The sequence below is a fragment of the Pieris brassicae genome, chromosome 10 (assembly GCF_905147105.1).
Source record: "Pieris brassicae chromosome 10, ilPieBrab1.1, whole genome shotgun sequence".
NCBI classification, from domain to species: Eukaryota; Metazoa; Arthropoda; class Insecta; order Lepidoptera; family Pieridae; genus Pieris; species Pieris brassicae.
The window spans coordinates 8,390,505-8,462,593 of record NC_059674.1 but is presented as its reverse complement, the minus strand read 5'-3'; the positions used below and the strand labels follow the sequence as shown (position 1 = coordinate 8,462,593).

The window sequence follows — 72,089 nt, the reverse complement described above, 5'->3', positions numbered from 1 at the left end:
ATTAATATATAAAAAAAGAAAACTAAATTGTAACTACTTCTAAATAAAGCTAAAGGCGGTATTTCCCTATGATTAAGAAAAGTGTGCAACCGTACGAAGCATAGAACAACATAAAGCATTATTATGATGAGTATAAAAGTATTTCATAGTACATAAATATATCGTTCATTATCAATATACTGTGTGTACTGGTGTTAAAAATGAACCAGCCTTACAGGCATTTAACTGAGAAGCACTATTTTAAGATCATGGGGATAAGATTTAAAATAAAATCCTCCATAACTTTGCAACGATATTGAATACTGAATGAAAATATTGTAAGAGGCTGTCAACTTCGTAGGACATTGACCCCTCGGCACAAGCATAGTGAATATTTTTTCATAGAAAAAATAACAAATAATTATAAAACATATTTATTCTTATGAGGTCCCAAACCCAATGGAGCTGGTACACTTCTATGTCTGCTTCATTGGTCTTGGTGCCTTGCCCATTTATTCTGATTAACCCTCATCTCCTTTATGGTACAAGTATCACAGCTGTAGTCACTAGGCTAATATTACTACTGTTTATAACAGGGGAAATCTATTTCTAAATCAATTTTTTTATAACAGGGGAAAACGAGTAGGCTTAGCCGATGTTAAATTTTATCGCAGCCCATGGACACTCTCAATGCCGGTGAGCACGCAGGTGCGTTGCTGGATCATTTAAAAAATTGGTCAGCTCTTTCTTGAAGGACCCAAGTTGAATTGGAATGTCAGTAGGCAGCTGGTTCCGTTATTTCCGTTGCATTCCGTATGGTAAAATGTACGAATATTTACGTCACAGTTCGAGCTCCAATCAATTGAGATTTTGACATTTCGTGTTTCAGAATTTCGAGTTCGAATACGTCGGTTAAATTTGCACATGTTGAGTTACAAAGGTATTTCGTATGAAAAAGCCACAATCAAATGCGTATAGATATACAATAGAATAATAAACAAAACAGCGCTACAATATTTTTAGGTCCGGGCCTTGGATTAATGTATCTGTTTCATGATCATTTGTCAATCTAATAAGTAAGTAGGTGATAAGCCTCCTGTGCCAGACCCTCCGATTTCCTTACGATGTTTTTCTTCACCGTTCGAATGTTAAATGCGAACATTGACAGAAAGACCATTGACGCAGAGCAGGGGATCAAACCTACGACCCCAGGGATGAGTCACTGCCAACACTGCTGTCTCTCATATTACTAATGCAACTTTGTAAGTCGTTTGAAATACCCTTAGTAAGTTACAAACGTCTAACGTCGGTAGGAGTAAAATAATTAGAAATAATATTAGTAAATCCCATCTTCCAGACAAGCTATGAATAATTTTAAGATAACACATAACGAAACTTGGCACGCATTGAGACTTTAATTCATAATAATTATAGTGTCGGGAATAATATTATTTACCCAACTAATTCCCTAATTGATTCATCTTCACGCCATTCGATCTGAATCACTTTTAAAAATAACGATTCTGCTTACAGCTTCAACAAAATCTCAAAATAAAGTTAATACCAGAATTTGTCACGAAATTTAAACTTATCAATAGAGCTTCATATATTGTTAAAAAAATTGTGTGTTGTTGTCTTCTGTTCTAAAGAATTTTCTAACATTATAAAACATAGTGAATTGAAATAATGATTCAATTTTAAGTTGTAATAACGTGGCTAGTTCTTAGCCTTATATATTATACCATTAATAAGTCCTGCGTCTGAAATATTTTCCTTCGCATTACGAAAAACATTTTTTTTTAATATTTGAGGACCCAGGTTGGAACTGTCAAGTCACAATAATAGTAACAAAATATATTGATATTTATTATCTGTACGCTTTGTGAACAGAATATAGAGTGTTGTAAAAACAACTTGTTTGTTCTGTGACGTTATATCTGTTAATATATGTATAACAAAAGAAAAACCCAAACCTTGAACAATTCAATAAAATACAACAATGAACTCGATGCAAAATAAGACGATGCGCAGTGACACGCGAATCGATAGGAAAGCTCGGTTTAAACGCTGTTGTCGTTTTGTTTGTCTGTCTACACGCCGTAATTCACCGCTATTTATTAGTCTACGTCGCAACAGCAATATCTTTATGTTTTACTTAATAAATCCATGCATATGTTTTGGATTTGGTTAGGTTTTTTATAGAATTGCCTCGTCGGTATAATACCAGACGCACGGTGTATGAATTTAATTCCTCGTGAAATGTATATGTATAGCATCTTAAGGTTCGCTTATCTTTGAAAATGGGCAGTGAAGCAGGCATAGAAATGTATTTGCTCCATTCCAATGCTTCATACACCTCTTATCGTATTACGTTTGCTGATGGAAATTGCGTAATTAATTCTTAGATCCAAAAGTAACATCAATTACGAAATAATAATCTATATTAACGTATAAAATACTTTAATATAAGACAGATGGGTCAAAAAACCCTTACTTACAATTGCCCAGGGGCAAGAAGAGAGTACCCACACGAGAAATATGGTAAGATGAAGTTGGAGGTGAGGTACTAATATTAAATATTAAACTTTAACTTAATGTAATGCTGATTATAGTATGCCAAGCTATTTTTTATTTATTTATACTTTAATATAATTGTATAATAATTACCAACATACACAACGTAAATATACAAATTGTTTCAGTTAATTTTAACATTTATTCTAATTTAAATAAACGAATAATGATAACTTCACTTACAGTCATTATAAATTCACAAAAGCAACATTCATTTTGGCAATTATCAAAATTAAATACACAGCCGACTGGTGTGGGTTGGAACGCATAATTTTCATTAATATTCTACGTATTGCATAAGAATTGAATGAATGTTAAGTGTGTTGTGTTTATTTAGTCTCATTATTTTCTAGATGTTGGGAATCTAGTTGCACTATGTAAGTTTTTAAATTATATATGATTGAAATTTTAATGAAAGAGTAACGTTGCAATAAATTTAGGCAATGCTACTGACACTAAGGGTACAAAACAATAGGGAAGGAAGAAGAACAGGGCCCGCATTTTTTTAATATTCATTAGTATTGAAATATTACTGTATTTTTTCATTACAGCTGATATGATGTTTATGTTATCTGTTATTAATTTTAATTATTGTTATATTAACAAACATATATATATATAGTGCGGTTTTTTCAGGCAAATGTTTTTGATTTTTCTTTTCATAAACGTCGCAGACAGAGTCTTACATATAAGTGATACAATCTATATTTCATGATTGTTACGAAGTTTTAATATTCTCTAGAGGCCAACACGTGTTTAGCTATACTTTGTTTGAGAAATTACGTATATTTATTTATGGGATGATAAATTAAACACCGACAGTTGTTTGTTCGTCTGTCCCGTTCTGGGGGCTCTTATCGGGACAAGTTGTAAATTTTATGGCCCTAGAACAAACTCTGAATTAAGTGATGGGATAAAATTAAAGGGTTTTAGATGTTACGATGTCGTAAACGACCATCTCCCCTTAATAAAATTTGTTATTATAGGTTCGTGGAGTCGGAATGCTTCATTTCGTTTTTAATAATTTTGGGAATCTTAAATAAAACAATTGGGTATCCGTTTTCATTTAAAAACTCAACCACATCTTAATGTACTTAAATATGATTTAGTGTTAAAGGTTGTTTCCCTAGCCAGAGGCCGGAACTCTTGCGTTTATCCACACTTCATATTCAAATGGGTCATATGTGTTTTTCTTAATAACTAAAGTTATCGTACTATTCATGACTTATTCTTTCGAAGCCTATCACATCAATTAATCCATCCGTTTAAAATGTAAGTGAGTGAATAGTAATTGCGACCAAAATGGCTTCTCTGAAATGAAAGGATCGTATCGGTTGTATGAAAGTACATGACTGATTAAAGAAATATTTTCTCGTGCAGGTTTGTGTATGTTTATAACATTTTTACTGCTTTCCTTGTATTGTTTAAACGCAACGCCAACGGGCACCATCAAATAAAGACATACAATAACAAACTTTCTTCTATATAAAACTATTTTCGAATGCATAACTTTGAGTTTTATTCATTTGATCTTAAGGGTTTCTTCGCCTTTGTCAAATTTTGATTACGCTGTGATGAAACGAAATCTAACATTTTATGAATAACGGAATCCTTATTCCAACAGTACATTACTCATTATCTGATAATTTATATAATCAAATAAACGCTCATTTTCAACCTTGTATCATTTGGTCATTTACATAGAAGAATCTTTACAGTTTTTCGCACCTCAGTTGTAACTACCGATTTCCCACTATCGTATGAAAAGCGACTGTCACTCCCCTACAGCTGGTAATTAGTAGGAATTCCTGCAGAGGCGACGAGGAATCTGTGAGGGGCGGAACAGAAGGGTTGCTCGTAATTAAATGTTTAGAATGCCCTTATTATCTGCAGGGGAGGCTCAATAATTCATTGAGTTGTGTTTGTTGTACACGTCCAGAGTTATTATTGCTGTCAAAACAGAAAAATCAAAACAGGGGTTGTACTTGTTTGTCTACGTATAGAAAGGCATTTAAATTTGTTTAGCTTCTTACAATCTCAATCGCTAAATTGTTTTTTTTATCTATTCTAACATAAAAATCTTTCATTATCACGTGTCAATTAACGATTTAAAGGTTTCATAATATATAGTCAATAACTCAATAGTCATAATAATATTCCTTATCTCATATTAAAATGTTTTCAAAAACGTGTGAATTAGCTAATTTAATGCCCAATTAGTCAACGATTGATTTAAAATTCATCATGTATCAAGATCTACGGTGTCATTATTTAAATGTATATGAACTGGAAACGTGTAATAATTCCCGCCAACATACTCGCGTTCCCTCTGGCATTCAGGCATCAGGTGAGGCTGCCCGTTTGCCCCTGTTCTGTAAATAAAACATTAAACGATGTATTATAGTCTCACATTATTATTTTATAACCAGTCACAATTTAATTATATCTTTACTAAAATGTATAAATAGTTTTATTTAATTAACAAAACAAATTTCACAGGGTTTATTGTTAACTGTTGAGCACCAAACTTCAGTTCTATCTCGCGTTTATAAAAGTTTTCAGTAAAACGCTACGGCGATTTAACAAGTGAAGAACAATTTGTGCTAAAATAAGTGAATATTAATAGTTGGAGGGTTGCGAGTGAAGGCCGGAAATTGCAAACGGCTGCGCTTCCGAGCCTCGTGGCTTGTATAAATTTAATTCTAGCCAAGTCAGCGTTTGGCTCCAGTACGTAACTTTGTAAAGTCTAGTGGCTACTCATTTGATACTCGGGCTATAGCAATCCTGTTATTCACGGACAAGTATAACTTGCTATCTAGTCCCAATAGTATTGCTTGCGATTCTTCTTTAGAATTTTAACTATAGATATATTTATTTATTTAAGTTCACCACATCATAAGAACAGTATCTAAATATAATAATCTATCTGTTCTAAAATATATGTCAATTATGGTAAATTAAAATATATTTTAAAAAAATGTTACAAAAATAATAAAAATACAAAAATAATATACTTACTTAATAATAACCAATTTTAGATAGTAAGAGAAATTTTTCGCAAAACAGCGGATTAGTTATAAGATAGGCTAACAATGTTTTTTTTAAGTATATTATTGAAAAATAGTAAATAACTAACATAACGTAAACAATTAAATAAAACTATTCTTTTAATTTTGTACATTTGTTTAATATGAAAGCTCTACACATACTAAACATGGCATTTTGTAGCTTAAGTTACGGAATATACATTTTTACGTTAAATTTTGACTACCAGTGTTATGAACAACACTGACTTGTTAGAGACTGTCGAATTATCCCAAGTACCTACGTATAATTAACGAGGATCTGTTAGATAGTTAGATAGCAAGTTAGATTGATAAAGTTGCGAAGTGCTTATAAGCGTATGCATAGAAATAATTACTTCAGGTACTTAACTACAACGATGTACTTTGAGGAACACACGCTTGGTTGCCATGGATGTTTTTTTTATTAAAATCCCTTTACCTCCCAGTGGGGCTTATGTATATGCTAGCTGACTGGTCTGTTTCATTAAGATTTTTTCTTACGAACGCAAATAATCTCGTTTTCTGGTAGTAGGTAGTTCTCTCTTAAATATTTGAGCACAAAATCTATAATGAATGATAAAAACAAAGAGTTCTTTTAGATATTTTTTGTAGAAAGTAAAAAACGTTTCGATTTCAATCAAAAGACAGCAGTACAACAGGTACGTAATCTCGTCCAACCCCACCAGTATACAAACTCCATATCAAGTATGTACGGGGATATCATTTGCTAGAAACATTAACTTCTGTCACTTAAGAAACGCACCCGCGGCTATATAAGAAAGCACGCGAAAAGTTGGCACACATATAATAGGTTCATTAAAGTTCTATAGGTCAGACTTAATGTTGCATTTCTATCTTATTCTATTCAATAAAAAAAATGTATAATCTTTAAATTCTATTCATACACTTTTTACACAAGTATTCAATACCCTTTCGTATATAACAAATGTCATAAAGCAAAAGCACAATGGTTGCGCGAGTCACGAAGACACGGCTCGCGAAATGGCCGAACCCTCAAATTATGATAACTCCCTTCTCTATACTCTGTGGACTGTATGGTCTGTATACGTGCAATGCATTATTCATTCGTTGTCTATTCCTCCCGCCTTTTTGTAATTGTATTCGATATCTGTATCTGAATCATGCTTGAAATCTACGTTGAAAATTGAGATACATTTCTGCCACGTACATGTAAAATGTTAATAGAAATCATTTTCTATTAAATTTTAATCAGCAATTATAATATTTTGCAATGCAATCAGTTCGCATCACATGGACTGGTTCCCATACTTTAGTTTTATATTTGAAATAGTCAATGTTAAGATGGTGCTCAATGTCAAAGAGTAAACGAACACCTCTGCTTGTGACGAGTATCTGTCCTGAACAAGAGACTATACGGGAGACTGTTGCCAAATTTAACTTATCAATATAGATAGAAATCATGTCGCTGATAGGCTTAAATTGAATATACTGAGTCTAGACACGTATGGTGTATTCGCGGCACGTCTTAACTACAGCTCAAAAACTACTAGTTAGGCAGTTAACTGAACAACATAAAATGACAAGATTGTTTCATTAATAAATTTAATTAAATTAGAGATAGCCGTAAATTTTAGTTTAAGTCTCAACTGAAGTTTAAGTAAATTATTTTTAGATATCATTAGAAGATTTTATTTTTATACGTAGGTATTTTTATTTTAGAACAAGCTGGTTCCACATAGTGGTGGTATGCGACAAAAACTGCCTTAAATGACTCTTAGTGGTGGGTCGAGCAACTCTCTTCTTCTAGGGCGGGCGGCGTGCAGCGTATGAAATGGCCTATGTCATATTTGTTTTGCTTCTAGAGTATAAATTTGACATCATATTGCACTGTTATAAGTGGGATGGTATTTAATTATTTAGTTTTCTCATGATTTTATTAAATTCCTTTCATCAGAGAGCAAAAAGATTAGTATTTTTTTTTATTACCTTCATTTTCCGTCCAGCAAAGTATTGAGCCCACAATACCGCTTAAAAAATCTATTTTCTGAGATGGAATGGTTATTATTGAGTTACTGTTCTGTTGCAGTACTACCCTCCAAAAGTCACGTACAAGACGGGAGTTAAATTAAAGCCTTTGTCTAACAGAGCGAGAACAGTCTTCAAACAATTTTGCCAAATACAGCGCTGTAACTTTGACCGTAACATCTAACTCAGAATATCAACTTGGGCAAAGTTGAAAAAAGTCTTGTCAATAATGAATACGATTTATGTTCTTTAATTTAGACGCAATACTAATAATAAATGTTATTTTTAACTACTAAATGTTGCTGCATGCGATGTACATTCAATTCACTATCCGGTCTCCTCCAACCAACTTTTACTAGACATGATCTCTTCCTTTCCCCGCTAACAAAGCTCAAGAGAAGAATGAAATCAAATATAGCGAGCGGTCGCATCTTCAACGAACAATGTGTTTTCTCTTCGCTACACCGTTTGACCAAAACAATCCTAGAGACGCTAAGAGGATGAGCAAGGGCCGGCAGCGCATTCGCGAGCCTGCTGTGCCTTATCACTTTATATAAGGTGTGCCTCTTGCCCGTTTACCACCGGTACTACATGACTTATACGATGTGATGGCCTACCAACTTAATATCTTCTTCAGTCGCGCTCTTCAATTCTAAGGTCTGGCGCCGCACGTCTTCCTCTACTCCCCCTGTTTTCGGCAAGGTTTCAAATTCAATTAATTGCCTTTATTTAAGTCAATATTTAAGGTTATATAAAATTACTAACTAATTTTGAAATTCTTATTATCCTTTTCAATAAAAACGACAATATTAATCCGTTACGGACAAACACACGCGTATAATGTTCATAAAATTAATGATGGTTAATTCTGCTGGTACACGCGCAATAACCGCTAAACATTATCCCCAGGTGCAAACGACAAGGATCATTACAGTATACACTCATCGGATCTAAATATACCACGGAATTAGATCGAAAGTTCAATTGGCAAGGCTTCCTCTATTCTCGGAAGGAATACCACTCCCGGTCTCTAGATTACGTGTAACTAAAACTGTGTTCTTCAACGAAAATTATTTTGGTTATGGCTCTCAACAAAATATTAAAACAAGAACTTGAGATTTTTAACAGTAAAAACATGCGTCCGAGAATACGTTTAATTATTTCTTTCGTATTCATACAAATAACAATTATACAAGAAAAAGATGTAATATATAATATATACAAAAAGGTTTCAACATTTACGAAAGGTAAACATCAATAAAAAAAATTAAATACATTTAACTAAGAAATACCGGAAAATAATAAACGGCTCAAATATAAGAGTTTTTCCTACAACTTCGATTTTGTTCCATTTGGAGTGAAGACTCTTGGGCCGTGGCTTTCAAGTGCACAGGCGCCTGGTAGAGAGTACCGGTGACTCCAGAGCTGGTGCTTTCCTCGCTCGACGAATAAGTATCGTAACACAGCGAGGAAATGCTGCCAGTGTTAAAAGTACACTGCAACAAGGACCATTTTTTTTTATTTTTTTTTTAATTTTCTTTTTATTTATTTTTAACTATACTTATTCTATTCTGTTGAATAAATAAGGTAACAGCTAATTCAGTTGTGTTGTGTGATGGTAAGTGAGGGTGTAACAAAATTTTGTTTAAATTAATTCTATTTATAATTTAACAAAGGCACACGAAAAACATTACGCTAGCGAGGAGTAATCAAAGGCTGGTAATTTATAATATTGGTCGTTAATTATTTGCTAAGGCAGACAAAGCTCCATTATACTAAATGAACGAAAGTGAAGTGTAAAATAAACCCGGTGTTAAGCCTTTTGAGATAAGAAAGGGGCTTTCGAAATTAATTGGCTCGTCTGCATTGTGTTCATTCAAATAACTAGATACCATTATAAATAAAACAGCAATTTTAAAGAAATGTTTTACTTCGTCTCGTTTTTTGTAATTGTCGCTATAATACTGTTCTCTGTATACCATGACAAAGTATTTTCGTAATGTATTTAGAATCGCGATATATTTAAATATTTACGTTCATAAGTTATCGATAGGAATAAATAAATTGTATAATTATTGAAAAGTTACGAAACTTTACAACGTTCATCAATAAAAAATAATACCATCATAAAAAAACTTAACCTACGCTGAACATTAAAATTAAAACACTTTATTCAATGCCAAAACTTCATCTGTAAAATGTAGACGCAGTCAAAATAATGTGAATTTCCGCTTATGAACACTCCAAACGCCGGTATTGCCACAGGAGTCCGTGACCGATGAGGTGCCTCGCAAGGAAATCATTCAACCGTGTCTCAACGCCTCGCATACGTCTCCTCTCTCCACGGACAAGCGTAAACCTAAGGCTGTGGCAATATCGAACGAAACGAACGAGTAACGAAAAAGAAGGATAAATTCAATCGAAGGAAGGGGAAAATAACTACGGGGATATTTGTCCCTAAGCCGGCCCCTGTATCAGAACAGTGCCCTCTGAACAGTTTTCCATCGATAATAAAATTCCACTATACACAAAAACGAAACCCACCGTAATTGAAATTCATACCAATGCAATGATTTGGTTGATTTAAGTTACGCCAGTAAGCATGAGTATGAGGAAGCAAAATTAGCACTAGCACTCTCCTGCGGCATTACCTATTGTCTTGCCCTGAGTGCATCGCGGTCGAACATGTTATACACCTATAAATTCGCTTATAATAAACTAAACTTGACTATAATATTCAGCTTTAGGACTCAAGCTTTTAATTTTAAGTTATGAATTGTGTGTATTGAATATAAAATAAGTTTTCATTTTTTTAACAAGCTTGCTTTATTTTAATTGCATTCGCCGTAGAGAAAGTGTTTTCTAAATAAACGATGCATTAAACAACTTACACAGAAATATTTAACTTGCACATCGCTTTAGAATATTATGGTTTTATTATCATTGTTAGAATCGCGAGAACTCGATGACAACATATATTTTAAAAGAATACCACAATCAACTTTTTACACAAAGGTTCGCTGCAACTGAGCTGCTTTTAAGTATTATGTGTATACAATATAATATGGAAATGTTTTCACCGTAAATTTACAATTAGTGGCCCGGTCTTGTTGCGAATTTACGATGCAAACACACATCAAAATCGGTTAACGCGTTCGGAGTAAACTTACGATATACATTTGTGAATAGCAAATAAATACATATTTTTTATATATTTAATAAGATATTATATTTCGCACGTCTTCAAACAATATTATATAATTCTAGACAGTCGTAATCTCCCCTCACAGGATCTATCCGAATGTAGGAAGTGACATTTCGAAGCTCCGGGCTCCGGGGGCGTATTCAGTATTTATGCGATCAAAGTCAACGCTCGACAGTTTATAGCTCTTTTACGCTTCTCAATTTCTGACTACATTTATTATTACGAGCTGTGCCCGCGACTTTGTCTGACATATATCAAAGATTGACGTTAATTAGTAATAAAATATATCACTTTTCGCCATTTTAAAACTTTATTTCACCATCTCAATCCTTTTAGAGATTCAGAGAGTATATAAAATATTTTTACATTGTGTGGTTTGTACAATGGCAGCACTTTGAAACCAAACTAAACATAATGTCTCATATTAACATAGTTTTGTTAGTAATGAAGAAAAGGTCGTAGTGTTTCTCTTCTGTTTCTTCTTATATCTTTTTTTGAAACGCACACATATACGACACTCATAGTTATAATCGTCAAAGAAAGAGCGTAATGAACAGATGAGTTATCACTACACTGGAAAACAAGATAAGGACCTACGATTAAAATTAAAAGATCCACGTCATACTTTGTTAGAAAAATCAATATTCTTTTATTAAATTTCTTGTGCTCTGCTAAATAATCTTCCATTTTTTTTTCTTTAATAAAATTTCTTCCGTTCGTGGAAAGTCCGATATGAAATCTCATTGTTCCCGTCGTCTATATATTAAACTAAATTAATACAGGCATCGGGTAATGAACTCTGTTCTATGAACCACGACAGAAATAAATTGTTAGGATAATGAATAATTACTGAACGGACTATACTTCGGACAGCGAAGAAACATCTAACAAATTACGAAATAGATAAGATACTAATGAAGTAACTGGTACAAAAGACTTGACAAAATTTATAGGGATGCAAGCAATAAGATAAGTATCATATAAAAATCTATACCTGGTTAATAATTGACTACTAGACTATTCTACTCGATCATAGGGCTTCTAACAAAATTATTCACACATCATATTATTAAAGAGAAACGTGTTTAAGATGTTTGTAACGAATAAAGTCAAATACAACTGGACTTTATTATTAGAATACTACGTTATTCCTAAGTGGCATATATAAATACATACCTACTTACAAAGTATTAAAAAAATGCCCGCAAGTACATGTATAAATCCATTATAAAACAAATCAATATTATGACATAATATATAAGTATTTTGGCTTTAAAATTACATTAAATGTTTATATGATAATTCTTATCTATTATTTTAGGACAGTATAATGCCAACTGTATATTCTTTATTAAAGAAATGTTGCCATAATAAACATTTCGGGACAAAATACAATCGCGGTGGTCGCCAAGCGCTACAAATTGATCCGACACACAACTGATTTACTGCTCTTACTCTCAAGGCAAAACACTATACTTCTTGGTAACTGACTAAATAAGTATATTAACTATAATTATAAATACGTAAACAGTAGGGTCTGTGATGAGTGATTTTGTATTTTTAATATTAATACACATTTTTAAATACTTCACTATTAGTATATTATGTATACCAAAAAAATAGTGTACAAATTGTACACTTCCTTCTGTTGTATATATGTACAGATTTTTCAATTTAAAAGATTTTGAGAATAACAACATATCCACACAAAATATAAGCGCCTGATAGAAAAATTCATGCAATATGTAAGAATAAATCCACCATCTAACAAATAGATATTACGTTGCAATGTGGCGCCCGTGAGCCGTATGAAATGATAATATAAAGGAGCGTGCCACGCTCAATCCAATTTTTAATAAACTCACTCTGTTTGCAGTGTTTAGGGTGGCTGCGATATTTGCTATTATCATATGCAAAAATCGAGCAAATATTATGTTACATCGCAGCAAAGATTTCAGTTAATATCCACCTGGCAATGTTATATCACAACGGCAATGAGAACCCTTTTATGATTACACCTACTTAACAAATTTAAATTCATGTTAAATTGGCTACTGGATGCAAAATTTGAATAAACATTTGTAGACATTTCGAACAAGTAATTAACATTTACGATTTAATAGTGATTTGTTACGTGTTTGTATAAGAAAAAAAATATGGCTTCGGAAAGCTTCATCAATAAAATATGGTCACCACAATCTCCCCTATCCTAGCAGTGTTATTGTTTACGTTACTAGCAGATAATCTGCGTCGCGCTGTATCACTACAGTTCGTAGATCCTTATAATATCTAACACGGCGCAAATGTGACTGAACTTCTTATTTTTCATTTTATTTGTAAGCATACATAATATAATAGTTTTCTAGGCATATCTATAAGGGGAAAAGTTTCTTAGTGTCTACCTAGGATGGAAGTCGGTACTGTTTCAAAATTAGGCTGGGCGCTTAAGTAAATGCACACTGAATACGGGACATCATCTGATGTTAAGTGATACCGCCGCCCATGGACACTTTCAGTGCCACAGAGGGCTATCGAGTATAATGCTGGCCTTTTAAAAATTGGTACACTCATTCCTAGAAGGATCTTAAGTCCAATATGTCCAAAATGGAATAAATAATTCCATGCCCTGTAGAACAGCAATGAAATCCGATGAAAAGCATATACGCCCCCAATTCACTTCAATCACGATTACAGCGGACGGAACCTTATCGAGAAGGAAATATTTTGTTTCTCCGGGAGTCTCGCCCACCACACGAAACCAGTAAGATGAACCTGTTGCAACATATCACGTCGGTTTTCTGAGGGACAGTGGTACTGCCCCGGTCGTGCCAGCCCATTCTGCCGAGTCTGAACCCGAAAGCAACAGCATGGCACTCCTAGTGAGGAATGGCTTTGACTGATCGCATGGGTGAAATAACCTGTCATAGGTTAATTTACCAGTGGGCGATGGGGTCAAGTTATGACACCATAAATTACGAATAGCCTTGCCGCTAAAGATATTTACATCTCAAAAATCCAAAAAAACAACAGAACTTCCACAAAAATAACTTTGCTCTACTTCGCATCTACAATTTGTAATAAGTATTGTTAAAAAACTGTGTATACAAGGGTTGCCAAAATTTCTCAAATTACCCCATTCCAGTGAACACGCTCTCGGCTCCGATTCAAGTAGAATTTGCATAGATTTACGTAATCTGACCTACTGTTATCTCGGGTTTAACAACGCAATCGTAATTATTGTCATTATACGGAGTCGGGAGTCGACAACAATTCTTAATTGTTGCTTTTATTACTTCCACTTATACGTAAAATTAAACAAAGTTTACGCGCGCATTTTTAAACAAGATTATTGTATACCTTTACCTACCTACCTCGTATATGTATAAATGACTAAGAAATTTAACTAACTACTTGTTACGGTTAAGCCTACAACTCTCAACCCTAAGGTAGCTCGTTCGAAATACCATGGATTATTCTTTCTACACTTACACACAGTACAGTGAACAAAACACTGGCATATCATAGACGTTACTTCATAGAAGGCCTGACTCTTTGACGATCCAAACGTCTGTATTAGCGTAACATATAAATAGTCAACAGAGATTCTAACTTGGCTGAGGTTAGGTAGGCAATGAAGCCAAATCCTTTCTTTGGCATACAACCAACGTATGCAATGTACACCGATGACAAAAAACATTAAATAACCTATTTACTGCGTCCACATACAATAACGTGTAAACGTTTTTTTAAGCTCAATATAATTGTCGTAGCAAATGCTATATATATCCAATAACGAAACACTAAAATAAAATAGCACTTTACTAGCTCTCAGTAGAAAACGTAATAATTTGAATACCTATACAATAATTTAGTTCAAGTGATCTATTCTCGTTTCAGTTCATATCTGCCGCTTGATTACTCCTCCTTGATGTCCAATCGCAATACCATTTGGCAAAGAGCTAAATAGGGCAGCAGTGCTGGCCAGGATGTCTTATCTGCTGTCATACAAATTGGCTCGAGCGCCATACCCATACAAATTTATGTAGCCCAAATGTAAATTCACATTAAGTTTATTTGTTAGGTCTTTTGATATAATTTTTTGAAGTGAAACTTCTTTATCGGCGTTGGAATAAAATTACCATCCCATTTTTGGTTACGTGTCACATTTTTCCGTTACGCGCTCTTTTTATTGTCGCTACCACGGTTGATTCGACTTACTACCACGATTAGACTTGACTGTTTTTTTATTGCACCCTTATTTATTTCTAACACTCAATAGTGACGTTATAAAGGATATATATAGTAAAGTGATCAGCAAAATCAAAGGATTTATTTTAATTGTAATTCCAGTGAATTTCAAAATTGTCAAAAAGGCGAAACGTAAAAATGAACAAGATCCGGCACTACAATTGATGACTCGTTTACTAAATTTTGTGGAATGTAAACAATATATTTCGTATTTCAGTGACCACAACAGAATCCATTAATAACGTTAACAATGATATTAATAATTCTATTACAATTAATGAAATTCTGTAATAATTTTAGTAGTAATTAGGTAAAATGAAATAATTGTATTCATGTCTGATGATAAAAGCCTTTTGTTAATCTTTATCTAATTTAACTTTATTAAACCAATTTCTGTAAAGTTGCATACAGTATGATCTACTTTTCAAAAAATAAGATCATAAAGAAGTTTCATTTCTGACGTGTGTACACGCACTCATTTTTTTTAAATCAGCGTCTATTAGAATAGTTAATTAACCGATAAGTGCCTTTTAAGTTTTTAAACATTATTTAAATGTTTTTTCGCCGATAAACGGAACTCAACGTCAAGGGTTCGTTTGTCACCTATTTAATTTTTTAGTTCATCGAGATGCCCACGATTTTTATATAACGCAGTTTAACTTGCCGTACGATTTGATATACGATAACCAAAAAGCCATCGTTAAATAATTATCTTTATTTATTTAAAAACATTGGAAAACATTAAAACGTGACAAACCCACTACATATTAGGTACTAATTCAATAAAAATATTAAAGCTAGTACAATTTCTATTACGATCATAACTCGACTAAAGAATATAAACAAAACTAACATAAAACTGTCAATACTTCTGAAAAAGAAATAGCCCCCCAAGCAAAATAATCTTAATTTAATAAAAACGACAAAAATCCTTTATTTACATATTTTTAAAACCAATGATTACATTTAACTTCCCGCGGCAAAGCATATTTATTTCCAGAATATTCATATATTTTGGATGATATAGACTACTAACTACTTTTAATTGTGAAATAATTGTATAATCGGTCCAGTGTCATAAGTATAAACATACAAATACAAAAATATCAAAATGAATAATTTTGAGAAGATAGAAAATGGCATGATAAGGAAAGATTGATGTGTGTTAATTACGTACATTGTTAATATTCGAAGCTTAATAAAAATACCTAAAAAGAGTTTCACTATTCATCAGTAAAACCAAATTATAATTAAACATAATTATTGGCTATTCTGACTTAAAAATCTACTTTAACTAACGTCCATAGATTTTTGGTCATAAGAATTAATTCAAGGAACAACGTTTCGTATCTTCCACCAAAAGAGGAGAAATGATGGACTTGGAGACGAATTACTTTTCAGCCATCATGGATTTTCTCCTTAAGGACCGTCTCGGCGTGTTAATGTTTGCTTCTTGAAGTACGTCCTTTCTGAGATTTTCGGATTTTCTTCCACTTCGCGTCTTCACCGGGCTGAAATCGACGGCGTCCTGTCGGACGATTCTAGGACTCCGCCCTCTTTTGGTCTTTTTAATTTCGGCCTCCTCGGACGCGTCATTTTCCTTTATCATAGACCCGTCTACGTTCTCTTTTCCGATTGACTCTTCCGTACTCTCTTTTACATCTTCATCGTCTTCGGTCGTTTCTTTATCTTGATTCTCCATCTCTCGAGGGTTTTCCAGTTCTGAACTCGGTGAGTCTTCACTTTCGAGTCTCTTGATGCCGCTGATGTCTTTATCGAGAGAAGAATCTAGAGGGTTGGTATCGGAACTATCGAAGAGGACCACTTTAAGAGATTTGCGGGCATTTTTGGCCCCAGACTTGAGGATACTGCGGCCGGGTGTTGCTTTTAGGTTTATGGGTGTAAATTGTATTAAATCCTGGAAACAATACACGATTATGTAATTTGGTTGAAACAAAATTCAGTGGGAATTTCCATATTAACAGAGGGTCCATAACGTAGTAAATTCTATTCAAAAATGATAAATAAAATGAGTACAAACACAGGCCCATAAAAGAATCCACCAAAAAAAAAACTTACCAAACTGCTGGCATCATATTCCGGATCTATGTTCTTTCCGATCATTGACGCCCGTAGCATCGCGTAAGAAGCGGCATTCTGGAACAAAATAAAACATTTCAACTGTCTCATCGGAATCTTCCAATTTCTGTAAAACTATCAAACCATTAAATTGGAAATGTTATGTAATATATAAAAGTTCCATTCAAATATATTATTATATTAATAATAATGATATTATCCAAAATACCTTAGAAGCAGACGCCTTCTTCGCCTCGCTGGAGAGTACGGCTTTCAACAGAGTGGTGGGTTTGTTCGGGGTGGCCGGCGCCGGAGTTCGGATCGGGGACTGCACGCTGAAGAACCCCGCCTCAAAGGTCTTGCTACTCTCTGGAGCTTCTTGCTCCTTTTTGGCCTTACGAGCGGCTAGAAGCCATTATTTCAAAAGTAAGTAACGAGACGTGTCCGTTACAATAGAATAATAAAATTGTCCTCGATCGTTATTCATATGGACCATTAGCCATATGCATTGCCGAACACTTTTACCCATTATGGTTCTTGGCCTCGGATAAGCTTTTTTATTTAACACTTTATTGATAATCTACAATTTATTATAATTAAAAATATAGCTAAAATGTATTATGTCATATATACGAAGAATACATACGCTAACTTCTTAATCCCAACCAATAAATTATCAGTAAATTTATTACATTTGGAGACAATATGGAATATATTATTTTGAGCATAGTTTATTTGAATCAAGATATCAAACAGATCGGTATGAAGAATTCTATAATGTACTCGACATTTAAGTTATATATTTAAAGGAATTTGGGGCACTCAATATTATCAAGTGTTAGGCATAGACTAACTGTGTGTCAACTTCTGGGTTGAATTAAATATTTCTCACTAGGCCTTAAGTGTTTAATTTGAATTAAAGATTTACTACATTGTAATTTGTTACATTTAGTGTTTTAACGTTTCGTGACCACCCCAGTACATACCTAATACTTACCATTATGTGGTGTAAAATACTGGAAAGTGGAAAATAATATTAACAGTAACGCGTAATTCAATCCCCACTCCGCATCGTAACGTTTTACAAGAGAACCCCCCCTCGCCAAATTCGTTACGTAATACTTGAACGCTCCCTTAGACAAAAACTCAAAATGGGAGACCTTAATCCTACATTTAAAAATTAATATTTAAAGATATTTAACCGATTTCAGGAATGTCGCTTTTACATATAAACAAAGAGGCGGTACCGGCAATCATGTCCTTAATACGGCTGGTGGTGACAGGTTTGGCTGCTTTCGGTGGAGGTGCTTTGCGCCTCTTCTCTCGAGGCCTCTCCTCCGGCGCCCAACCGCGAGCCTGCATCTCCCCTAACTTCGCGAAACGAACGTCTAGGTTTTCCACCTGGAACGATTCATTCCAAACTAGCAGAAACCGTATCTCATCTAACAATTAAGTCAACCAGAGTATTTCAGCAAGAGTTCAATGAAATATAAGTCGGCGTATTCGGTCACAAATGCTAGTAGCTACCGAGGCAGTCTATCTTGACCCTATAGGGCAAGACTCTGTGTAGACATAGCTGCACTCTCAATTCTATAAAAGATATCCGATACCGGAATATCGCTTTTATTGTAAACTTTCCCACGCGGTAATCCAGACACATATATATTTAAAAAAATTGTATTTTCTTCAAGTAACCTAAGATTAGGTGGTGTGCGCCAAAAGTATTCCTACATGGCCAAGGAATCAAAACAATCGACAAACGCTGATTATCTTATTTTATATATAAGTATGTGTGTCCTCACTCACTTGCATATACACCATATCCCAAAAGCCCTGTAGATCAACCGGAGTCACCAGCGGCTGGGACGGGTCGGCAGCGTCACAGCGATCCACGAGACCAGCGAACTGCTGGAACTTCTGGGACATCAGTAGTCGCGCCTGTCCTACCGCTGCGAGTATTGCCTCCTGGCGTAATATATTAAAGGCATATTACAAAATGATATTAAAACGTATTAAAAGAAATTGAGGTGTATAGTGTTATTAGTACATTCAACAATATAGAATCATAAAAAGTAGTGTGTAGTTGCGATTTTGACATAAGAACTAGAGAGGTTTAAAGAAGTTCACCGCTAAGATTTCAGTGGACAAGAACAACATTCTCGCAATTAAAATTATAAACAAATCTGGAGCTGCTTTTAAAAGTATTGATAATTAAAAGTATGTAAATTTTACCTGAACAAAATCAGGCAGCGTATTCTGTTCCAAAATATGTTCCCAGTGGTCGGCCATCTCCGTCAGCCGATTTGTTTCCATATTCAACTGACGGTGGAAATGGTTGACAGTGTCCATAGATTCAATATGTTCGGCGAGAAGACCTGAACAATATGAGGCATTTAGAAGGTCCGCAAGGAAATACTTAACTAATTCAAATATGCTGAAATTTCATTCAAATAAGCCGAAATGATGGCAAATAAAATGTGTCGGGCTATATAAGGTCTCATGATAAGGTTACAATAATAAAACAAAAAATGTAGTGGAAAACCAAGTTTGTAAAATTATCAAGAAAACAGATATGTTTGCCCCAAGTTTACCATAGGACCATGGAATGAGTGGTAGCTATGCTGATCTGAGGCCCAGATTTGAAAACATCAATGACATTAATCTCAAGAACGGTCAACCCATTGTTGTGAATTTTGACAGCTCTCAAGAGAAGAGTGTAACTTGAGAAACCAATTATACACAAATATGGACCTAACAAAGTTAAGACAACTATTTTACTCTCATTGTATATTGATAAGTTAAACAAGAATAAGAAAAAGCTGCACTTAATTCTGAATCTCATGACATTATTATTATGTAAAATAAATATTACCTTCTTTAAGTTTCTTTTGCATTTCCCGCCTAGCATTATCTTTCCCTCGGGATGTTGTGATGCAAGGACTGTGTAGGTTTGCTATCTCTGAAATCTGTTCTGGTGTCAGTGGAATTTCTGGAGGAGACCGTAATCTCTCTTCAGAGTTAGATTCGCTATTTGGTATTGGTTTCACTGGGGTTCTCTTTGAGCCCGTATGAGTGGTAGGCAATGATTTAGATTTTCTAGCCTTAACTATTGGTGACTCACTGAGTTGAGAGTCTGTGCTATCTAAGTAAATGTAAGGTATAGGTACATCCTTAATTTCTATTAAATCCAAATCTTTCGTTTTGTTGTTCTTCTTTCTTTGTACAGCAGATTTTCTTGTGTTTCTTTTTTCAATGGGTGAACTATCTTCAGAACTAGTGATTGTGATAGTGCTCAGCTTTCCTCTCTTTCCATTTTCCTTTTTGTGAGAAACTTTAATAATATTTTCTGACACTTCTTCAGGGATACTATGATCAGATATTATCTGCTTTTTATGGAGCTTGTCAGACTTTTGTTTATTTTCTTTAACACTAGAAAATTTAGGTTCATCTATGAAGTGTTTTTCATTTATGGACACAGAGTCTTTGATAGAAGTATGTTTAGTTATGGTTTTATTCTTTTTAGGGTTATTTAAGTTTTTGGAAATTCTGGTTGAAGGTTTATCAGATTCACTCTCATCTGATTGTGAAGTCTCAATGGTTATTGATTTTTTTTTCAACTTTATTCTATTCTTCTCGCCAACATTAAAATTTTTCGTGTTTTCAACAGTATCAACTAATTCTAACTTTTTATTTTCTTTGCTAACAACCTCCTTAACTTTGTTAGATTTAACAAATGAAATATTATTTGATTTGATTTCTGATATAACTGGTTCAAAACTAACCATTGTTAATTTTCCTTTCCGTGAAGATGGCAAAATCAAGACAGGCATTTCTTCCAGTCCTTTAATAATAGGAGGGCAAAAAGTTGCATTCTCAGGTGCAAATGATTTCCTTGTTTTGGATGGTGCCTGTTTAGTTATAGTTGTTTTCTTTACTTGTGATCTTGTAACTCTACCTGATGTGCTAGGCATAATTTTTGGTAACTGCTCCAATGTAGGTGGAGGCCTTACAGCACCTACAACAAATGGCTTTTTTTTAGTAGCAGCAGCATGCTTTTTGTTTTTTTCTTTTTCTTGCTTCCATTTCTCGAGTTGCAACTTTCTCTCTTCAGCTTTTTGTTTCAGTTTCTCTTCTTTAGTTATTTTTGGTACTGGACTATTTTGAGGTAAATTTCTAAGTCGATCAAAAATAGTCAGTCGACAGCTCTGTCTGCGCTTTATGGTGGTCTCAAGACGTTTTTTAACCTTAAACCAAACACAGATTTTAATATCTTTTCTATATTGAATAATCGATAAAGGAAAGTGTACAATAAAGTAAATAGTGATATGCATGTATAAATCTATGTTGTTATATTCTTGCACATATTAAAACTAGAGTCCCACTTACGCCATTGGATACACTTGTAAATTGTTGTGGTTTGACTTTATGGAGATGTCCATAATTCGTCAATAACGCGTTTAAATCGAATCCGTTCTCTGAAATAGATTTAACGAATTTTAGTTCTATGAAAATATAATAGTAGTTGTTTCGACAGTCATAATTAAATGTAAAAAACGAACCCATATTAAACCTGAAAAAAAAGGTGATTAATACAAAATAATATGTTTTCAATCACAAGACATTTTTACGTCTAGCACTGCGAGGACACACAATTATCAAACAACACAAATTCAAATTTCAAATAAATAACCGTCACTGGCCAGCACCTTCATACTGTCAACGTCATTGGAGTTACTAATAGACTATTACGCCATAGCCTATAGACTGTGACTTTACGTGTATAATTTGCCGTTTATGTATTATAATATATTTGTAATGTATCAAATATTACGAATTATAAATGCACATACGTGCACACATAAATGTAACATGTAAATATAATACAATTGTGGGAACCTGCCACGTTATACTGTCCATACATATGAAATTGGCGTTTTGTTTGGGAGATTATTTAAAAAGATTTTTTATATTTTTTATTAATTAAATAGACACAATTATTTAGTTAATCAAATTACATATGTAGCATTGCTATCAATGCACTTCTGCCATATTATAGGTAGTTAATATAGTTTGGTAGCAGTCTGTTGTTCAGTGTGTGGTGTAGCGTTGTCGTGAAGCAGCAGTCGCCTAGAGCGATTGAACAGCCTTGGTTGTTCGAGACATCTGCTGTAATCGTCTCGCTAGATAGAAAAAAGTTATGGTGAACGACCCCGGCACTAGTCTACCAAACTCTGATAAAGTAATTTTTTCGGAGTCAATTTTCGCATCGTTCAGCTGGGCTGAACCCGCCAAATGAGCGCTTCCGATTATCGTACAGGATCCACTCTTCATCACAGATAATGAATCGATTTATAATCATTACATTAATGCTGGTTAAGTAATGTAACGTAGTATCTAAGCAAATCGAATCAATCAATTCGTGAGGTTCCCTCCCACCTTTCAAGCTTTTTCACCTTCCCAATTTGCTTCAAGTGGATTAATACAGATTTATCACTATCTCATCAGCCTGCGGCTAACTCAAAGGTAGTTTGCAATGGATCTGATTCCACAATAGCCTTCAATTGATCGTTATCAAGTTTGGTCTCTGGCCGTCCACGGGGCTCGTTCTGCAAGTCGAAATTTCCAGAACGAAAATGTTGGAAATTAAAAGTGCACTGTGTTTTTTTTGCGACACTGCCGCCATACACGTTATTAACCCTTTAAGCCGTTTCTGCAGCACTGGTGCCACGGTGGAAATCGTATTCGTAAATAACGCGATATTTCATGTTTTCTATTTTATAGTGTGACACATAAAAAAAAATTAAACTACCCCAAGGGGTAGTAAGATTTAGAGACGACGAAATCTGACTCTTGTACGTCAGAAATGTATTGGATGTAGATATAAGGGACAAATCCGCTAAATTTTACACACTTGCATAGTCTGAAAATAGTGGACAAAGCGCGCACTAATGTAGTAGTCTCATTTAAATAAAATTTGGTTTAGCGTTTAGTAGGTCACGACTGTCCAAAAGTGATTTTGTCTCAAGTCAACCTATTATGTATGTATGGCTTACGTTTTGTTATCTATGGCTGACAGCTGCTGTCTACGTACTACAGTTTCCGGCTGTCAGCTGACAGTCTCGCAATTTTCGCTTTCCAAAACTAAAACCAAGGCACTTATTTCGATTTTCCAAGAGAAAAAACGTCAGGCACCATACAACATGGGCTTGAAATACGCGATCAAAAGCTAGTTATAGCTGAAATATTGCTCTAATTGTAGTGTTATTGTTATAGTTTTGTTTTATATGTACATTGTGTAACTCTTAAATTAGTCTAAAATGGATACGTATATCTTAGACCTCGGTTATGGCGTTTGTTGATCATTAAAAATTTCGTTCGGTTTATAATTTCCTTCTATTTGATGTCCGATTTTCGTTAGTGATCGTTTATTTTGTTCGTGTTTTCGTGTATACCCGAAATGGTGAAGGAAAAGCCTAATTCAATACGGATCTACGACGACGAGGGGTTCAGACGGCGCGCTGCTTGCATATGCGTACGGTCTGACGCCGAAACGGAGGTTAATGTAGTTTTTATCTATTTTTAACATGAAATTGTGGAATGTCGTTGTATTAAGGTGTGAGGTGTATTGTGTGTAGGTGTTGTTAGTGACATCGTCGCGCCGGCCTGACAACTGGATTGTTCCCGGCGGCGGGGTTGAGCCGGAGGAAGAACCCTCTGTGACGGCAATGCGGGAGGTTCTAGAGGAAGCTGGCGTTATTGGAAAGCTTGGCCGTTGTCTTGGTGTTTTCGAAGTGAGTTTAAAATGTTGATTTATAAAACTATCATAAAATTCCGTATGATTGTTTAACTCTATTATCAAGTACTTCTGTAAGTACATTTGTGTTTGTGCACTTTATAATTACATTGTATGTCATTTTGTATTAGTAAAAATATTGAAATGTCATTGTCCTGTCTCATAGTGATAACCTCTTCAGATTTGACATGATTTCAAAGTTTTTTTGTTAATCTGTAACCATGGTTTAAAAATCTTTCAATATAGTGAAAAATCATTGTAAGTTGTTCAGTTTCACATGGCTATAGCAAATGGCCAGTTGATAGCAGTTTTTGTTGATCACATGATTGATATTCAAAAAATTTAACCTAAACTCTCTTGAAGTGGCGTCTTACAGTCTAGACCCAATTTGTGTCCTAATTCCCTCCTCTTGCCTTAATAGCCCTATGTATACTTATTTAATTAATGTATAATTTTTAAAATTTATTTTACATAATTACATACTTAATTATACTGAAAAGTACATGCTTTGATAAACTTTTAAACCACTTTTAGTCTCAGTTATAATTTTGTGTAAAGTTATAAATGTGTGCAGGATGTTCTTTTGTTATGCCATTATGATGACACATTTTGTCCAAGATTCTATAGTATATTCCAAACAAGGTATATATTTGTATTACCAAAAATCTAAAGATTCATTGCACAACTCTTGAATCTTCATAGATGGAATAGGAATTATTTATACAATACACACATAACACAAGTGATTGTATAAATACTCCTTAATAATTTAATATAAATCTTCTAACCATTGATTATATTATATGAAGCTTATATATAAAATTGTTTTCACTGTGTATTTATGTAGATGTGTGCATGTTAAGATGTTTTAGAGGCTGCTGTAAAAAATATCAATGTTACCCTGCCCTTTGTGACTTAGCGGTCAAGCACTATATCACATCTCTATGATCATAGCCAAGCCTTGAATTGATTTCCTGTATAGAATTGCAATCAAATATCAAAAACCTTAACTGCTTGTTAATGCATTGGTAATTTGAGGTCAATGCTCTTAGTCTCCTATTAATATTATTTTAATGACTCATGATGTTTTAGGTTTGTGTCTTTTTAATTAAGATTGTATTGTGTATTGAGTAATTTCCTCCAAGGGTAGATACTGTTTATATGCTATGACAATTTACAAAAATGGACTCTTCACTGTTCCTAGTGTCTGCTCTAGAGTAGAATCTTGACAAGAATGGTACACTGTATTGAGGCTACAGGAATGAGCTTTCTTTTTCGTTGTAATTAAAAAGGCAAATATTAATACTTTCGTGTTCATGTTTTGTAGATCGGCTGTGTATGTACACCCTTATAAAAGAAGCATTCAAATACCATGTTATTGTTTCCATACTCCCGAGAATCAGTTAACAACAATGTAAATATTCCCTTTCAGTTATTTTAGCGCGAAACGATAAATCACTGTTGACGCCAATTCGTACGCGTCACTATCGGCGAATTATATTGAATGCTTCGTAGAGTTATTTTGAGCTAGCGAGCATTATCCGCTTTTATGAATTCACAGGAAAAGCAAATAATTAATTTTGCATGCTATTTGAATAGATTGAAGACCTTATGGATAAATTCCCATCCAATGGGCCATGGGACAGACACGTTTTAGTGTCTGACATATATTTTTTTGTGTCTAAGACACCACCACTGTTATCACCGTACGAGTTTATGTTAATTGTTCACATTGAAAACAATAATGCTAGGCTCGGTCTGAACGAATTGTATAACATTGCTTTGGAACAGAAGATATCTTGGACCATAAGTTTTATAATAATCTGTGTAAGACGTTTCTTAAATCTAGTCTATTGCCATTGGTTTAAAAAACTAGGTAGAAACTAAAACTGAAAACACACAACATAGTAACAACTCCTTACCAGATTTTTAACTATGCGGTGAATATTAAAGGGATTTTTGTTTGTTATTTGACCAATTTTCCATAATTTGTTTGGTATTTTTATATATAAGAAAAAAGAGAATTTTTAAAAAACGTTTATTAATGTATCTTGTTGTCTCACATTAAAACAGGTTAGTTAATTATATGTCGAATTGGGTTTTATTAGTATAGTCATTGCATTTTGATTACACCTTTTATAGATAATTAAAAGTAAATTATATTATCTCATTAAAATCTGTGCTACGCTTAATTTTTGTAAGAATCGTGTGGTATGTAATTAAGTAATTACTGCTGAACGTAATTATATCATGACATAGATACATGAGCCGCTTATACATTTCGTGACCGTTATTGATTGATAATTTGAGATATCTTTTTAAAATGTTGCAATATGAACTGCATCTCAACTCATAAATGTAACAGAGCAATTCTGCATCCATTTCATTTTTTTACTCTATAAATAAGATAAAGTTGACAGAAGTTTTGACCTTGTTTTCCCGGTAAAGAAATGAATAAACTATGGAAATACCAATAATAGCGGATTTCGGTACTCGTATCCTGTGTACATAGTTCACATTATTATTATACACTCCGTAAACGGGCTGTAAACATCCAAAATGATCGTAAATAATAATACTTTGTTGCTAGGCTTCAATCGTCGTAAATCTAAATCAGTATTAGATAAAAGTAATTTTATTGCGTAACATTTTTTGAAATTATTATCCTAATCTCTCTTATAAAAATTAAAATACGAATCTAAATAACGACAATCTTTTCTTTCGTAAAATAAAGCGTATTTCGTATGTTTACATACATACAAAAATTTCATTACATTTGCATAGGTACATTATATGAATTTGTTACAAACATTATTTAGTAAAATAATTATTTCTGCTGAAGGAACCACTTTCATCTTCGACCATGATAAGTTCAAACATAACTCTTCAAAGATGAAATTAGCATATAATGCTGATGAAATGAAACGTAAATAGACCATATACACCACGATATATGGTTTTTCGTGGACTTATGAGATTATTTAACATTTCAGAACCGCGAACACAAGCACAGGACTGAAGTATACGTGATGACCGTAACACAGGAGTTGGCGGAGTGGGAGGACTCCCGTCTAATGGGGCGCAAACGACAGTGGTTCTCAATCGACGACGCTCTCGCCCAGCTAGCGCTACACAAGCCAATTCAACGGCATTATTTACAACAGCTCAAGCGATCCAAACAGACCAAGCCGGACGACAGCTAAACGCTTTATAGGAACTAGGGGGATGTGTGAAATCTCTTGATGCATATTTATTCAAATAATTCTGATTGAAAGATGTTAGTGGTCAAATTTCAATCACTTTTAGTGTTAGATGAAATATTCAGTATCTAAAAAATTATGGCAATATTCATATATTGTGAATTCGTCAAATATCAAACATGAGCTCAACAGAACTCGCAATTTAGATGATTCTGTAAATCATTTGGTTTAATTACAACAAAAATGACCTTATCAGACATTGGAGAAATAGTACCACATTGTAAGTTACCATTTTGTATACAAAATCCTATCTGTATCGATTATCAAATAACGTCATAGGGAACTTTAAATTGATCAAAATATCTGATTACAATACTTGAACGAAGTGACGAATTTGAAGTAATGTCATGGATGTGACAAGATTATACGATATGGTATATTCATAAATATTTTTTAGTCACCCTGTTAATGCGAGGAGGGTGAGCTAAGTTGACCTTTGACTACCGAACAAATTTGGAGAAGTGGAACAATAACACAAACTAACTTCTTAGTAGAATCGAATGTGAGATTTTATAAAGAAATAGATATGCATTCTGAGATTTTGTACAACAATTACAATCTAAGGTACTCTAGCTTTTCCGTAGCTATATTTTATTGGAATAGCTTGTGTCCGCATTTGAGTGAGTTCAGGAGGCTTGAAAGTGTTTTGTGAGCCCGAGAATAGAAGTCAATTTAAATTCTTAATGCATTAAGCTCGGTGTGACTTGATATCGAATGAAACTATTGAGTTAATGAAGACCCTTAAATCGTTGCCTTTTACTATTAAAATCATTGACATAAGGAAGTGAAATAATTTTTAGCGCTTTATTTGGTAAAGCACTGTCACTATCGAATTATTTTGTTTTGTTGAACAGAGAAAAGTAATTTCTAATAAGTTAATAGTCTGATTTCTCTTATAATTATGTGAGGTATTTTATTGACTCGATTCATTGATATCGATGCATACTAGGGCTGAGACTTTTCTGGGGATGTACCGTCATGTTTTGCAAATAACATCATTTTATTGTATGTTTGCTGTGTAATATTCTGAAAGCCTTCATGATCCCACTTACTAGTCCGTTTTCAGAAACCATACTGTTAATCAGCTTTTTCACTGCTGTGATATGAATAATTTGTCACGGTACATCCCAAGATCCCGTGATAACCATACGAAACATTTGCACTAACGATTCCTAACAATTGCCCCCTAGTTCGAACTCAGCACTGCCTCTCGAATGCGGTGCCGTCTTATTTTAACCCGTTATTAGACTTGTCCAACGTTAGTTATTATTGAGATTATTCATGTTCCATCGGGCGAGTCCCGCAATGCGTATGGAAATTGCGTCGTAATTAAGAAAATATTGTAACTTATAAAAAGTTCTCAACGCTTAGGAATGTGTCAATTTGAAACGTTTTTGTTGGAACTATATCTTTGTGTTCGTAAACGTAAGGATCATTTAGAAATGTTTTTATATCGGAATCAGTACGAAACCGTTCCTATGGGTACTGTGGTTTTGGCTTCTGAAATGTGTGAGACGATTGAAAATTTTGTGAAAACCCTCTATGTTCGACTTTCGTTGAGAAATAAGTGAAAAATGTGCACTACTGATTCAAATTCGTTTCATCTGTCAGTAATTGTCGCAAATCTATCTAACAATACATCGAACTTAGCGACATTAGAGTCGTTTAAGAATTATATACTGCGAGATCGTCAGATCTATTCAGGCCATGTGACAGTAGCTTCTGACATTGCCTTGTATAAAGACCGACACCTGACAGACGTTATGTCATTTCAATTGTAGTAAAAAGTCCTCGTCTCGAAGCCAGTAGAACACAACATTAACAACGCAATACACTAATCACGTCGCTTAAACGTTACAATAACCTAATAGGTCTATAATCTTAAAACTTTATAAAGCAGAACCAAAAGATGATTTCTTGTGTCGAACTGAGGACTCATAAAATTTGTCAAGTTAAAATAAATCGGAGTCGTAATTATTTTATTTGAATCTTGAATAATTGCATTCGCTCGCATGTCGCGGTTTCATTTCAAAATCCTATTCGTCTTAAACATTTTAATATTAATGAGAAATTGGACATGTCTGGTGGAGTTAATGATATTTTTGATTTAAATATAAGCGCTAGATAATTAGTTGCTATTTGTACCTATCTGGATATAGAAAAATTATTTTTGTAAATAACATATTCTGGTGTTTTAATAAAATATTCATGAATGTGTTTTGAATTATTATCATTCGAATGCCGTTGCAGAAAATGTTTTACTTTACACAGATTCAACGAATTAATAATTAAATACACATTCTCTTTCGTGTGTAATACTTTAAGTCGGGCGTAGAGTAAGGCGGTACTGTATGTTGTCTACCCGTGAGGACGTAGACGTCTGTGGTCGGTATCAAAGCGTATCGGTCTCTGTGGACACGTATTATAACATCTTTTTTTCTACTTACGTATTTTTTATACAGCAATGAAATATTAATTTTATTTTGTTAGCATTAAACAAAAGACATACAATCTCTATATTATTTAAATGAATTCATTTAAGATTCCCGATGAGTTTAATAATAAATTTTATATTGCTCTTCTGATAAGCGTTTTTGTTCCTCCCTTCGTCGAAATATTAAGCTTTGTTTACGGTTTTGTTTTTGCCACCAAAATCTTTATGCGAAAGTTGAGTTACTTACATATTAATAATGTGAATGAATCCAATAAACACCGAACTTAAAATATTTTTTTTATATTCTAGACATGCTGGCAAGAAATATCCACACACTTAAAACATTATTAGGATAGGCGTACACTTCTACGGCCAACCCGAATTCGGCGTAAGGGTCGTCGTTCACGTGTATCATTGTAGATTTTACCCTTGATATCACCGATTTTGTGTTGACGTAGGGTATATTTATCGGGAATCCAAAAATCTGTGAACGAGGTAATTATTAAATAAGTTAACGCCTTGTATCAGGATCGCTTTACTTGAATACGTGCTGAGCGTTTTCTAAGGCAGTTTTTGCCACGCACCACTACTATGAACCAACTGCCTACGGAGGTATTTCCGAACCAATTCGACTTAGGGACCTTCAAGAAAAGAGCGTACCAATTCTTGAAAGGCCGGCAACGCACTTGCGAGCCTTCTGGCAATGTGCGTATCCATGGGCGGCGGTATCACTTAACAACAGGTGAGCCTCCTGCCAGATTGCCTCCTATTATATACAAAAAAATACGTGCCATACAAATACCTCCTCTAAGTTATAACGATAATCCCGTGTCATAGGGACTAAGAAATACGAGTACATCCATAGTAATGATCAAGTCTACGCCTTTGTTTTTTTTGTATGTCGCTTACTCTATTGTCTATAATATTGGCGGACTGGCAAAATGACAGTTCATGTTGACAAATTTTCTTACAAATTTAGTTTTCGACTTTCTACATACTAGTGTTAAGACATCTTGACTAGGCCCTTGGATACTTGGCACCCGGATTGCGAAATCCAACGCAGACACTTATCTAAGATGATATGGTCCGCTTGCACGTTTGCACGTTTACCTTATACGAAGCCATTAATTGCTTCATTGTGTCACCGGGTGCAGGTTTTACGTCATTTGTATTAAAACTCCAATATTCCCAGTGTGTTAAAGATTCTCGCAGGATGTTGCTTAAATACCTAAAAAACGTTATTTATTTCTAAAGTGATTCTATAATTTAAAATAACATAAATCTTTTTCCTATCATAAAATACCTGTTCCACACAGTTTTGACATTCCATCTCCATTTCTGTATTTTTTCTTTAATTTTAGTTTCCAAATTATTTCTCAAGTCTGTTACATCAAACGGTGGGTTGTACATGTAAGTCGTGAGAGCCGTTTGTTTTAATACAAATGTAGTTTTATCAAAAACCTAAAATATGCATACATTCATATAAAACTTCATAAATTTTCAATTGAGTTAATTTTGAAAACTAGCAACATACCGTTCGCCAGTTAGAAGTTTTCGTAAAATCGAACGACAAATTCTCACAATCTTGATATGATTGTATATTCACCCAAATCTAAAAATTAACAATTCAATGAAAACTTTACAAAACTAATCATATTTATTGTATATTAATTGAAATCTTACATTTTCATGATCAAATACAAAATTAACGGTTTTCAGAGGACAACCGACATCCCTTATATCGTGTTTTTCACCATTAACTGCGTCGAAAACGGATACATCATATTCTTCTTTATTAAAAAACCCTGTTTTTTCTCTATCGGAGGCCATTACAATCCTACGACCATTATTTTTAAGCAAAACATAACTACTGAGACCTCGAGGCAGCCCGTAACCTATGGCCACATAGCATTTGATACCTAACGCAATTAAGTAGCTCGCTAAAATTAAGGTATGGTCTAGCGGCGATCCATAAAGAACTTTCAATAGTTCCTGAAAAAAAGTAGCATCTTAGTAACATTGATGTAAAAATTGGTGCTTCGGTACAGATTGCTAACTTACGATCCCACGAAGAGTAACGACATGAGTTTGAATAACTTCATAGGTAGGAATTAACGATACGTAGCGAAGAGCTAAATTCACCATTTGCGATATATCGGTTAGGTCGAAAGCATGTATCTTCGGCATAGAACTCCTTGAAGAAGGTCCCATTGATTTTGTATCGCTTAATCTAATCTCTGGCAGGGGCAGAGGCTGAAGGAACTCCGTTACACATTTATGTCTCCCAGTACTGTCTATGAAAGTGAGAGACAGGTTTCTTGCTGGAAATACATTGAGATATTCTGTTACGAAATTATTTAAATGTCGCAAAATATGGCCATCAGTATCCCATGGCTGGTTATAAAATCGCAGCCCGCCCAAATTGCAAAGACTTGTTGTAATCCGAAGAGTAAGAAAAGCAGTGTCTTTCTTCATTAGTCGGATAATTTCTGGAATTACTGATGTGGATGCCTTTGGTGCGCTCTCGTAGCCAAAAATAATGGGAGGTGTTGCAATTTTGAATGTTCCACGGAGCTGAAATTTTTGATTATTTTATACCCATATCTTTTATATGACAGCTTCTTATATTATATTTTCAACTTACCGAACCTAAATTTAAAACTGTACTTATCGGGATGGCAAGTGTGCCGAGCCATTTATTGTAACACCTGAAACGAAATGATTGATCTTTCTCTTGGCTAATGTTTACCGTATGTTCATCGTATACGTTTATGTATATGGAGGAGAGTGGCTCGAGCCTGGAAAAATAGGAACAAACATATCAATGTTTTTAGGATAATAACAATATGAATGAGCAAGATAGCTTATCGAACTCGTCTTACTTGGTTTTAATTTTTGCAGTATAATTCCAAGTGGGATTATTTCCAATAGCTGTGCATGTTTGCACTGATTCGTTGTTGTAATTGAATCTCACAAACGGTCTTAGGGGGCGGACTTTGTAACCTGCAATTATAACAATATATTAAGTATTAACTGAAAATAGAACAGTTCAGCACCATGCATTTCGGAGGAATCTTTTAAATAGGTAGTTTAAATGACAATCCTAAATTTATCCTTGAGCGAAGTATATGAAGAAAGATCTTGCGATAAAGCTATTAAAATTTTCATGACATGTCAATCTATTGTTATTTTTTCATCTCTGCTTTCCACTTATTAAAATGAATGTTAACAAAATAATAACAACACCCAAGTGGAATACATCAGGAATAGAATAGGATCTCTAATAGGCGTAAGAGACAACTACTAGTACTTTTAAATATTTAAAAAATACAACTAACGAAAATAAAAAAAATATGATAATTATCTTTGAAAAAAAGTGTGAACTTCTGTACACGCGTTACAAGTTTTACTTCTTTGGCGTAACAGAATAAAATAAACAGCCTTATTCTACAAAATTCTAAATAGCTTTAATCTGGATAATAGTTAATTAAAAGATAATACAATACAATAAAGAATAAAGCAAAATGCAGGAGATTTTAGTCGGAAACGTAACGGAACAAAAAATGTTTAGAACTGGCCAGTAAGAAACATTGCTAATGAAAACTTTTTTGAATTTCAATTTTAGAACTCTTTGGTAACCTAATGTAGTATATTATTGCATACATTTCTTATTTGTTTTTGTGAATAAGCGGCAAATCTAAAACTCTTGTTACACGTGAAAATTAATCTAACGCGAGAAAATTTTCGTTCAATGATTTATTATGACTTTCGTTGTGGGCTTACTCAACAACAAAGCTATTATAGGCTGCGATTAGCATTTCTTAATGAAGCCCCATCTCGTGCCACTATTTACTATTGGTTTAACGAGTGTAAGTGTGGGCGTAGCAATCTCGATGATGATCCGCGTGAGGGACATCCTTTAACAACGACTACTTAAGATAACATTAGTGATGTGCGACGCATCATAGAGGAAGATAAGAGAGTGACCTATCAGGAGATATGGGCAAGCCTAGGCATTGGTAAGAGTCAAGTTCAAAAAATATTACACGAACATTTAGGCGTTAGAAAGCTTTGTACCAGATGGATTTCCCTACTTTAACCGACGACCAAAAACACCTTTGCATGGACTGGTGTCGCCAGATGTTAGATAAGTTCAACTGCGGTGACTCAAATGCTATATTTGACATTGTCTCAGGTGATGAAAGCTGGATATGTTGCTACGAACCCGAAACCAAATGTTTGAATTAATTACTCACCCTACCTTAATCTGACGCGCTCGAGAATATCTGATGATTAATATTTTTACTAATGTGATCCTTTATCCTTGACGGACGGCCATATATATGGGGCTCATATTTGGTAGAGGTATTTCACTGGGTACAAGGTATCCTCCTGTATTTTAATCTGCCACTATAGTAAATTCCGAAATCCCTGCTTGGGTTCCCCTACTATTATGACATTATGTTAAATGTTCTAATTATATGACAATTAATGATATTTGCGTGCTATTTATATATGGCCGGTTCGCAATTTTCGGTATCTTCGCAAATAAACGATTTTGTTATTATTATTAAACTACTTATACAATTTACCAGCAATGCTCTCGTCGTTTTCTTGTTGTTCCGTGTCGCAACGGTCAAATAAATTAAAAGCCCGCAATACTGTCATGTATATTTCTTGCTCCTTAGCTAATTCTGATTCAAGTGATTGTTTAGTTACAGATGATGTTGCCAAGGACGTATTTGTTTTACTTGAAAATATACTCCTAAAAAATTACATATCATATAGTATATGTTAGAATGAAACACTTTAAATGCACTTTAATATTCTTATCACCTTAAAGTAAGATCTTGATAATCATTGACAACGTCTTTATGAGTCTTCCTCAGAAGCATATCGTTGAAATCTGTCACGATTTGTTTATTTAATTTTTCTATGAATTTCATGCCTACATATCTCTCTAAATCTATTGGATCCATATCTGCACGTTGACTTTCAAAATATTCAACGATGAATTCTTTATCTTCACGTTGCATTGTACTTAATTGTTCTGTCGTTATTTGAGAATCAAACAAGGGAATAATTTTGTTAATAACATTAACGAAACGTCCAAGATTTCTCAATTTCAATAACTTAAACCGAGTGCAATTTTCTTTATTAATAAAATCAAACTTGTCTTGTTTGGATTTATTTTTACACATATCTTTTAAACTCTTAATAATATTTTTGTCGTCGATTTCAAATTCGTAAACATCATTTAAAATATTCAATAAGGTGTTTAAATTTGGTTTATCTAGACCATGAAGTATTCTTTGAATCTGTTTTTTGACATCTAAACAATATTTTAAAGAGCTATTTGGATTTTCATTTGCATTGAAGGTATCATTCCAGGAAACACTCAATTTGATTTCACATGATGTTAATAATTTCCCTTGAAATAAATGGTTACTTTTTAGAATTATATTATTAATGGCTGTAATGTCTCTTATGGTATATCCATTACCGATGAATAATGATGTTGGTTTAATTTTATTGTAACACACAAAATGTTTATTGATAAGTACTGTATTCAAATACTTTCTGCGAATTTCGTCCAACTCCATTGTAAGAGCTGAAATATCTTTACTTCCTTCACACAGGATAAAAGTGAGGGTTTTATTATTTTCTAATATTTGCAATGTAAAAGAATCTTTATAATGGATTGCAGAAATATCTTTCACTTCCAATCGTTCAGATTCACATACAAACACATCATCAATGAATACTTTCAAGTAAATATAGTTTTCTTCTCTCTGAGTTTCTGTTTTTGGCTTTACTTTTTGTATTGTTTTATCATATTTAAGTCTAACAGATACATCTTCGGGACTTACTAACAAACCGACACGTTTTTCGACATCGTCTTTTATTCGGTCTGGATCAATGTGAAGTTTTGGTTTAACAGGTATGTTTTTGTCATAATTCTCATCACTTTTTAATTTTTTGTACTCTAAATATTTGTTTACGTAATCATATTCTAATTCAATAAGAAAATCTGTATATTCCTTCTGAAATACTTCCTTCCAGTGTGCGGCGAGAGCGTCTACGCTTATGTAAAGTTTTTCTACCTCTAATACGTAAGAAGTGGTAATGATGCCCAACTTATGCCTTATACTTTTTATATCTGACCACAATGATAAAATATTACAAAGCAACTTTCTCTTTTCGTTCAATTTATAATAATATTTTTCTTTAAAATCTAGAAAAGCTGCTGTATATTTTAGAATAGTTGCATCAAACCGTATACTATCATTTTTCTTAGTACTAATTGCAGTGAACTTCGCTTTAAGATTTTCTCTTGTCTGCCTATTTACATCCATCCCTCTTAATATATGTATTATATGTTTTTCAATCTCAAGATATTCCATATAGTATTCTTCTAATTTTATAGATAGTATTTTCTCTAATGAAAAACTATGGTGATATGTAAAATTAAGCCCATTGATGCAAATATCCAAAAACTTTTGGGTTATGTTTAAATTAGTTGTTGATCTCCCAGAATCAAAATCTTTAAAAAAGCGGGGCTCAACATAGCTGATATCTATATAAGTGACCTTCGTCTCTGAGGTTTTTTCGCCATTCGGAAAATTTGGATGCAGTTTAAGGCTTCTCGGGCGATCGCTGAAACGTAGAAATAATTTATACATTTTCTTATCTTCTATTTTTACAGTAACTGATTTCAATAGATAATTATACATAAAAACAATATTCTGTAAATTATAACCAAACATTTCCTTCAGCTGATATTTATATACATATATCCCACTAGAAACCAAGTGCGGTACGAACAAACAAAGCCTCTTGTAATTTTTGTATTTATTTCCACCATCAGAGCGTCTTTTTTCTGTTGTTGGGTCGGAATCGTTGAGTTATATTCTAAACGGCTTTAATAAATAACAAATGCATTATACAACGCAATAGCCGCTTTGTTGTTTGTATATCAAACATATACCTATACGCGAGATAAATACTAAATTTCTATAAGCTACTTTACAAAACATTTTTATATTACAATCCCCAACAGTTAAACCTACTTTTAAATGAAATTCTAAGTCGTTGACTTGCTCCCACTCTTGCTCCGTTCTTCGTCAAAACATAATTCAAATCAAATCATTTCATATATAGGTAGATATAGAAAAGAAATATATTTACATTTATACTTACCCGTGCTCTACATCGAAGATACGTGGATTATAATGTAATATCTTATCTAGTCTACATTGACTTTGCAAATAACTAGGTTCACTGTTTGCTTTTATTACATTAATAACGTTCTTAACTATTGGCGAGGATTCGCTATCTATTTTTTTAGTTACTATTTTCAGTATGTCGCTCGAAGGTTCTGTTGTCTCTTTATTCACTCTCTTCCTACACTTTTTATTTTTCTTTATTTGCTTTGTAAAAAAAATTGTTTGTGTTTTTGGACTTTGTGGGACTGTTTGCATAAGATTTTCGGAATAAACTGCACTCTCGTTAATTTCATGATATTCTTCAGAATCACTTATATTTCCGCGTATGCAATATGTATGTAATTGAATTTTGTCAGTCATTTTTTAGAAATAGTTTAGAAAGATAGGAATATCTTCTGTTATATTGAATTTTATTCCGACTGCCTTCAATATTGACAAAGTTGTTGCCATAGTAACCACTATTTAGATTCTATAGATATTAAACCATAGATGTAAGATAAACAATAAATTGAATTTGACAATTGACTTATTACACAATTTGTTTAGTGTTTATTTGTTTTCGTGGAAACTTAAAACTATCAATACAAATTGAGGCATTAGGTATTAAACCATGGCGGAGTTTTGTCTTCACGATAGTGACCAATATTATTTATCGCTTTCGGAACCACCTAAAAGATTTGACCCAAACAGTCCAGTAACGAATGTTTTTTTTGACGACACCAATGGGCAGGCAAGTAATAAATGTACTTTCACTTACTCTCCAATAAATCTCTTGTCAAAATACTTTACTCTCTTACTACGAATTGGAATATATATTTACAGGTATTTACTGTAAGGTCAGGAGGTGTAACTGGAGTTACCGTGAATGGTTTAGATGATTCTAAGAGTACTTCATTCAGAATGGAAGATAAAGGGCCAATCATTTCTATAAAATTCTCGCCAGATCACAAAGTATTAGCAATACAGAGAAATGTTGATGCACAGACCCCTTCAGTAGAATTTGCCAACTTTAAGGACCTTGTTCCAACAAATGTAGAGTACAGCCACACATGTAAATGGAAAAATGCAAAGATACTGGGGTTTGTATGGCCTAAAGTAAATGAGATAGCATTTATTACTGATTATGGAATTGAATTGCTGCAAGTGTTTCCAGAAAAAAAACAATTGAAGACATTGAAGAGCACTTCATTCAGGTATATTACGTTACTTATTTAATTTATAATTTAGTTTACCAAAATATAATCCAATAATTAAAAATGGTTAAACCACTTTAAAGTATATAAATTGTAAGTCATATCTCCTATGGTTGCTTTAGTTGGTAAAAAAAAATCATTTTCAGTAATTTTTATTAATTAAATAAATATTATAAAACCTTATTTTACTATTAAGTGCCAATGTATATTTATAGTTGTGCCTGGTTTTCTTGGTGTGCTCAGAGTAACATTGTGGTATTGGCTGGTAACAATGGTGCTTTGCTGCAACCATTCTCGCTCAGCAGCTCAAATATTACTAAGCTTCAGAAATTGGAATGTAAGTACTGTTTGTGTGATAGTTTAGGTGTGATGATAAGTGAAGCATATTATTTCAATTACTGTGTGAGATAAAAAATCTATAAAGTGAAATTAGCGTTTTTCATTTAATTTTTTTTTATTTCAGTAGACGCAACTCGACCCGTTGTGGAGAGAGATGTGTTTGTAATAAGACTATGTGAAGCAACTTGGTGTGCGATATTCAGACATGGCAGTCCCAGTACATCAGTGTCTGGACCTACTGAGGTGTTTTTATATATATATATATCTTAATTTAATTGTGATAAAACAAAGAAAAAAACTGTCTAAATAATTGCATACTTATGTAACACTTGTTAAGTACCAAAATATTGTAACCTTGAAATATGCAGTTTATTTCAATTATGATCATGTTATTAATATTGAAGGCACATAAAATCTAGATTTCGATTTTAATATTTGTCTCAAATAGAATTTATTTGACAAGAAAATTGAAAAGATTAGCGATGGCTATATAGTTATTTTACATAATATATAGATTTGTAAATGTCTTTCAGGTTTGTCTTATGCCAATAACAGGTGGCAATGGTATACTACACATTCTCAAAACTGGATTGGTTGGAAGATTTGCGGTCAGCGTCATCGATAATTTGCTGGTTATACATCATCAGGTATGGTCAATGTTGTAGAACATAATTTCCAGTTGTCTGTAATCATTACTTTAAATTGTAATTTTTTTGAGCAATTGGAAAAAACAACTAGTTTTTGCGCTTGTTGGAACAATGTTTTTAAGTATATGACGAAGAATATTATATTCAGTACAATTAAAATATAAAATAGATATTATAAATAGCGCCTCCATTTATTGTGTAAATAAAAAATGCAATTTAATTAATTTCACTAAACAACAAACAATTGTTCTTTTCTTCATTATTCTTTAAAGATTATTGGCATTTATTTCATAAAAAGAAACATATATTTATTCTGTGTAAACAAAGCATGATTGAATCATTTTCAGTCGAGCCAAACATCCCAAATATTTGATATAATGGAGGAATCAAAACGCGACAACAATACAGCAAACCACCTGCCTATAGTCTCAGGAGTGTCAATGAAACCGGCTTTAGTTGATGGACAAGAATGTCCTATGTGTATCCTTTGATTATGAAAAATGAAATACAGTTTTGGCCAACATGACGCATGGGCGCAATTAGGGTAGTCATGGAGGCCAATGGCAGTTTTTTGGCCTCTATAATATGTATACGTATGAGTCATTTTAGTCATAATATTCCTTAGCATTAGTCTTAGACTCAGGCAACTGGGTAGTATTTCAACCAGACTATATAATCGACGCGCGACTTGGCTGCTTGTGGAAAGTCAATCTTATACATTCAGGGCTTGCTCACAGTGTAAGTTTTACAAATAAATCTCAAAAAAGAGTTTCTCAGACTGAAGGTTTATTTTGTTTATTAATTGCCTGTTTTCTAACACATCTAGATATTTTTTTAGTTTTTTTATAAATATTTTTTTAGCTATCGAAAGACGAGATTCCAAAGGTGGTAGGTGCACTGCTGCGGCGTCAAGGCGGCAATGATACGATATATCGAATTCTGAATCAACTGGTCACAAACGCTGATACTCATCTCGTTGAACTCAGCCGAGTCTTTGATGAAATCAATTCTGTCTACAGGTTAGTTTAAAGTTATTACCTAAATGTTTTATGTATACTGTAAGTATTTGGTTATAATAAAACATTCATAAACAGTCTCTAGGGCACGCCCAAGCCCTGAATACGTAAACAAACGTCAAGATTTTTACGTGTTTACGTTCTTAAATAACACAAATTTTATATTTCGATCAAAAACATTCTTCGCCGAAATTAATGATATAATAATAAACTTCAAGAGATTATCAGGATGAGTTTTTCGATAAATTTTTCGATAATTTTTTTACTAGTCATTTATTTTTCATAGTGTCAAACAGCCTTTTGCGACTTCGATTCTTTGATCTTCAAAACTAATTTCCCAAATAAACCTGTCACTTTTTTAAGGTCTGTCTAAAATCGTTCTGGTTCCAGAAAATGGGCAGACATAGAAGTGGCTCGGAATACGGCCGGCCAAGTCGTGGAAAAAGGCAGCGACACATTCCCCGTGCTCATCTCTCAGACGGACATGTGCAGCCATGTGTTGCAGGCTCATGCTGATGACAAATACCTTGTTCAGGTATTAACGCTGCCGTTGTTAAATTTAAATAAATTTTACTTAAGATTAGATAGTTATCTTAAGTTAAATTTATTTAAATTTACTATTAATTGTTACCATACATTTTGAATGCCCACTAAACGGTCGCGTGTCCAAATAACATTGATATGAAATCTCAATAAAAGATAATGTTTCTCCTTTTTATCAACTTAAAGCGCAGTGTTGGCCTAGTGGCTTCAGCGTGCGACTCTCGTCCCTGAGGTCGTAGGTTCGATCGGCTGTGCCCCAATGGATTTTCTTTCTATGTGCTATTAACAAATGATCATGAAACAGATACAGAAATCAGAGGCCCAGACCTAAAAAGGTTGTAGCGCCATTGATTTTTTTAACTTAAAAGTATTTTATTAATAGATCTAGAGTCAATCGCTAGTAATCAATTTGTTAAAAGCAAAAAAGGACCGAATTTGTTTCATTTCTGATAAGTATACTAGGACGCAAAACACTAAGCGCCGGATCACCTCGATAATAGTATTAAAAATAAATTCCAGGTCGTAACAGCCTACCTCTCATCACTCTCCCTCCACAATATGACAGTTCAGCAGCCAGTCGCAGAGATCTCTGTCAGGACCCTGGTGACCCGAGGGGCCAGCGGTCGGTTAAGGTCACTGGTAAGGCGCGGGTGTCTCGGGGAAGAACAGCTATTGGCTTGTCAGTTGCTCAGTCTGGGGCATTTTGATCCTGCCGCTGCTCAGTTAGCTTTGGATATGATGTGCCGGTTGAAGGCACATGAGGTACTGAACACTTGTAGTATGAAGATATGTTAAAAAGAAATAAATTAATATAGATCTATTATTCTAATTTAAAAAATATAATTTTATCAAAAGAGTTAATAGCCGATTCATGTAGAGCAATGTTAATATAATATTTTTCTGTACGAGAAAAAGGACAAGCAAAAAGTCTTTTAGGGTAGAGATGAAATGATTTTAGTATTAGGTTAGTAAAATTCTCTTTCTTTAAAGCTTCTACCCAAATAACAAGATATATTTTGTTCATCTAAACTTTAATTTAATAGATATCACAAAATTGATCATTATTTTACTATTGGTACTGAATATATTTGACATAATGGCAATCCAATTTTTTGTTGTAAAAGAATCATTTGGATTATTTACTTTGTATGTTGTGAATGTATAAATACTATAGGAAACCAAAAGACTAGTTGACAATAACATAGCAAAAATATGTTTTAAGTATACAGAATATTGGTGAAAAGTTTGGGGGCATTTCTTTACCCTCAAATAATAAAGAATTTCTTTGTCAGGAGATAGTAGAAGTTCTGCTAAGCTGGAACGAACCAGTCAGCGCGGCGGGGGCGGCTCGTCAATGTGGGGTTTGGGGCGCACTTCCGGCCCGAAAGGTCCTGTCCGCTGCTAAAGTACACGGCCCAGCCGCCTTTCGAGCCCTTTACCACGCCCTTCTAGCAAGAAATGAAAGAGAAAGAGGCTCACCGCATTTTCTTAAAGGTATATAAAAAAAACGTATTAAATATATTTTGGTATATTTATTGAATGCATTGTATGTTTCTTTTTTGCTTTGCTGATTTTAGTCGTGTCGAAAGTCCTATCATAAAATAACATATTCTTTGATAACATTATCTTGGTCATTAGGTCATACACCACTAATATATCACCTTTCAAATATTTACACAAAATGACAGTTGCTTAATATGATTATGTAATGGTTTGAGATTCTGGGTCTATCGACGGCAAGAAATTACTGTTTTGTCACAATTTGAACCTGCATTAACCGATAAGAAAATCTGTTAAATTATATTATATTTAATGAGAGTACATTTATTAAATTGTTACAACTTCTTAGGATAATTAGGAACCTAAATGTAGGTAGACAAAGTTGGAGGCAACAGTCTTTTACAAGATGTGATGCCCATATGAACTAGCTTTGTATTATATATATGTATTATAATGTTTTTTTTATAATAGGCCAAAAGTTACATACATTAATAAATTTACCTTTTAGGTGAACAGTGTGAAATTTACATTGAATATTATAAACAGCTGATGGAGGACTCATGAATATTAAGCAGGGAAAATGACAACTAGGTAGTCGAAGTTTTAATTATATAATTTGATGAATAAAATTGAGAATCATTTACCAAAACCTGGGTATATAAATGAATAATAGTTTGGTATTTTGATATAAATTAAATTAAACTTTGGTAAATTAAGCACTTACCCCACTATTCCTATTGCCTTTATATAAATTGATAGAAAGAAATATGTACTTTAAACAAAAAAATCACTGCTATTGATTTTGTAAATCTTGGTGTTAATGTATATATTTGAAATATAACATTTAAATAAGTATACATGATGTAATTTAAAAATAAAGTATTACATATAAAGTAGTTTATCCTGGAATATATTAAGATAAGTTTTTTGGTATATTTAGCAATAAATTATATACATATGTTGTTTCTAAACTGTTAGTTTTTTTTTACGATCTTCTCACAAATATCATGATTACGACACAATATCCTTAAGATTGAAAAGGAAATGGTATTGTAAAAGTTCTTTGATTGTGTAAGCATATTCATAAATTAATTTAATATTAAATTAGCAATTATTTGAGTCAATTTGTCAAATGACAAATGTCAAGGTCAAAAGTTGGACTTTAACTTCAATATAAGTATGAATGTACTAACAGTGAGAAATTAATTGTATGTATGCTATCAAAACATATATTATCAATATTTTTATCATTACTGGATAAAGCATTATCAAACAATTGAACTTTTTGGCCTTTGCTTATGTAACATTAAAAGATATTTCAAAATGATAATGAAATATTCTAAATAAAATATTTAATAATACAAAAAAATATATTTTTCTGAAATGAATAAATGCAGTTTTAGAAACTGTTTAAAATGCACTGGTTAATAAAGATTCATCAAAGTAATAAATAATATTAGAATTCAACAACAGCACGAATAGATTTTCCTACATGCATAAGGTGAAAAGCTTCATTTATTTCATTAAGTGACACTTTATGGGTTACAAAATCATCCAGAGGAAGCTTCTTAGTGAGGTAGTCTTCAACAAGTTTAGGAACATTATCACGACTCTTGTACCCACCAAAGGCAGTTCCTCTCCAAACTCTACCAGTCACAAGCTGGAAGGGACGGGTACTAATCTCTTCACCAGCACCAGCCACTCCAATAATAACAGATTCTCCCCAACCCTTGTGGCAGGCCTCAAGGGCAGCACGCATTGTGTTCACATTACCAATGCATTCAAAGGTATAATCCAGTCCTCCATCTGTCAAGTCAACTAGAACTTGCTGGATTGGCTTATCGTAATCCTTGGGGTTTACAAACTCATTTACACCAAATTTCTTAGCAGTTTCAAATTTATCAGGGTTTATATCCACACCAATAATCCTCTTAGCCCCTGCAACCTTACAGCCAAGAGCTACAGCTAAACCGACAGCACCCAGACCAAAGATTGCACAGTTGGATCCAGACTCAACCTTTGCTGTATTCAATGCAGCTCCATATCCTGTAGTAACTCCACAGCCAAGCAAACATACTTTATCTAAAGGAGCATTGTTAGCAATTTTGCAAAGAGAGATTTCCAAAACAACTGTGTATTCACTGAAAGTGGAGCATCCCATAAAATGGAACAATTCTTGACCCTTGCAATGGAATCTTTTAGTTCCATCGGGCATTACACCTTGACCCTGGGTAACACGCACTTTCTGGCAAAGGTTGGTCTTGGGATTTAGACAGAACTTGCACTCTTTGCACTGCGGAACGTATAGAGGTAACACATGATCACCAGGTTTAACTGTTGTCACGCCTTCCCCAATGCTCTCGACAATACCACCGCCCTCGTGTCCAAGTACCACAGGAAAAACTCCTTCGGGATCTTTCCCAGAAAGCGTGTAAGCATCGGTGTGGCAGACGCCTGTTGCAAGAATTTTAACGCGGACTTCGCCGGCTTTGGGCGGGTCTACTTCAATTTCTTCAATAGATAATGGTTTGCCAGCCTCCCATGCCACGGCAGCTTTGCACTTAATTACTTTCCCAGCATTCGACATTTTACACGTTATCTCTTACCACTACTTTAATAAAACTACAGTCTAAAATAAAATGATCTTGAAACAAAAAAAAATTGACAATTCAATGTTAAATATTGCTAAATGATAATTTACCATATAATGCGATTGCCAAAGACGTCATGTGCATAGACTATGCATATTAAAGATGTTGCGTAGCGTATAAGGTATGACAGATGACATAGGTATACAAAATACAAACAAATTGAGGTAAAATGAGTCAATAAATTTAACACCATTATAAATTCTTTCATACTAGATGACGATCAAAAGTCAAAACGCCAACGCCGCACATTGGCATGCTAGTTCGCAACGAAATAATACCTACGACCGGGACGTAAATACTATAGCTAAGTTCACTTGTGTTCAAATCATAACAAATTTAGAGTAATAGGATACGACTGTTTACTTTTTAGATGTTCAGTAGTAGAGTGAATATTTAAATAAATCTTAACTATACATGCAGCCTATGATAAATATAGGTTTGTAATAAATTCAATAGGTTCACGTTTGATTAAATTGGGTTAACTTACGTTATTAAATTCATTATACTATAAAAATATGGTTTTTATCATCGCAGCATCATATGATTTTGTGGTCTTACATTCCTATGTGTAAACAAGTGCGACAAGCTATAAGCTAGAGCTGCTGGTAACATCAAATAATTTTGTGGATTGTTCAAAATTTATTATAATAGTTATAACCTATCATAACAAATGAGTCGGTCCGATCTACTTTATAATGCATGTATGACGATTATTTTGTGTATGGAAATGATTGTTTTTTAACGTACAAGTTCTTGTTAAATAAGCCGTAATAGTCTTTGAATACAATCAATCAATTTTTTGCGGCACTTCACTTTAACGGTAAACTTTTAGTGATGTCTAAGAAAATTATATTTGTTGTTAGAAAATATTAATCTACATTTGTTTGTACGTTTAGTCCATTGGTGTTTATACCTCTAGATTCTTAAGCTACAACCACTGTTATCCCATCACTTATTGATTATAATAATTTAGGGTTTAATTTACACAACTTTTTTATTCATAAGACTTAAGGATTAATCCGGTAAGTAGGACAGCGTAACACAAAACGGCGTCTCTTGTAAACTATCCATTGTAATCTTACTACATACAATATATTGTTTGTTGTAAAAATGAAAAAAAAATTGTAACCATTGGCTCAAAAGATTTAAGTTGAATCGAGTCTCATCTTTAGTCAATATATATCTTATTTCAACATCTCTCATCCCAGAAATAGTGAATGGATAAATACCATTGTTTATTTAAAACCATTTTTTGAGAGTAAGAATCACAAATTTTACGTAATCTTGGTTAATTAATTGTAAAGGTATAACAAAATGACAAACTGCTATCAAAATAAAGTAATTTTTTGAGTCTGCGCAAAAAGCCATAAGTATATATACTATATAGTACCAAGATACCAAGTCGCTGCTGTCCGCATAGAGTTCACACCTTTATTTTGTCAAAACTCATTATAAAATATTAGGTTGGGGAAAAAGTCTTCGCATTGTTTGAACTTGCAAAAAAATCTCTTAGGCTATACTATTTGTATCTGGCTTGTTTTGGTATCATTCAAATTAGGAAAATGTGTGATTTTTATTTATTTTTCAGAAAAAAACTTGAAAGGACGTGCGAAAAGGGTCGTGGTCAAAGATCGTTCAGGCTTCACAGACTGTGGCGAAACCCGGGTTAACTCGCAAGAAGGTGATGCTGTGTGTGTGGTGGGATTGGAAGGGCATTATTCATTATGAGCTGTTACCACCAGGCAGGACATTGATTCTATACTCTACTGCGAATAACTGATGAGATTAAAGCAAGATGTTGAGAGAGAGCGGTCGGAATTAATCAACAGAAGGGGTGTGGTTTTTCGTCATGATAACGCTAGACTCCACACATCTTAAGAGATGTTAATAAATCCACCGTATAGTCCTGACCTTGCACCTTTAGATTTCCACCTGTTTCGGTCTCTTGAGAATTCTTTAGGCAGTTAACATCACGAGAGGACTGCCAAAACTAATTGTCGCTGTATTTTGATCAGAAGCCCCAAAATTTCTAAAGCAGTGGGATCATGTCCCTACCTACAAGATGGCAAAAAGTTATCGAACGAAATGGTACCTACATACCTTAGTTAAATTCAAATAAACTATATTAAAAATGTTGTGAAAATTCTTAAAAAGTGCGAAGAAACTTTTTCTCCAACCTATGATATATAGTGAATTATAAAATATTAAGTAGAATTTTGGTGTGAATAATGTGGGAAAAATGATTTAATTCTGATAGCTTCCCTCAATTTCGTTGGTTCTACGAGCTATTTCGACATCGATCAGGAGCTACGCTAAGAAAAAAATATTTTTGTGCCGCATAGTCGCAACAATTTATTGAGCAAGGGTATAGGGCATAGGCTATATTTTACCATCTCGCTACAACCGCGTTGACGTTAATTAATGCGGGTGTAGCAGCAGGACCATATAGATTAGATATCATGATCTTGTTATACTAAGTAGCTAAAAATACCTACTATTAACCAGTAGAGTAACACCAAGGAAAAGGAAAATATTTTTTGTCATAAAATCCTCTTAGTGATATTGACTACGCAATTCTAGCAGGCGCATGTTATATCAAATAACGGATAACTTCCGGTTATGACATCGCATTTTATTAAGACGTAGACTTAAAAAGGTTGTAGGGACCTAAGCGTCTACAAACCTTCCTCTATTTTGTCCAAGAAAAAACCAGTTTCGCGCAAATAATCTTTAATAGTTTAATTTTTTTTTCCAAAAGTAGTACATGAAGTCGATTTTTAAAAACTCTAGTAGGAAGATCTTGTAATATGTTTCGTAAATTATAATAAACCTTGATTGCCATACAAAACGTATTTTTCCTATATAATTCCAGATTAATTTTTGGCACAGTTAATTTCTCCCCATGTCTATTTTGACATATATCTATTCCCGTTGACTTAAAAAATATATATGTTGTTGTGAACGAATAAGGACATTCCTAAAATATATAGTAACATACAAAGAAGATATATAATTTGAGCTTCTTAAACAAAGGTAGTTTGTTCCACAAATTGCGCTTTTACATTTTTTTGAGCTTTTGAGCCTATTTACTCCGACTGATATTTTTTTCCCAACCTACATTTGATTTCATCCAGGTGATGGCGTCGTCTAGAGATTTAATTAAGTTATTTTTTTAATCTTGTTCGTTTTTAATTTTATTATATGTGTAGTGTCATCAGCAAAATAGTTGTAATTCGGTACATCAAAATTTAAATCATTTAATGACAGGATTCTAAACGCTAAAATTGAGGTTCGCATAACCATTGGATGAAGTAATCAAAGCAGAAGTAGAATAGATCCTCAGTCACGATCAGGCTGGCATAAATCTGACACACTCGTCCGGATAACGGATCCATACTCTTCTAATACCCATGTTGGGTTTTGGACATTGCCACCAATTCAAATTCATCCATGGTGATGTGTAAGTAAAGAGATCAAAATCAATAACAATTTATTCAATAATATTAAAGCTATCGTTTATGCTAAGTAGTAGTAAGTAAAATAAATAAACACATTTATGGCAAGAAAACACGTGATCGATCGTCTACGGACCAGATATATGCGATAATGGATTCTCATAAAATAAAACAAGAGTTTCTTGTATAGATGTTTATTTTAATACAATTTTATTATTGTCAGTATTATTTAATTGTTAGCTTGTCGTGTTTAAATGAATAAATTAAGCGTGTTCTCAATCGAATCTACTTGCATAATATTTTGAATGTTGCAAAAAATTATTGTACTGATTTGCTTTAAACAGTAAAAAAATAGAGTACAGTATATTGTCTTTGGTTATCATAGCTTTTACACATTGAAAGAAAACATTTTTTTAACCGTGACCACGCACGCTGTAAAGCACGCGAAATGTCGGAAAATTTTATATTATGTAAAATAATTAAGTTTAGTTTATAAATTTGTATTAAAAAATAGGTTTGTTCCGGTAAAAATTGTTTTCTTTCAAAATTAGAGTAAAGAAGAATATACTAGAATAACATCTTTTTGTTTCTAGTTGTAAAATAAAAGTTGAAAACCTTGTCTTCAGAAAAATTGCATTGTGGCCGCTTACGTTTGTTTCAACACTCATTAGTCATCAGGCTGAATTCTGAAGATTTGCCCCGCGCCGCTCGGAGCATGCGTGCGCAGCCAACCCGTATCCCTCGCCCCGCATCCCGCCCGGCGCCGCGCCGCGCTGCAGTGTGCTTCGCGCTAAGGCCGGCGTTACGACGGCCGGGCACCCGGCCTCACACGTACATGTTTATCTACGCGCCAAGCAACGAAACGATGACTACATCTCGAATAGATCATCACCTGTCGTCTCGCATTTGTATCGCTCACAATAATGCCCGCGTCATCGAATAATCGGATAGAGTATAGAACGAGTGGTAGTGAAGCTAGTCTGACGCGAGCGATGTTGTGCGCGTGATGTGGCGAGCGGCGCTGGTCGCGGGCGTCCTGGTGGCGCTGGCCGCGCGCGCTGCCGCCGGTGGATGCGGTGTCGCAGAGCTGGCGTGCCGGAGTGGTGCGTGCGTGCGTCTCGATGCCTACTGCGACGGCGAAGCGCAGTGCCCCGACGGCAGCGATGAGCCACTTCACTGCTCGCCGTGTAATCGCACGTACTATGGCCGCGTCGGGGTAGCGTACGGCGTGGCACTTCGCGGGGCGCCGCGGGCACCTTTCCTGTGTCACCTGACCTTCACGGCGGGAGGCGGCGCGCACGGTGATCTCGTACAACTCGCATTCGACGAGTTCCGTGTGGGGCGCTATGAAGCGGGCGCCCTTGACGGCTGTCCCGATGGATACATGCAACTGTCGGAGTTAGGACGACCGTTCACAGGTGGCTCTTGGTGCGGCGCCGCCGAGGGTGTGGCGTTGTACTACAGTGAGACGGCAACGGTCACGGCGTCGCTGAAGTTGTTTCGGGCTCGACTGGGTGAGCCGTTCGCGCTGCGGCTGCGTTACAAGTTCCTCTCGCGTCGCGATGCCGTGGTGCGCTTCGGTGCGGGCGAAGCACCCTTGGAACGCGGTGCGGTGGCTCCGGGCACATACTGCACGCGTACTTATGAGGAATGCCGCCGCAAGCCATGTCGCCTGCAGAGTCCCAATTATCCTGGCATGTACCCCCGCAACGTCACCTGCTACTGGAGCCTGCGCCAGAAAGACGTACCCACCTGCAAACACGCCATGATATCTGTCCGGCAAGATCACGCGCATAAGATGCAGATCAAGCGATCTATTTCGATGGCGAGGTCGGTCATGTTCACGGTCACGGTTTGAAATATTATGCTTTTTAAAATAGGTTTAAGTACGTATTTATTCGTCGTCATTCTGTATCTCACTTTGTTTAAATTTTATTTATGATAAAGTTTAGACTATATCTGAAAGTTCCTAAATTTTTTTTAAATAAAATCATCTGAAACCTACGATGAGACTTAAATCAAATGAATTTATTAATATCCACTTCAATTAATTTGTACAGTTATGAGGCTAAAGTTTAAATGTCAACTAAGTAAAGTGAATGTGTCCACATATTTAGCTTAAACAAAACTGGTCGTGCGGTGGTGGCGTGGAGAGCCTGCACAGGTGAACGCGACCGGCTCATCTTCTACGACGGCGCCAGTACGGATGACCCCGTCCTACTGGAGTACTGTGGTGGGGACCTGCTACCGCGGGTCGCTTCTCGTGGCCCCGACATGCTCGTAGCTTTTCATTCCTCACCCTTCAGCGCGCCGCCTCGCGCCGCCCCACCACTTGCGCCATTACGGGGCTTCGAGCTCGATGTGCATGTAATATTTGCCGATTCAGATTCGCTCGACTACGCCAGGTAAATATCCTGTCCTCACTGTTCTTAATTAATCTGCGTCCGCTCGATTCACTCGAATCTTTTGCTTGGTAGAGAGGCACGCAGGTGCGAGTTTCACGTCAAGGCCTCGTCGTCGGACGAGGAATTGAACGGTACCTCTTCGTCCGCATCTAGTCGAGGCCGTCGTGGGCTCATACACGCACCTACTCATACTTTGCCACCGAACACCACGTGCACCTGGACTTTTCACGGCCGCCCCGGTATGTATTTTAGCAATTTTGCTTATTATTATATTTCCTTAATGTTTTCTTAAATCTTAATTTGTCAGCTGCACCAATAGCACGTAAAGAAATCGTCCGAGTGGGACTTTGGTACAACTTCTGTGCTTAGTAGTTCATTCCGAACCTGCTACGGTTCTGTTGATACAGCGATCGTATACGGTAAAAAATTTGGTCAACAAATTTTGGTGTGACCCCACCAAATGGTTTTTGTATTTGCATATTTAGTGTAATTTCTTATGACGATTAAGGTTTGAGAATGTAATAAGTAAAAACAAAATGTATACATTTGTTATTGATTACTAAAAAAATATGTGTCAAGTATATATATTTATACACAGGGGACCTCGTGTGGATTTATTTCTCGAGCTTCACGCAGTACTCGTTGGTGGACAGCCGCCGCACGGAAAGCAGCGCAAGCGATCGGGAGAACGATAGGGCGGCTTGTGCTGTGGAGTTACGAATCTGGGACGGAGGCGGAGCAGACGGCGGAGGCGGAGCATTGCTCGGGCGCTACTGTGATGTCGCACCCGCACTTTGCGCTCGCGCCGCACTTGCCAACGCCACACGCGTGCCTCGCCCGTGCGCACCTCCCGACGGCTACGTGTCTGCCGCCTCTCTACTCTCCATCGCTGCCACCACGCGCCCGGGCACCGCCACGCATCCGCTCGCTTTCTCGCTGCATTACGAGTTTATCGACGCCCGTTTGGAGGGGGTGCCTCTGCCAATCTCCGAGACGCGAGTCCGCACCGAACCCACCGAATGCGCTCGCAGGTTGCTGGCTCCTGGGTCTTTCACGTCACCGCGCAACGCACTGTGGTTTGGGCGCGGCGGAGCGCGCCGTCTGCGCTGCGTGTATAGATTACAAGCGGACGGCGGCCGCGTCGAGTTGAGTGTTCTGGCGGCGGCATTCGGCCGCGATCCACGATGCGCCACGAGGCTCGATCCTCTCACGGGGCGCCCGAGCTGCACGCCGGAACCGTCCGATCCGCCTGATGTGGACTCGCGCCCCGTTGACCTTCTACCTGATTTCGACGATGGTGACGATGAAGTTCCATCGTATTTGCCACATCTTCGAATCTACGAAACGCCTTGGCCGGGTTATCGGGTGAGTCGACAGCGCCAAGCGGACAAGTGATCTAGACTGAGTCGGACAACTGATAAAATACCACGGTGTTTATAGGTACCGTTGGCTTGCATTTGCGACAACAGTAGCACGCCACTGAGTCTAGCGTCGGGTGGGCCAGCCTTAGAGCTGGAACTGGTGGCGGGAGCCTTATTGGCTGGAGAAGACCAGCGTCACGTGCATTTCGCAGCCGACTGGCGCCGTGGTGCCGCCCCCGCCTCCTGCGCCTCACGCCGACGTTTGGCCCCACCCGGTGGACATTTACATCTGTTCTTCCCTTATAAGTAAGGCTAATTTTCTGTTCACATAGATGCATTTTTTCTAATTGATGTAATGTGATGTCAACGCTTCTTAGATTTATTTCAATAAAATGAGTGAGTCCGTAATAAATGAAATTTTTTAACATCAGTTTGCTGCTCTTATAGCATTTTTTCTATTTATTTATTCAAATCGTCATTAAGATTCTTGCAGGCGTTAAAATTTTAGCGAAGCTTATCATATATAGGACCTACTTCCCAAAACCACATGTTTTTTCCAATCCAGTTCTTATTTAATGTGTACAATTTTATATCTACAACGATACAGGATATTTTCGAACCAATTAAATTCGGTTGGCATTCAGCGACCTGTTTGTGGAGAACAATTTTTTTAGTGTACCAAAATTTAAACACTAGTTACTACAAATAATAGACATACATAAAAAAAAGTGATGCCGTCCCTATTACATTGTGTGAAAGTCAATAATAAAAGTATTTGTGTAGCTCCAATCGAATATCCGAATGTGGCGAGGCGCCATTTCTTCTGATCGCACGAGGCAATCGGTCCGTTTACCTACGCGTTTGGGGCTACGAGCTGCCCAATATCTCGGGGATCAACAGCGACGGCAACGGCTGCCACACTGTCAACAGGGTCCTAGTCTACGACGCTCACACTTCACGGTGAGACTTGCTCAACGATACATCGAGCTTGCGAGGCAACAACTCTTTCTGACGCAAGGCACACTTGTAGGTTGGTGAAAGCGATCTGTCCCGGTGACGCGGAGGGTCCGGTCGTCCAAGTCTACAGCCCGGAATGGGTGGCAAGGGGCGCGGGGCGTGAAGCCAGTCTGCTGGTGGTGTGGGCGGCGCGCGAAACGGGCTCGGCGACCCTCGCCTGGATGGAGGTGTGGCGAGCTGCCGGCGGAAACGCATCTCTATGTGCGCGCCCTTGTCCCTCACTCGCCGCCTGCATGCCCTCCGCACTGTGGTGCGACGGGGCGCCGGACTGCCCCGGCGGCACCGACGAGGCAGGCGCGTGTGGAGCCGGAGCTCGACTGCTGGCGGCGCTGGGTGCCCCGGCGGCCGCCGGAGCCGCGGGGGCTTCGGCGGCGGTAGCCGTGTTGGTTCTGCTGGCGGCCGTGGCGCTACGACGACGGCGCGCCCGTCGCGGCAAGGAGCTGCTAGGCGCGGCGGCGGCGACCCGTGGTCGGCGACTCACGGAAGAGTTGCTGTACGATAGCTCGCGTGCGTCTTCGTTGGCATCCTGACGGCGCGAGCGCTCCGTCGAGTACATCCACGTGGATCGCGAGACCACTGTGTGACGCCGGCGGACCGCCTTTCTTGCCCTCTGTGGACACTCTATGACAGTGCCGCTCGAGAATACCGAAATTTTCACTGCCGTCTATAAAGTGTATAGTTTTATCGACCTTTGTATGCGAAGAGCGGAAGTGAGCGTGAGAATTGTGAAGTGTATAGAGCCATTGATCGTGACTCGTGTAATGTAATATATTGTAAGTATGTCTTCAGTAGTGCAGAGTAAATATAAAGTAGAAAGCCGCGGGCCTCGAGGCGCGGAAATTATTGTCTCTTGCGTTGTTCAATATTGTATGATTTCGATGATCTATCCCGTCCCTCATTTCGTTTAAGTTGTGTATCAATGATACAATTAAATAGATCGAATTTATGAATTTCATGTTTTTTATTTCGCTATGACGCCTTTTTAACGGTTGTAGAAACACTACGTAATACAAAATTATGTAGAGAGATAAGATGCCTTTCAGAATTAATTACTGATAAATAAAAATCATTAAAAACGTTATGTTTAGTTTAAAACCATTGTTCAGTTGAACACATCTCGTGTTAGTTATTTTGAAATTCCTTATAGAGGCAACTTGAATTGAACGAAGCGTTTATTAACGGTATAGACTGCAAAATGCAGTAAGTTGTAAAGGATAGTCTGTTGCCAAACGACGTGCTTTGGCAGTTCGACTCGAAAGAAGCGTCGTCAGTACGTTCTCAATTTTGTATAATCCGAAGTCACATACACGGTTTGTATGTGACTTCGGATTATACAAAAACTTCCTTACAAGGCTAGATGGGATATTTTATGTTATTTTTTAATAGTCGGTTGCATTCAATCTAATATTTTAAAAATTAATATTTTGTTAATGAATTTTTTTCTAAGATCTATCTTGGATTTTAAATAATTCTTATTTTGAAGTTTATGTATATAAATTGAAGTTTATTTGAGTTTTATTTAGGCGTAGACAATTAATTTTCATTTCATTTATTTCCAACAAACACACACACACACACAGAAACACATAAAATAACAATAATCGAAAAGAAAAATAAATAATAATAATAGAGAGATAAAATTTTTTTAAAGAAAAATGTTTAATTGTGTAATGCGTGTGTGCTGTGGTTGTAATTGGCCTTGGCTCAGCATTTTGCTGAGGAGTTGAGTTGTTCCACAGCGCTGGTCATTCTGCCAAAGACCACAGCACCTAGTTTGAGCCTCAGTTGTAAAAAAAACAAATAAGAATCTAATACTCAGTAGAAATAAATAATAATAATAATAGTAAAAGTATTTACTACTTTTATAATAAGTAATTAGCACTGTAAAAATAAGAATATTTGTTAAGAAAGTTGTTGTTTTTGGGCGGATTAAAAACTATATTACATGAGATTTTTGTTGAGTAAGTATGTTTTTTATAATTGTAATATAAATTAAATTGCAAAATAACAAACGCGTTGGTTGGACTTCAGTATTAACGCATATGACTGGACCATTAATCAGCTGAGTAACATACAGCCAGCGATACCGAAAAAACTCGTCACAGAGATTTACAGCCCTTCCGATAGCTATGGAAATAATAAACAACATGTATATCCGCCAGGTCTGCGTAAATTATCGTCCCAAACGTTACAATAAGTTAGTAGTAGTCATGGTTAATACCATTTTATTACTACACTACGCCTTAAATAACTCATTTGACCTAAAATAGTACATCACAGATTATGACTAGATGCTGACACAACCAAGCTACAATTGTCACTATTGTGTGTCCTAAGAAAATACATTCATATATCACTATAAGTCTAGGGCTTCGTGTTCAGTCTGAGTTTATGGAAACCAATTAATTGAGTTCTAATTACGTGTCGGGAGAGGTCTGATTGGAAGCATTCATAGAGAAGACCCGGCGCCTCCAAGGAACACTTTGAATAACAATCGGCCGCACTCATTACCACAACTGAAAGCACTAATGAGCGATAGTCTATAGATATTCCTGAGTATTAATGATTTATAAATTGAATCGTTGATAGACGTATTGTTATAAACTTACAATATCTGTGGAATAAACACGCTGTTTTCCAAGAAATAGTGATATATTTTTTATATTATTTTCCATTTGACGCTTCAGTCAAAAGTTTTTAGGCGTTGGATACTTTTTATTGTACTATGGAACAATGTTACATTGTAAGAAAAATCTAATCGGTTTTAATAAATTATATCTACCTTACTACTACGCCAATATGACTTAGTAGTTATGTAGGTCAATTCTTAGGGCTGTATAAGCTGGATTTGGTTAAAAATAGGATTAGGATATACCCAAAATGTTCTGAAAGCGTAAGGGCTAAATTCAATAATTATTATTACAAAAGTATATTCAACGTTGTAAAAATTTTATTTTACAACACAAATCTCTACTCGTTCCTTGTATGTTCCATACGTATATTATTGTAAGAATAGTTGACAAAGGCCCTGTGGGTTCGTGGCGACAAACGCGAGTGCTATTCGACATAAGCCGGCACTCGGCCGCTCTCACGACAGCCTCCCACAAAGGAATCCTCAATATCTGCATATCTGTGGGCGCGGTGCGTTTGTTATTCTAATATCCTACATATGGGCTGGCGTTTTGTTATCGTCTAGCTACTGCAAACTGAAAAAGCTGTTACGAAATCTTTAATTACATAAATCTATAAGAAATAAATACTGCCATCCTGAGGCACATGTAACATTTAGCAGTAATGCTTTAGTAATAATGCAGCCTACAAAAATATGTTTTGTAGGCTGCATTACTCAATGACTTATTATGATAAATACTTTGTCAGTGATAAGTTATTTTTATGTCTAGTTGTGACTCAAGTGACAAGTGCTATGACGATTGGCTCTTATCCAGCGTTGTGTAACAGCGTTTGCCAACAAACCTGATTTGAGCGGAGATGTGCAGTAAAATGTACAACTGACAGACGCTCGAAGGTTTTCTCACGGTTATGAGAATATATTACCGAGTACCGTAAGGCAGGATGGTAATCATTCAAATATTACACATTTACATGATTACTATTTATTCTTAAAGTAGTCGTAATTACCCTTGGGCGTTAGAGTACATTAAGATTAATTTACCAATGTTATCCATCACATGTTTGGAGAACGTGTAAAAAATAATTCCCAACCTACAGTCGTTTGTCAGCAGATAGCAGCAAAATTGTGAAAAAAAAAGCAGTGTATGCAATCAATTTATAAATCTATTTTTACTGAAAATTAACGAGATGAGTTAACGAGATGTCTCCCCCTTGCCCATCCTATCTTTACAAACGTTGGAACTAATTCACACAACTTTTCACATTTGGAACGCATCAATTAAGTGAAACGTGATCTTAACAGTGATCTGATTTCGCCTACTAATGGGACTTTAGTTACTATTAAGTAATTAATCTTTTTAAATGTTTTCTGAGTTGCTTTTCGAGTTTGATAATAGCTATATTCAAAAAAGAAATTATATTAATATAGTTTACTATAAAATACATCGTTTGAAAAAAATAAGATGGACGAAAATATATTTCACTGTAATAAATTAAAGTAGGTTTCCATTAGTCGTTCGCTGCCCTTAAAACATAAATCGGCTTATTCGATAAAGTACAAAAGAAGAACTGTCAATGTTTATAAATGTTATGAAAAATATAAAGCACATTTTGTGAAAAGACTTATCATTATCTAGAAAATGAAAAGGAATCCGGCAAATAAATGAAAGAGTCCACAGAACTTGTGTCGAAACTGCGACAGCGGCTCGGAGCGAATTTATTTAACCCACTTGCGGCTCTTAACCCCGTTCCCAATAAAATTAAAAGTGGCGACGCTACGTGCTCTAATAGCTACGAGCGATCTACGCCGCTACGTCGCGCTACGACAACGCTACTAAAGTGCTACACTGGTACGACTACACCAAACAGTGTCGCACGGTATTGTCTTTTTGACACTGGTTTCAACGAATTCCAAAATGTTACTGCATTTCATAACGTGATCTAGGTTAAAATTATTTAGCAATATAGGTACATATATTATAAATCGCCGCATAATGGATTTTATTATTGGGCGAATTTAACTAGCTAGAGTCACTCGGGCGGAACATGAAATTACCGCGTCCGCGGACAGACCACAACATGTTTTCATCTCGGCCGCGGTAAACAATCAGTCGAGAGGGGATGGGAAGGAAGGGTGTAGACCGCAATTTGAGTTGGCTCCAATTAGCCGGCTTTTAACTTTAAGTCGCGGAGACCGTTCGCACGACTCGCATTGCAGCTGAATTACAACCACTATTTAGAAGTTTTTGCTTAAATCAGTATTGGTGTTTCCTCTTAACTAATGCCATGAGCACCAAATGTTATATAAAGGAACAAAACAGACGCTCTTTTACATATACCCATTATATATTTTTATTCATAAACATAAAACAATCGCTTGTTTGCCGTTTTTGATATATAAAAGAACGTGACAAAAATTTGAACAATTGAGACTTACATGTCCATGAATAAAACGGCTTATGTATTAAATTGTGTGGAATTTTTTGTACTTCTATACTAAAGGAGAATACATGACAAAACATTCATCTATCATATTATCTATTTTTAGAAAGTTTCGTAGAAAGTTATCTTCAATATTGGAGCATAGAGTAGGCATATTTCTACGACTGTTTCATTGGCAATTTTTCTCCTAGACTAGATTTAAGTACCCTTCTCTGCCTGTTTAAAGTTTCGTGTAGTATACAGTTGTTTTGTAGGTTACGATGCTGTGTTAATATCAATTAATTTAGTCGAATATAAATGACATATATGAGCTCAAAACCATAATCGCGGTCATGACAAAAGTTTTACATTGTTAATTCAGACGTCTTTGTTTGACTCATACAATAAATTATTTAATGGTGCCGACACTTTTGCAATCTCTTTATGCAACACTAAAGAAATGGGCGAGAAAATTGTAACCCTTCAGATAGCGAGGGTCGGTGAGCGGGCTTTCGCTTTGACGAGACGCAAAGATTGATCGTCGCGTCTTCATGCATACATCATCTAATATCTTACCTAAAATAGTTTAAAAAGAGTACTTTTTCAACATATTTACTAATACTGATTTAGACCGGTAATGTAGTCACAAACCCTCTTGAGAGTGCCCATGGCCGGCGGTATCAATTAACATCAGGTAAACTTCCTAGCGGTTGTCCTATACATATATAAATGTATCTATAAAAAAAATTATCTTGTACTTTGTACTAAAGTACAATTAAAATATGGTCGTCACTTAAAATATATATTGTTTTACAAAATGGACATGAAATTAACGTACTACGATAATATAAAATACTATATTTATAACGACTACTGAACCATAATTAGATCATAATTTATTTATGCACTAAGCTTATTTTTTCTTTGTTTTTAATACAGTTAGTTATATTTTACGTATACATTTAACCAACTTCTTCATATGTCTTCGCCGTCGTCTATTTTTCCATACATCAATCATACTATATACATACATCGTCGTCGGCTGCCGGTTCTTCCACACATTTTAATATTGAAATATCATGCACATATCTCCTGAGTCACCCTGCCACTATACTCTTTACGAAAACCTTCTCTACTCTGAAATAAATATTTTTTAATAAGTAAAACTTCGCTTTATTAAGATTTTGGTATGTACCTGACCGGTTTCTTAAACTTAAGGCTAAGAGTTGCCCCCTAAAAGTACTAAGGTAACTCTACTTTCTACAAAAGTACTATGTAACATTTACAGATGTTCATAATTATATATCTTAATGATCATGTGTCAATATTGACGCAGTTTACACACTGAAAACTACATACAAACAAAATACAAGATTTGTACATCGAAGGGTTATCCAGTATTAGATTGGCGCGCCATTTCTAGTCTGTGGTCATTTTACTTACTCGTTGCCGCGCCTGATTAGCGAATTAGCCGCTATTGCTAAGTTGCATTATATTAACGTTTCGTTTAATTAGCTAATGCATAATTAATGAGACAGGGTAAAGTGTATTAACGGTTCATATCTAGGTATTCAAGTATAGGTCAAAACACATTCGTAATTTAAATAACTCACCATGCATGGTTGAAATTTGGAATTTTTGATATACTACATTACATTGTACTAGTTATCTGATACGAGACAGGAGATTAAAAGTTGTAATTATACAGGCTTTAAAAGGGCAATTTATTAGCCCGTTCCGTGTAATCTTTATTTATCGACCCTGACCGAGTGACAGCATCAACACGGCCAAGTTTTCCCTACATCACTTATTTGCGTTTAACTTATATGACATCGAAAACAAGTATACAAATAAGCAATCCATAAGCGACATAGTATATTGAAGTGAGGGTCGTGCAAATGTAGATTATATTACTATCAGATATACTAAAAACTTTGTGTGAGTTATGATTATAATATCAAAGAAATATCTCCCTATTATATGTGTATAATACATGTACTGTTTTTAAATGTACCTAGAGTTTTAATCACCTATTTGGCAATGCATTTAAAAAAAATATTTGCTGAACATAATGATGACTGTTGATTGCTTCCAGAGAGGTTGCTCTCGATAAACAGAGCTGCTCATTAGAGAGGGCAGTGTGCCCGAATGAGGAACGAGAGGGAGGACAAATAGGTCGCGAGTCAGCTGTGAGTCAGCTTGTATTTGTGCATTGTAATTAAGTGGAAATCAGATTTATCAGCTGTTCTTGGGACTTGAGGGTCAATCAGTAGCTATATCTAACATCTAGGCATTGATTGTAAATGTTTTAGTTAGATGTTTTGATTACCAGGATTTTAATACTCTTTGACATTACCTGATTTATTTTATTTCTATAGCTTATGATGAGGATATAGGGGAAATATTTTAGGCTGAATGTGAGATATAATCTAGTCTCGATGGACAGTAATTTAAGTTAGAAACAATTATTTCTTTGTTTATGTTAAAGTCAGAGTATTCGTTCATGTGCTCCAGCAAAAACATTATTCTAAGAACTCGAATGTCTTACACAAGTTTGTAGAAAAATATTTATTTAATAGCAACAACCTCTACGCTTTAATAAAACAAGTCTAGTCACTGTAATAAATCATGATTACAATATTATCATATTCACATGAATGTTAATCATAACCACACGTGGCCCCAGGCTGTACCCACCCCGGGTTGGGTCGGGGTGTGTTAACGACACTTTCGCGTTAAACATGCTCTTTCACTTCACATCTCAATTAACAATTCGTGGACGCCTTTCAGGAGAAACCAACGAAATTGTAAAAGCCGTCCCTCGCTACACCCCGCACAGCTTACACAACAAATTAAAATTTACCACTATTCACGGCACTCTTCATAATTTAATTTGCAACTTTAATTAATTTTAACCTTTGAGCGTGGCCCCTTTAATATTTTGCGTATGTTTGGAGGGATGAGGCTTTATTTAATTAGCGCGGGACTAATCTAATCGCGGAGATACGTGCTGCTGCCTCGATACGCTTTTTACGAGCTAACTTTTATACTTATTTTTACCCTCATCTAACCTCGCTTGGTTTTCATATAAACATTTTAGGAACAGTAGTCATATTATAAACTCATGGGGTTCGGAATCAGTATCACGGAAACGATGGTTTGTACTTTTTAATTTACTAAACGGCTTAGGTACCGCTGGATCGACAGAGTGGAGTAGGACCTTCGCAGCTAAAATCCAGAAATAGGCAGAAGACAGAGATCGCTGTAAGTTTCTCGTTCGGTGGCTAATGCACACTTTAGGTCGCAGAGCCAGCGGACTGAGTACTTTACAATTCATTTGAGGTGATTATAACATCGATAAAGCAAATTCATAGTTACGTAGAATTTTATACAAGAAAATTTGAAAGCCGTTTACTTCTATAGTAAAACTTCTTCTTATAGTGCCATCTCCTTGCGAAGGTTGGCGATCATCATGGCTAGTTTAATTCTAAACAATGACTTCGTACTTTGACCAAACCATTATACCCTTGGTTTTGATACTTTAAACAACAACAGAAAATTGTATTTTCTAGTGAAAAGAATTAACTGTACAGGCATGATATTTTGTTGATAAAATGCTGCACTAAAAAGTAATGTCGAGGGCAGAATCATAAAAAAAGAATCGATAAAATGAAACGCGTGACCGCACCAAGCGGGCGCGATGTTAATTGAGCGCGTCCGAAAAAATATCAATGATTTTGTGTTGAATATACATTGGAAGGCCAAGGAAGGGAAGGTTACGGAGAATCGCGGAGCGTTACGGAGTATTACAGAGAGATGCAGAGAGTGTAAGTGACGCGTGGTTGAGCGGGATGGGCGGAAATTGCACATTTGAGGTAAATAATAAAATATCCTGTAGTGAAACAATGTGCTCTCTCCGAAACAAACCACAAACGAAATTGCATTGTAACATGTTATTTCATAAATTATTCAGCGCAATACATTTCCAATTAAATGATGAAAATTAATATGCTTCTTTTGTACTACTAATTTTAATAAGTAATTCCATTTAAATTGAATGACAGGTGCCAACGGTGAGTTTTATCCGTGAATTCGTGGATCTTATGTAGCAGAGACTTACACTTCGTTCTCTTAAAGTGAGCTGAGTTTTTTCTGTATGACGTTCGTAGTTTTTTATAGCTAAGACGATTAAAGTGGTTGTGAATAAGAAAAATACAACAAAATATCATTTTGAATACCACGAACAGACTTTACTGTGTTTTAAATACATAACAATTGCAAAAGATTTCCCCTGAGTACCGAGTTTGGTTTGTATTATCGTAAGACTGGAAATAAATTAGCACGACTGTGGGCATTTCAAAATGCCAGTACGAATGGATAGTTTTCTCCCTGCCCCTTTCCAGACATGTATCATGAGATATTTACAACTCCATCGGGTTGAGTCTACAAAAGGGAGATATAGCGGGGCCACTGCACCAATTTGAGTATGCGCTGTTTTGAGTATGTCCACGATTCATAAGTGACTGTCAAGTGTTCAGATATTCCAGCCCATTCAGGGCAAAGCAAAACAGTAATAATGGTTGGTTCATATGTCTCTATCTGTATCAGTACTAATTATTATTACTTTTATAAAGTCAACACAAATAATTAGAAAGGAATCGAATCCAGGCAGGCCTATTAAGCAAAATTAAAAAAAACGACCACGGAAATGTTCAAGTAATACAAATAATATATTACGTACTTAGGATTTATAGATTTCTACACTTCTAGATTACTAAATTAAATCTAGATATTAAGTACCTACTACTGATATAGTCATGTTTTCTGCGAATGTTGTTGAGATAAAAATATGAAAAAAAAAATTTAATAAAAGAAGAGAAGGGAAGAAGGGAAGCGAGATATTTGGAACAAAGATGATATTTACTTGTGCATCTCAAGCATGGGTGAGAATTTTCTAAATTGTTTAGATATACCGTATAAACAGAAGCGTAAAAAAAGTCAAAGAAGCTACAACTTCGTCGAAAACATTTAACATCCAATTTTTACACACTTTTCATTCACACGGTATTAAAAAGTATTGACGTGTAACATGTAAAACTTCCAAAGCGATCTAATATTTGCATAAGCCGCTATAGGTTATTTGTCAGTACAAACCAGGCATTTACATAAAGCCATGACGTCACGAACGATGCTGACGTCATAGCTCTTGTAACAAATGATATGTAATATATATGTACTGTTGGTTGGTAAGCTTAGTACTTCTTATTAATTCTATAATATTTAACTGGCCATTTATATGAATGCCTTAACAATTTAAGAATAGTTTCTGAAGCTTCATATATCATAAAGTAAGAAAAAATAAATATGTAATCCTTCAATTCGTCTCAGTTTATATATAAAATGATTAGATGTATATTTGTGAAATCTATCAGGGCCGACCTTTCTTAATCTTTAATTATATGTTTCCTTGGGTCTCGCTGTTGGCACTTTTATATTTTTTGGGTCAGTCGAGTTCAACCAAAAATATAAGAATATTCACCCCCATTTATTTCAAAAGTTTTACAGAAAATATAAGTGTACCCAGCAACGGTAATTGGAGGGCCTGCAGCTGACTTATCGATAGCGGCGAGATTAAACACGAGATTACCCCAGCCCCGCAGCCGCTACCACCTGACTCACCTGAATACCGCTTTCGCTACGAGTAGTATACATTGTGATCTATACCATTTCCACAACAAACAGAATTTATGAAAACTTATTTAAATGAAGCTTAAAACATGTGGCATCAATATAAACGCGCCATCTATTGATTTCGCAGTCATTAAAATCCTATTTGGCTTTATAACCTCTATATATCGATTCTTGAATAGGTTACATAACCTATCATTTCGAATTCAATAAGAAATGACCTTCATAACTATCGTTTAAAGATTGCATTGTAAAACAAATGTATAGAGTCTGTGAGGTTGTATGTTTATAAAGTGGAATGAATGTTAGTATTGTAGTGTAAGGCCGTATGCAGATTGCAGGCAGGAGGAGGTTGTATGCCGTCTACAAATTGAACCCTTTCGAGCGCTCTCTGATTCTCCTCTTTACTGTACCGTGATTTTTTAGATAAAACTGTATGACGGAGCGGTTTCGTGTAGTAGTTGAAAACATGTTTCAATTACTAAACTAATTCGTAACTACTTGGTTAATAATCATTTTCTTCAAACTGCGACTTTTCTATGTATAAAAACCTTGTGTTGCAGTGTTTATAACAGCGATATTAGTAATGAATTAATTTTCAACTGTCAAACTAAATAGGAATTGAAGTGAAACTTCTTTAGGCACATGAAGGTATTTTTTTACGGGTGAAACGCAATAATAATAATATTAGCGTCATGAAGATGTGCAGCATTTTTGTCGAGGAAAGGGAGAGAGCGATTGAGACCGATTGCGAGAGAGTGAGAAAGGGCGAACGTGGCATGAAGCAAATAGCCATGGAGCGAGAGTAGGGAGCAAGGAAGTCAGAAAGATCGAGAGAAAGAGTAAGGGAGATCGAGAAAAATACACGCTATGGTTGATGTATTCGTTTAGTAGTTACATGTTAAAACTTTAGATGGCAATTCTGTCACAAAACGTCTTGTGCAGTAGACGCAGATTTTTTTATTTATGTATATTATCACTAGCACGTATACAGTGTTAATATAGATATAAAAATACATGGAGTGATCATATACTGGTATATGATCATCTATCGAGGCTTTTACTTTAGTAATAATTAATTTACAAAGAAGTTTTACTTCTGACGTGTGCACTTTGTACGCACACACTTTTTTTATAGACGTAAGAACGTTATTTCAGTCAACTCAAAAATGCTGGTGCGATTTTCACGTTTGCTCGGTCGATGAAAACCAGTGTAGCTATCACATTTGGGTGAGATTCAAAGCATTGAACGACTCGTTCATATCGTGGAGTATCGAATGCAATTAAAAGCTCTCCACCGAAGGCATTTCACCAATAAAAGTACAAGAGTAAAATCAATCGAAAACTCAAGACTCGCCGATAGAAAACATCATCTAACCTCGTGTTTTTTTTATAAACCCAGTTGCAAATAATTCGTAAATTAACGAATGAGATTGAAAACAACGATGTAACTTAAAAAATAACATTCTGTATTGATCATTTATTAATCCTAAAAATAAATTATAGACGACAAGTAGATGCTGGATGGTTTGATTGTTATCATAACGCACACATACATCTCATTCGTTATTTAATCCAAAACAAATGCTGCTTTCTTTTCGAGACATATTTTATCACGCATCATTGTCATTTCCTATCAACAAAATAAACAGTGAATAACATATAGATTTGTGACTTCACATCTCCCAACGGGCCCTTGGTGGATTTGTCTTCAGCAAGTTTGGTTTTATTACAATTCTATTTTGTGCTACCTTAGCTAGTTCTAATACACATGCAATGTTATGGTTTCTTATGTGCATTACTGATCCATTGTTAAGGAGTAACGTTCGTTTCTACACTACATATAACTTTGGAATGGTTATGTACTGGTTCCGCGAAAGTAATTTTCGTAAGCAAATATTTATTCGGTCATCCAAATAGCGTTAAATTTACCGAATCGTATAAATAATATCCACAATAAAACAAAGTCATAGGTAAAAGCTAGTGAATAATAAATAAAATATATCATCAACTAAACGATTGTTGGTATTGTATTTTATGAACGACACTAATCCAACTAAGCAGATTTTGTCACGACGGGGTCACTCACACGGCTTATCCATTCAGTATGTACTTGCATTTATTTATTTTTATCAGAATATTGAATCTAGTCCAATGTAACCCCAAGAAGACATAAGACACACAAAACACCCTTCGTCGCTACTCCTCTTTAGGAAGACACTCTGTAGTTGCGAAGACAAAGAAAAGTAGGCCGAGGGGCAAGTGTAAGTGCAACGGCAAAATATGTAAACACCACTCACCGATAGTCTTCCGTATCTTCACCTGTCTCCGTGGGAGAAGATCACAAATAGAATTACAAGCACATTAAGCACAAGCGTAAGTACACGCGTCACCTCACGTCGGTGGTTAAGCCTCCAAAAAGCTTGGTGTGCTCAGAAAGGCAAGACGGTTCTTCACTACCAGTCACCCTTGCAAAACACAAATTTGGCCCCACGTGGAGTACTGTTCTCACCTCTGGGTGGGAGCTTAATTATGAGGGACTGCCGATCTATTCTTGCCGAGCCCCTTGCTTATTTGTTCAATATATGCCTGTAATTAAACTTATTGCAGTGCGTACGTGTAGGTACGAGTATGTCCTGTCTCTTAGCTATGTCTTTATAATGCTAAATGGTGCGACAGACCAATCTCGGTGAGGTCAGTTGCTGACGTGCCAGCAACTGTAAACCAGTGATAAACAGTATAGGTGAAGATGTCATATGTGAAATCAGATGTATCTACTTTTATAACTAGATAGAATAATAATAAAACTGTTATAATTAACTGTTGCAGGGCGTATTCTATCCTCTGATAGAATACGCTCTCTGGTCTTATCTAATAAGATTACTCAGTCGCAGTGTTTATTAGTGTGATTACGGGATGAAAGCTTTTTATACAAGAATAACTCGTATTTCTCATATCTATCATTGGCTTGGAAAGGTGTTTGGTGGGTGGTGTGTCAACCCTCAATTATTAATTAGGGTGACCGAGCAATGGGGAGAGAAGGGGGTTAAACAACTGTGTTTGCGGAGATAATTGGCTGGTTTACGTCGAGATGTAGCTACACTGTACCTAACAATTAGACCTTCATTGTAATTTTGCTACGGTATATGCCTTGCCTAAGATTGTGCTTCACATATAAACATCAGACAGGTGGATATAACTTTGAAAAATTGCGAAATGAAGTAAATATGTTAGGTTAGGGTTGGTTAGATAGTTTTATTTTTTCTTAATATGAGTTTACGTTTCAAAAATTATAAAAATATAAATATTGCTGAAGAAACATGCAACGATTAAGATTTCAACGCTATAAGTTAATATTGTATCGTTTATTAAGTATTGTATGGTTATTTTTATCAGAACGTGTTAAATACATCTTTTGCCATGATATTTGAATAAATTTATACGTTAAATGTTTTAATACAATGTTACAACAGTCACAAAGCTAATCCGACACTTGAGAACAAACACGCACCTATGTCATGTCAAGTGTTTAACCGACTTAAGAAAATTGTTTCAGCTGTAATACTACCCTTTATTACACGTATTAAAAATATGCTATAAAACAATAAAATGTGAAAGTTATTTTTAATGCTATAGACTTTACGTAACTCGTAATGTTACTTAAACCCTAAAAATTCATTAATTCCAGTACTAGGTATGTAACTCTGTAAGAAAGTAAAGTATGGCGGTTTAATCATTCTTTGACTTATCAGGTTCTAATTTTCGTGAATTAGCTGCGTCGTTTTTTCTATATAATTATTGTAATCTTACAAGAATACGTAAATAACGTTGAGTTATAAAATTTAAACTTTAATCTTTATACATCCGGCTGTGGATAAAAGCAAAAAAACAGTTTATGTTATGCTTATATATAAAAGCATAAATATACTTATATCGAAAACCTGAATTTAAATTAGAATGCATATTGGATTAGAAACTTTTTTATTCCTTAATTACAAATGTTACAATTAGCGAGATCTCGGCCTAGTGGGGGGAGTGGGTGGTCTATAACGAAGTTATGAAGATGCTCCACATTTCATACGAAGTGTAACCAAGTTACAGTTGTGAGGCACACTCTCGCTTTGAATACACATTGACGTTCATTTGATACTCGTTAAACATTGTAATTATTTTAATTCCGTGTGGGAAAATCCCTGACACTTTAAATTCTATCTTTTTTACACAATCTTTTAGATTACACTCCAGCTTCCAAGATCTGGTTAGAAGATCTGAAAAACGACAACAATTTAAAAATGCAGCAAATTATTTGCAAATACCAATTCTGCGGAATAGATAATGGATCGTGAAAACATAATATATCAACAGTTCCATAGACTTTAATCGTATCAAATCTGTCATCTTGATATGGCAGTGTCACGCTGACCAAACCAAAATTTGGAGTACCCAATTTTTTTCGTCATATAATGAAGAATTAAATTTCAATTTTACTATTATAAAAGTTTTGCAACAATTATCCTGTCAATTGTGAAACGAAGAAGTTGCATTATAGGTAAAAATGAGGTTATTATTAAGACAAGCGAGTGAAGAAAAGCAGAGCTAGTTAGGTAAGTTCAGTGAAGTTATTTCTATGCCCTCGCCTGGTGAGACGCTCCGACGCTTCCCTAAGAAATCGTATTTCATTCCTGCCCAACCCGGTGCATGTTATTATATAGTGTTGGAAGATGCATACAGTACTTTCACTTATGTATTTAAATTCAGCAAATGTTATGAGATTAAGATTATAAAAGAGTATACCAGAACGTTAATGAATGTATAAGCTAGACGTTGAAGTCCACGTTATCTCAAACTATAATAATTACATATCGTATACAAGCATTACGTTAAGTTATACGACAAAACATAGAAGTCCTTGAAAAAATAACTTGTTTGTCTCCCTGAATGTAGTTTCACAGTTGGTCTTGGTATTAATAGTGATGTTTTATATAGGAATGTTATATGTGTCAGTGTAACATAATCCCGTGAAAATGTGTTATGTTCGCAAACAATGGGACTGAGTGATGAGCAGTGTGTAGCGACAGTTCTGACGTCATGCCTCATTACACTATACTGCATCTCGCTGTTTTAATACAAGTTTTCACACTAAGAATCTATTGTATGATGTCTCATATTAAATTACATCACTGCAGACTAAACATTTCTTTTGTATTGTTTCTATTAAGTTTGTCGTCGGCACAATTTTTTACTTCACCAAAAATTAAAATATTATCATTTACCTTCTATCTGTTTCGTCGTCGTCTAATGTTACATTCATACCATTCACACAAATTAAGCTATCTTGAGGTGATTATATTAATAACCTATCGACCAATGTTGGGTCATTAAACAAACCCTTGTTAAAGTAAGTTGTGACTGGATAGGAGACGTGTCGCCGAATAAACGATCGTTCCAAGCTCATAATCCAGCGCGTTACGAGATTATCTATGGCTAGCGAACGCCCTACCAATGCTAACACCACATAGTTAAACCAACTAAAAGTTTATTTTGTCTACCCCAAATAATGCGAAATAAACTACTACTACTTTATACAATGAATGAGGGCTCGCAACAAAAGTGAATATTATTATGAAATCCAGAACCGATAATTTTTGTATGAAATTATGAACAAACTGTTTTTATTAGTTTTTCAATTTCTGTGTTATATATTCCCCTTACTTATAATTTACTTTAATCTCTTTGCGCCACAGGCATAAAAGTACATTACCCATGTTCCCACACGATCCACAAACACATCTGATACTACACAAATATTCTTTCTTGCCCTTTATTATTCGAGCAAATGTGACTTATTGTAGACACAAACCCGCGTTAACAGGCCTCAACTCAACCCATACCGGATGTTTTGTAAGTGTAATAATGGATTCTAAATATAAATGTATAGAGACTGGAGACATTAACGTAATATTTGAATCAATTTGTTAAATGATATTCACCAAGCAAAGCTCAGCTATTTATTCATGATCATTGTATGTAGAATTTAAGAACATTTTTTTATATCGTTGATATCTGTACATTGAATTACCTATATGAATAAATGATATTCGGATTTATGGAATAACAAGCTGTACAACTTCAACTTCAGTAATAAATAAGATAATTTCTCCATAGAATAAAAAAAGAATGTGTGCATGTACTAGTGTACACATGTAAGAAGTGACACTTCTTTATGACCCTATTTTTCGAAAAATCATCTACTGTATGCAACATTACAGAAATTGGTTAAAGAAAGTTAAATTAGATAAAGTTTAACATGAATACAAATAATACAATTATTACTTACCAATTTGTAACGTATCTATCACTTGGATCTTGAGAACGAGCTAGAGCCTCTCGAGCTAATTCTCTCTTATATTGAGTTCTCAAATGATCTATTTTCTTTCTTATGTCGAAAACCGGTATTCTAAATACATTTGCAATGGAACGAAGCTCTTGTTTGCGTTTTTGTTTCTAGCGCCTACTTTCACAATTGCTAGGATTCCAAAGCGCTGCATTTACTTGAAGTAATCCGACTAATTTCAAAGTTTTCTCGCGAGACCATTCCATTTCAAAACTTTCAATAAAATATCGGATTCAACCCGCGATCGATCAAGCAATTTGTATTAGGTATTAAAGAATTTTAGCTCATACTGCACAACACAGTTTGACAACTTGATTCTGCATCCTGCGATTTCAGATCCAGTTTATTGATTAGTTGCAATATTTGTTGTTTGTGAAGTTTGTCAACCTCTGATTGTCATCGTACTTTGTAATTAAAAATAAATAATCTTTAAACCATTAGATTGAATTTTTACAGAATTTCATTAATTGTAATAGAATTATTACTATGATTGTTATCGGTATTATATATTTTTGTTATTAATGTCTTCGAATCTCTTCGAATCGACCGTGGTAGGGACAAGAAAAAGATGGCGGGTAACGGAAAAATGTCACAGTAAAAATTTTTCCAACGCTGATAAAAAAAATTCACTTCAAAAATTCTTGATACACATACCTTTTCAGTTGTCTCAACAGTTGTCTTTTGAAATAACCAATGTGTTATCGTGCAAGGTTTTTTAAATATGTTACTTTTTGATGTAGGTATGTGAACATTTCCTCTCTCTTAATAAGGTCACAGAAAACGACGCGTGGAGACTCATTATTTCTGGTGTAAGTTTAAAAGTTAATTTAGTTTTAGTAACTAGTTACAAAGGACAGAAGTTTAAATTCAGTCTGGAGCGGGACTTTATCTTACGCCATTGAAATAGAGAGAGAGGAATATAGGAAACGTTTCGAGTGTTGTCACAGCGTTGACCAAGCACATTATTTACCTTGTATTGTGAGAATGTGCGTGTTAAGAATTTCTGTGTTTGTACTTAGAGGCAAAGTAATGTTAAATATATAAATAATTATATTATTACCCTTTGTCTTAAACTTTTACTTGCAAGTTTTGTTTAAGTGAAAATAGGGATACATAATTATTGTGATAATATATGTTTGTCAACGACCACTGTTCTTTTCTAACTGGTCGTTCAGTATAATAAAGCCATGAGAGCGCCGAGTGATTACCCGAATTGTTATGATATGCGGATGTCTGAATTAAAGTTAACTGCTAAATTAAATATTTACGCAGCGCGGTTACACCTGCGGGTGACTGCTACGCTGCCTTCCCACCTCATATACATAATTACAAATAATATTTCAGCAATGTTTTGGTATTAAAATACCATTCGTTCTACCGGATGGTTCTATATTTGTCAATCATCGCAACGCCTTTATTGGTCGATTATAACATCCTTAAATTAAATTTCGGTATTTGTTTATAACTGCCTTATAAATTATGATTCATTCTTTATAAATTATCATTATTAATAAAGGCCATATATTAATAATTTGTAATAAATGTACCCTTTTTAATATACTTTGTAATGTGGGTGTTTACATTTACAAATAGTTTTTCGCATAATTACGTAGATAATTATGTAATTTAATAATTGTATGTTACAATCAAGTTTTTATATCTAATTTGTATTAATTAAACATCACGTTCACTACTAATGTACAAACATTTACGATCTGGTGCTATTACATAATTTTTTATCTTTCTTTCATAATTTCCACTCACAATCGTTCTTGTTTATTTTGTTGCTTAGTAAGCGCAAAACTACGAGTAGTATATTCGGTCAGTTAATAGCGTAACTATACTGTTTTACTTGCGTCAGTGATAAAATAAATTATTAAATATAAATTAAGTACGCTAGTATCCACAACAGATTTTATGATTTTCAACGACTAGAAGGACTAAATTGTACGTATTTA

General features: G+C 35.1%; 7 protein-coding genes across 7 annotated transcripts; 3 read left to right on the top strand and 4 right to left on the bottom strand.

Moving 5' to 3' along the window:
• Positions 1-15,987: 15,987 nt before the first annotated feature.
• LOC123715384 lies at positions 15,988-21,815 on the bottom strand. The gene is made up of 9 exons (XM_045670371.1): positions 21,717-21,815; positions 21,544-21,632; positions 20,030-21,401; positions 19,390-19,532; positions 18,964-19,122; positions 18,405-18,558; positions 17,387-17,562; positions 17,158-17,235; positions 15,988-16,996 (listed from the first exon to the last, which is right to left on the bottom strand). The coding sequence occupies exons 1-9, from the start codon at positions 21,718-21,720 to the stop codon at positions 16,469-16,471; spliced, it is 2,703 nt and encodes a 900-aa protein (XP_045526327.1). The 5' UTR covers positions 21,721-21,815; the 3' UTR covers positions 15,988-16,468.
• Positions 21,816-23,258: 1,443 nt separating this feature from the next.
• LOC123715301 (diphosphoinositol polyphosphate phosphohydrolase 2) lies at positions 23,259-29,793 on the top strand. Its single transcript, XM_045670259.1, has 3 exons — positions 23,259-23,713; positions 23,793-23,948; positions 26,944-29,793. The coding sequence occupies exons 1-3, from the start codon at positions 23,615-23,617 to the stop codon at positions 27,151-27,153; spliced, it is 465 nt and encodes a 154-aa protein (XP_045526215.1). The 5' UTR covers positions 23,259-23,614; the 3' UTR covers positions 27,154-29,793.
• LOC123715300 (coiled-coil and C2 domain-containing protein 2A) lies at positions 28,893-32,266 on the bottom strand. The gene is made up of 6 exons (XM_045670258.1): positions 31,706-32,266; positions 31,328-31,636; positions 31,179-31,256; positions 30,948-31,105; positions 30,755-30,872; positions 28,893-30,128 (listed from the first exon to the last, which is right to left on the bottom strand). The coding sequence occupies exons 1-6, from the start codon at positions 32,117-32,119 to the stop codon at positions 29,943-29,945; spliced, it is 1,263 nt and encodes a 420-aa protein (XP_045526214.1). The 5' UTR covers positions 32,120-32,266; the 3' UTR covers positions 28,893-29,942.
• A 259-nt stretch (positions 32,267-32,525) lies between these two features.
• Positions 32,526-36,897, bottom strand: LOC123715299 (protein CC2D2B-like). The gene is made up of 5 exons (XM_045670257.1): positions 36,845-36,897; positions 34,481-36,301; positions 34,237-34,409; positions 33,901-34,036; positions 32,526-32,647 (listed from the first exon to the last, which is right to left on the bottom strand). The coding sequence occupies exons 2-4, from the start codon at positions 36,046-36,048 to the stop codon at positions 33,963-33,965; spliced, it is 1,815 nt and encodes a 604-aa protein (XP_045526213.1). The 5' UTR covers positions 36,049-36,301; positions 36,845-36,897; the 3' UTR covers positions 32,526-32,647; positions 33,901-33,962.
• Positions 36,898-37,388: 491 nt separating this feature from the next.
• LOC123715297 (regulator of MON1-CCZ1 complex) lies at positions 37,389-42,753 on the top strand. Its single transcript, XM_045670255.1, has 12 exons — positions 37,389-37,600; positions 37,693-38,063; positions 38,279-38,400; positions 38,527-38,645; positions 38,936-39,049; positions 39,397-39,529; positions 39,687-39,787; positions 39,911-40,068; positions 40,456-40,600; positions 41,128-41,370; positions 41,901-42,102; positions 42,617-42,753. Exons 1-12 carry the CDS (start codon positions 37,481-37,483, stop codon positions 42,670-42,672), a joined length of 1,884 nt encoding a protein of 627 aa, XP_045526211.1. The 5' UTR covers positions 37,389-37,480; the 3' UTR covers positions 42,673-42,753.
• On the bottom strand, positions 42,123-44,811 carry LOC123715298 (alcohol dehydrogenase class-3). The gene has a single exon (XM_045670256.1). It carries the CDS (start codon positions 44,693-44,695, stop codon positions 43,565-43,567), a length of 1,131 nt encoding a protein of 376 aa, XP_045526212.1. The 5' UTR covers positions 44,696-44,811; the 3' UTR covers positions 42,123-43,564.
• Positions 44,812-49,008: 4,197 nt separating this feature from the next.
• On the top strand, positions 49,009-53,948 carry LOC123715729. Its single transcript, XM_045670976.1, has 7 exons — positions 49,009-50,044; positions 50,332-50,619; positions 50,692-50,858; positions 51,218-51,984; positions 52,060-52,286; positions 52,764-52,940; positions 53,011-53,948. Exons 1-7 carry the CDS (start codon positions 49,221-49,223, stop codon positions 53,525-53,527), a joined length of 2,967 nt encoding a protein of 988 aa, XP_045526932.1. The 5' UTR covers positions 49,009-49,220; the 3' UTR covers positions 53,528-53,948.
• Positions 53,949-72,089: the final 18,141 nt, after the last annotated feature.

Coding starts and splice junctions, on each gene's coding strand:
- LOC123715384 (XM_045670371.1), bottom strand. Junction 19,533..20,029: donor GCAAAAGAAACTTAAAGAAG/GTAATATTTATT, acceptor CATATTGTTCAG/GTCTTCTCGCCGAACATATT. Junction 19,123..19,389: donor CGCTGCCTGATTTTGTTCAG/GTAAAATTTACA, acceptor ATATTACGCCAG/GAGGCAATACTCGCAGCGGT.
- LOC123715301 (XM_045670259.1), top strand. CDS start 23,615: ATGGTGAAGGAAAAGCCTAATTCAATACGGATCTACGACGACGAGGGG. Junction 23,714..23,792: donor GGTCTGACGCCGAAACGGAG/GTTAATGTAGTT, acceptor TATTGTGTGTAG/GTGTTGTTAGTGACATCGTC. Junction 23,949..26,943: donor GTTGTCTTGGTGTTTTCGAA/GTGAGTTTAAAA, acceptor TTAACATTTCAG/AACCGCGAACACAAGCACAG.
- LOC123715300 (XM_045670258.1), bottom strand. CDS start 32,119: ATGAAGAAAGACACTGCTTTTCTTACTCTTCGGATTACAACAAGTCTT. Junction 31,257..31,327: donor TTGTATTTGATCATGAAAAT/GTAAGATTTCAA, acceptor GTTAATTTTTAG/ATTTGGGTGAATATACAATC. Junction 30,873..30,947: donor GTCAAAACTGTGTGGAACAG/GTATTTTATGAT, acceptor AACGTTTTTTAG/GTATTTAAGCAACATCCTGC.
- LOC123715299 (XM_045670257.1), bottom strand. CDS start 36,048: ATGGAATATCTTGAGATTGAAAAACATATAATACATATATTAAGAGGG. Junction 34,410..34,480: donor TATCAAGATCTTACTTTAAG/GTGATAAGAATA, acceptor GTAATTTTTTAG/GAGTATATTTTCAAGTAAAA. Junction 34,037..34,236: donor AAACGACGAGAGCATTGCTG/GTAAATTGTATA, acceptor ATTAAAATACAG/GAGGATACCTTGTACCCAGT.
- LOC123715297 (XM_045670255.1), top strand. CDS start 37,481: ATGGCGGAGTTTTGTCTTCACGATAGTGACCAATATTATTTATCGCTT. Junction 38,064..38,278: donor TTGAAGAGCACTTCATTCAG/GTATATTACGTT, acceptor GTATATTTATAG/TTGTGCCTGGTTTTCTTGGT. Junction 38,401..38,526: donor TAAGCTTCAGAAATTGGAAT/GTAAGTACTGTT, acceptor TTTTTATTTCAG/TAGACGCAACTCGACCCGTT.
- LOC123715298 (XM_045670256.1), bottom strand. CDS start 44,695: ATGTCGAATGCTGGGAAAGTAATTAAGTGCAAAGCTGCCGTGGCATGG.
- LOC123715729 (XM_045670976.1), top strand. CDS start 49,221: ATGTGGCGAGCGGCGCTGGTCGCGGGCGTCCTGGTGGCGCTGGCCGCG. Junction 50,620..50,691: donor GATTCGCTCGACTACGCCAG/GTAAATATCCTG, acceptor TTTGCTTGGTAG/AGAGGCACGCAGGTGCGAGT. Junction 51,985..52,059: donor CGCCTTGGCCGGGTTATCGG/GTGAGTCGACAG, acceptor CGGTGTTTATAG/GTACCGTTGGCTTGCATTTG.